This window comes from Miscanthus floridulus, chromosome 12 (assembly GCF_019320115.1).
Source record: "Miscanthus floridulus cultivar M001 chromosome 12, ASM1932011v1, whole genome shotgun sequence".
Lineage (NCBI taxonomy): Eukaryota > Viridiplantae > Streptophyta > Magnoliopsida > Poales > Poaceae > Miscanthus > Miscanthus floridulus.
Window position 1 is genome coordinate 44,284,082 of NC_089591.1, and position 72,089 is coordinate 44,356,170.

The 72,089-nt window shown below is 43.5% G+C and overlaps 2 protein-coding genes across 6 annotated transcripts in view; both read left to right on the forward strand.

Annotated features, from left to right (window-relative positions):
- Nucleotides 1–38,378: 38,378 nt before the first annotated feature.
- LOC136496510 (uncharacterized) lies at nucleotides 38,379–48,187 on the forward strand. 5 transcript variants are annotated; one of them, XM_066492207.1, is made up of 11 exons: nucleotides 38,379–38,877; nucleotides 43,634–43,755; nucleotides 43,846–44,208; nucleotides 44,611–44,749; nucleotides 44,862–45,186; nucleotides 45,280–45,503; nucleotides 45,591–45,803; nucleotides 45,877–45,969; nucleotides 46,081–46,200; nucleotides 46,908–47,469; nucleotides 47,723–48,187. In XM_066492207.1, exons 4-11 carry the CDS (start codon nucleotides 44,642–44,644, stop codon nucleotides 47,797–47,799), a joined length of 1,722 nt encoding a protein of 573 aa, XP_066348304.1. In that variant the 5' UTR covers nucleotides 38,379–38,877; nucleotides 43,634–43,755; nucleotides 43,846–44,208; nucleotides 44,611–44,641; the 3' UTR covers nucleotides 47,800–48,187. The 5 variants fall into 5 exon arrangements, with proteins under 5 accessions (XP_066348304.1, XP_066348303.1, XP_066348306.1 ...); XM_066492206.1 differs by lacking the exon at nucleotides 43,846–44,208; XM_066492209.1 differs by lacking the exon at nucleotides 43,846–44,208 and having other exon boundaries at nucleotides 47,704–47,837.
- A 22,844-nt stretch (nucleotides 48,188–71,031) lies between these two features.
- LOC136495787 (uncharacterized) overlaps nucleotides 71,032–72,089 on the forward strand; it is an 11,855-nt gene continuing 10,797 nt past the window's right edge. Inside the window, exon 1 of the mRNA XM_066491615.1 lies at nucleotides 71,032–71,246. Coding sequence (XP_066347712.1) covers nucleotides 71,032–71,246 — 215 coding nt within the window. The remainder of the gene's footprint in view (nucleotides 71,247–72,089) is intronic.

A 72,089-nucleotide genomic window follows, 5' to 3' on the forward strand; every position in this document is an offset into this window, starting at 1 on the left:
AATTTGGCATCCAAGCTGAAACCAATGGATCTAGCTCTCAAGGAAGAGTTATTTATCCATCTGATTTTTGATTCCTTACCAAAAGAATTTGACACTTTTGTTGTCAATTACAACATACAGCCCGAGAAGTGAGACTTAGAGAGGCTCATGGCTATGTGTGTGCAAGAGGAGGAGAGAATGAAAGCTGCCAATGGTGGCACTATCAATTATATGAAAGACAACAAGAAAATAAATAATAATGCTAACTCCTCCACAAAGTCAAAGGGAAAGGGTCCCATGCTGCATCAGCCTCAACAGAACAAATTCACAGTAGAGAAATCTCAGTGTCTCTATTGTAAGAAGACGGGACATTATAAGAAAGATTATCCCGATTACTTAAAGATGATCATGGCAAAGAAAGGTGAGAACGTTATTATGTTCATAAATGAATCCCTGTATGTACATTATTCGAAATCTACTTGGTGGATTGACTCAGGTGCAACTGTTCATATTGCTAATTCTTTACAGAGATTCTGTTCGACGAGGACTACGCAAAGAAGAGAAAGATACATTAAAGTTGCAAATGGAGTCCGAGCAGATGTTGAAGCCGTTGGCGATCTTTCTCTAGAGCTTGCTAATGGCTTCACACTATTACTTAGAGATATACTTTATGTTCCTGCTTTACAAAGAAACTTGATTAGTGTTTCATGCTTGGACAATGATGGATATAATTGCCATTTTAGAAATGGCAAATGTAAGATAACATTTAATAATGCATGTGTTGGTCTTGCTATCTTACAAAATGAGCTTTATTTGTTATCACTACGTGATGATGTGAATGTTGTATATGATGATAGGAACGTTGCGTGCGACAATGAGAATGTATCCTCATCTGCGGATGTAAACAAAAAACGAAAGTGAGCTCACGATGCGTCATCGAAATTATGACACAATCGTTTAGGCCATATTTCGAGGGAGAGAATAGAAAGACTAGTTAAGAATGATATTCTTCCTTCATTAGAGTTCTCAGGTTTAGAATAATGCAGATAATGCATAAAAGGAAAGTATGTAATGAAAATTAAGAAAGATGCCAAACGAAGCACATGAATTTTATAGATTATTCACAGAGACATCTGTGGTCCGTTTCCTGTAAAGAGTGTGGATGGTTATGATTTATTTATAACATTCACAGATGATTACTCATGTTATGGCTACATTTATCCAATCAAAGAAAGAACAGAAGCATTGGATAAATTTAAGATATTTAAGGCAGAAGTTAAAAACAAACATAATTTAAAGATTAAGATAGTCAGGTCTGACCGTGGGGGGAGTACTATGGTCGACATACCCCATATGGCCAAGTTCCTAGACCTTTTGCAAGGTTCTTATAGGAGAATGGCATAGTAGCCTAGTATTCTACACTGGGCAAACCTCAGTAGAATGGAGTAGCTGAAAGACGCAATCGTACCCTAATGGATATGGTGCGTAGTATGATAAGTTAGTCCACCTTACCGTTGAGCCTGTGGATAGAGGCATTAAAAACCGTCATTCATATTCTTAATAGAGTACCAAGTAAGTTGGTGCCCAAAACACCATATGAGTTATGGATAGGAAGGGTACCCTCACTAAACCACTTACGTGTGTGAGAGAGTCCTGCTGAGGCTAAAGTATTGAACTCAAACATTGAGAAACTAGATCCCAAAATAGTAAGCTGCCATTTCATTGGCTACCTAGAAAAGTTAAAAGGTTTTCATTTCTACTGTCCTAACAGACATACAAAGTTTATTGAAATGAGACACGCTGTCTTTCTAGAGGATGAAATGATGAGGGGGAGTATGGTAGCTCAAGAAATTGACCTTGAAGAGAAGCGGGTGTATGCGCCCACTCCGATGATTCATGAGCCATTTTTCTCACTACCTGTTGTCGCTGCATCGACAGTGCAAGATACTGTGGTGCCAGCACCTATTGTTATTCCGCCTGTGGCAACAATGAATGACGATGAGGAACCTATTCTTTAGGATCCTGTAGAACCTATTGCCACATGAGGGGGAGCAACAACAGCCTCAAACAGAAGATGTGCCAAATGTGGAGGCCCCTAAAATGTCTCAAAGAGTTAGAAAATCAGCTATTCCTGCTGACTATGAAGTATACATCACTGAGGAATTTCAAATGAAGGATGATCCCACCTCATTTGAAGAAGTCATGAGAAGTGATCATTCATCAAGGTGGCTTGAGGCCATGGAAGATGAAATGAAATCTATGAATGCCAATAAAGATTGGGACTTGGAAATAATTCCTAAAGGAGGCAAAATAGTAGGCTGTAAATAGGTCTACAAAACAAAACTTGACTCTCAAGGGAATATAGAGAGATATAAAGCGTGACTTGTGGCAAAAGGCTTTACACAAAGAGAAGGCATTGATTACAATAAGACCTTTTCTCTAGTCTCATGTAAGGATTTCTTCAGAATCATAATGGCATTAGTGGCACATTACAATTTAGAATTACATCAGATGGATGTAAAGATGACATTTCTCAATGGGGACTTGGAGGAAAATGTTTACATGGCACAACCGAAAGGTTTTGTCATGGAAGGAAAAGAACGAATGGGATGCCACCTAAAGAAATTCATTTATGGATTAAAACAAGCTTCAAGACAGTGGTACTTGAAGTTTGATCAAACAATAAGGAATTTTGAATTTAAAGAGAATGTAGAGGACAATTGTGTCTATGCAAAGTTTAAGAATGGGAAGTTTATCTTCCTTGTCCTATATGTGGTTGATATCTTACTTGCTAGTAGTGATGTCAGTCTACTACTAGAGACAAAGAAGTTTTTGTCCTCAAAATTTGATATGAAAGATCTTGGTGAAGCTTCATTTGTTTAGGGATCAAGATTCACCAAGATAGAAGTAAAGGGGTATTAGGACTGTCACAAAAGGCATACATAGAAAAGACCTTAAAGAAATTCAGTATGCACAAATATAGTCCCTCACCTGCTCTATAGTCAAGGGCGATAGATATGGGGATTTTTAATGCCCCAGTAACCAGTATGAGATTGCTCATATGAAAACGGTTCCATATGCTTCAGCTGTCGGAAGCTTGCAATATGCTCAAGTATGTACGTGCCCTGACTTGGCATTTGTTACCGAGTTACTTGGCAGATTCTAACGCAATCCTGGAACAGAACACTGGAAATTGGTAAAGAAAGTCTTGCGTTATTTGGAAGGAACGAAAAGCCTCATGATGACGTATAGAAGATCAGATTCACTCCATATAGTGGGGTATTCTGATTCTGACTATGCGGGAGATGATAGAAAATCCACGTCTGGATATGTATTCACTCTCTTGGAGGGGGAGCTATTTCATGGAAAAGCTCAAAGCAAACTATCACTACATTGTCCATAATGTATGCTGAGTTTGTAGCGTGTTATGAGGCAACGGGGCAGGTGAACTGGCTAAAGAAGTTCATACCCGGTTTGAAGGTGGTTGATGACATCTATAGACCACTTAAGTTATACTGCGATAATAATCCGGCAGTACAGTATGCTCACAATAATAAGTCAAGTGGTGCTGCCAAACACATTGACATAAAGTATTATGTTGTGAAAGATAAATTCCGAGATCATGTCATAAGTCTTGAGCATATAAGTACCGAAAACATGCTCGCGGATCCACTTATAAAAGGCTGACCACCCAATGTGTTTAGAGAATATGTAGCCGGCATGGGTTTAAGGGAAAGCCTATAATTCCTAGACAAAAGAAGGCCCAAAGTTAAGTATCTATTTTAGAACAGAGTGGTGTGTTGTAGCTGTTAAATCTATTGATAATTGACCATGACGATGAAACATGGTCTATGCGCTAATCTGTAATGGAATGAACAAAAGTAAATGATATGAAATTGAAAGATGGTAGGAGATTAAGGGGGAGATTGTTAAATTGATCTCTAATCCTAAACTGGGCCCAACAGCCCAGTTGGGCCTTTGATCCACACCCTGATCGGGGGCGCCTAGCCCACTATGGCTAGAGGGCCCCTGTCACACTACACAATAAATAGAGGTGGGGCTGGTGGATCTAAGTACGAGGTTCGCCTGAGCCGAGCTCCCCACCAAAATTTCTAATCCGATCTAGAGGGCACGCAGCCAGTGACGGGAAGCCACCAGCTGTGCTGCCACCAGACTGCATCACCGCCACCACTGCACTGCACCGCCACCGGTCTTCACTGCCGGTCGCCACCGTCCATCACCGACACCGTCTTCACCGACTGTCGCTGCCCTCGCGTAGACACCAACGCAATGCCCATGGCAAATGCCTCTAGATCGAAGGCCTATGATGGTTGGTAACCTAGCATTACTCCTCTCTCTAATCTTATCTAGTTCTTGTACTAGGACATGCTATTCAAGATGTACCTGGCTAGATCTATGACCATGTGATTAGAATAGAACAACACAATGATCATTATTTTGTGTAAATTATATCTGCTGCTACACAAAGAGCCACTATCTCTCTTCATGCCCACACTACCACGTCCATCTTCTTCTTCAAGCTTCCTCATATCTACACAAAGAGCCATTGTCTCTCTTCATGCCCACACTACCACGACCATCTTCTTCTTCAATCTTCCGCATATCCTCTCCCCTCCCATACACTCACCAATGAACATTCTTTGATGTTGGCAAGAATCTTCTTAGGGCAATTATCATTATTTTGTAAATTATATCTTCTACTACACAATGAGACAATGTCTCTCTTCATGCCCGCACTACTACGGCCATCTTCTTCTTTAGGCTTCCTCATATCCTCTCCCCTCCCATACACTCACAGATGAACATTCTTTGATGTTGGCAAGAATATTCTTGGGCCAGTCTTAATGAAGGTTTCAAAGACTACACAATACGTACACATCTACTAAAAACGCTAGCATGAGACCCTCTCTCTTCATCGGTCTTCATCATATCCTCTCCCCTCTTCCTCACACTCACCAATGAACATTCTTTGATGTTGGCAAGAATTTTCTTAGGTAAAATTGCTGAGTTGGCAGATTAATTATGAAGAGAAGGATAGAGAGAGTTTCGTAGAGTTTCGTCTAGATGAAACCCATTGAGACAATCACCAATACAAAAATTGATGTGGCAATCTTGGTATCTGTGTCACAAAACTCTCCATTAAGACTGGCATTATCTTTTTGCTCCATGCTCCTGGCCCCTATTTCCATTGCCACCCCTATTAACCTAACATCACCATCATCAGACCTATCGCCATGTGATTGTGGGCACCACTAATTGTTATGGTCTCCTCCACACTATGGAGATGTGCACCCCTGCCACCGTTTACGCTGAAAGGTGGGATGAGACATGATGGTCCTAGTTTTAGTGATGTTTGGTTCTAGGAATATACTCTTTAGATCTAGGACAACCTTGTCCCTAGACAAAAAAATGGATGTGTTCATCCCTCCACTATGTCGTTTGCTAAGTTCCCCCACTCATTCTTGTGTGCTTGAGCTATATGCTCCACGCTTGGCGTGCGGAGGTGGTGTCCATATGGCGTCCTAGCACTGATGTGCCCCGCGCCCTAGCCTCCTCTGTCCTGGACTCCCGGTGCACTGGTTTGCTATGCTCACCGTGTTGGCCACTTCCAGTGTGCGTGCCCCAGCTGCCTTGGGTTGCTTTGCCAGCCAGCTTTGTTCCGATAGTACCTTGGATCTTTGGTGCATGTGGGCCACATGACTTGGCTAGGTGCCATGCCCCCCATGCTTCCCACACAACAACAATAGACATGCCCCCTAGAGGGATAACAACATAGGAATAGATTTCTTTGGCACGTGGAGCTCCAACGGACAACAACATAGGGGCGGATTGCTTTGGCATGTGGAACTCTAGTGGCTCTAGCATAGGGAGAGCGACACATGTGGACTACTCTAGCTTAGTCCCTGGGCGTAGCCCCAAAATGAGATAAAACACGTTCACCGCAAGGTGAAGTGTGCCCACTTAGTCCCCGAGCGTGATAGTAGTTGACGTAGTCATGTGGTGCCAGGGTCAGAAACATAGAAATAATGAATGACTAGCCGAGCAAGGCAGCCAACCCCCGAGCTGCAAGCGTCGATTTTGGAGAAATCTAGTCTTGGAGAAAAAATTGGAGTAACGGCTGTACAGTAACGGTTACTGAGCCTCAATAAATGACGGAGAAGTCGGCGATTATTCGGCGAGTAGCAACTGACGACAGCGATAAATGGGCGACATGGGCTGTGGAGCGCAAGAGCCCACGGTACGGCCCACCTTGCTATTGCGGAGAATTCAGAGAGGCACAAATCGTGGGAACGGTTTCCCAAAAACCCTCGACTGCAAAGAGGTGGAGAAAATGCTTTATAACTGCACCGCCGCCATTTGGGCTCCAACCTTTGCCACTGTCTTCCTCCAAAGCTTTCAAATTTCTAGATTCGCATCCACAGAAACCTCCGCCACCAAACCCTAATCGATTCTGAGTGATGGTGCCGAAGAAGGGAAACGTCAAATTGAAGAAGTCAAGCCTAAAGAAAGCGGGAACCGAAGCATGGCATGACGAAGAGTGGGTGCCGTCATGTACGGGAGAAGCGGAGTTGAACAGATTGGTGGAAGCCAGCATTCTCCTTGACCGTGTAACCACCGAATGGTGGCCAGCTCTTGGTGAGCCCTTCCCAATGCCTAACACCGATGAAGTTGTAGTCTTTGAAGATTATTTCTGGCGTGTGTTGAGATTTCCTATTCACCCATTCCTTAGGGATTTGATGGAGCTTTGGGTGGTCAGTTTGTGCAATCTCCACCCAAATACCATATTACACATCTCAATCTTTATCCATTTCTATGAGTCATTTCTAGGGGTTCTGCCGCATTTCAACCTCTTCAAACACCTATTCTGGTTAAAGAAGAAAGGCGGCAGTGGCTCCATGGTGGTCGGCGACGTCTACTTGCAGCTCTGGGATGGAATGGCCAATGAGTATATCAATGTACTACTGAGCACTTCTCTGAAAGGGTGGAATTCCAAATGGTTCTACATGAAACCGAGTCACCCTGTAATCCGCTGCGACGTTCACCATATCCCAGAGAACCAGAGGAGCTGGTCGGAGAAACCAAATAGTGCTGAAATGGAACAAGTGATGGAGCTCCTCGACCTGATTAAAGGCATGGAAATTAGAGGCGAACTAGTGGCAGCAAGCTTCATTATGCGCCGTGTCTAGCCCTGCAAGGAGAGGGCCCACCTAGGTTTTGACTACAGTGGTGATGACGACGGGACCCGGGAGAGGCTGGAAAGACTATCGAAGAAGGATGTCATGGGGCGGGCCGCAGAGCTATTCGCTTCCAACATTCCATTGCTAAAGCAAACAAGAGCCTTCAATTGCTCATATCCGCTCCCAGAGGTAATCATCTCGATTTGTATTCCCAAGACTTTTAATCCTGAAAAATCGATGAGCTGTGAACTGATTTACTTATGCAAAGATTCATTCACAGGAGAGAGCGGTGTACTTCTCTGACGTCCCGAGGGTTGATTGGCCGAGGGGAGTAGATGTCCGACGATCAGCTCGGTCTGAAGAAGATGCGACTAGCACCTCATCAGAATCCTGATGCACCGACGCTGGTCGGACAGAGACTTCGCCCCTGTTGACAGAGAAAGTGTGGGGAAAGAGGGCAGCGGCAGACAAGCCGGCCCAGAAGAAGAGAAAAAAGGCAGCTGCTGCTCCCCGCAAACAGGGCGACATCTCACTTGGTGGCGACCAGACCACTCGACCACGAAGGACTATGGTGCTCAAGTGGTCTGATGACGACGATGGTCTAGTTGCTCCACCTCTGAGCACCCAAGCACCTCCAAGCAGTACACACACACAGAAGAGCAACCAAGGGGAAGCGAAGGAGTCCCCGAGCACTAGACGATAGAGGTTCCCGCTGGGCAGGCAATGGGAGTCCCTGAGCAGCCAATGGAGCAAAGGCCGACTGTCGAGGAGTCAAGAGCTTTACCCTAGGATAAGGGGATCGACCCCACAGCCGCTCCTGGGGGCTCGAGCAGGCATCACCGATTCAAAAAATTGCACCGACAGACCAAATGGTTAGTATTCTCGTGTTGGAGTTACTCTGCTATCTTGTCTTAGCTTTTTTGCTGCTTGACCAGATGATCTGATGCAGTGCAAGGCAGACGGAGGAACCAGACCCGGCTGAGCAACCTTGGGCTGATCTCGGAGCGGAGGTAACACCGTTAGCTCCCATGCTAGAGTCCCTAGGTGCTCGACAGCCAGCGGAAGACTCAACCATTGATGTGGGAGGACTTGGACATGGTGGGAGGTCAGTACTGGTGGCGAATGAGGCAGTGACAATACCTAAAGCGATGGTGGTTGCGACCGGACCTTTAGGAGCTGAAGCTGGAATTGCCAACGAAACATGAGAGTTTGGGTCGACCGAACCAATGGCCCCCTCAGAGCCAAAGGCACCCCTGGAGGCATCAAGGGGCATGGTCAGACCCTTTGTCTGGCCATAGAGCCCTCCCATAGTTTCTCCCGCTGCTGCGGAAGAAGAGGACGAGGTGGAGGAAATCGTTCGTGCTGATCCCCAAACCCAATCCATCTGAATCCTCTGCAGGCGTGGTGACAAAGTGGTAGTTGTTGAAGAAGAAGACACCCCAAAGAGATAAGGAGGCTAAAAATTGCCCTCGCCAGAGTAGTAAAAAATTGAGGTTAGTACTGAATCTGGATCATTCATTGTTGATGTTGGAGATCCAATACCGTTATTATCCTTATGAATTTTAGGGAATAAATCGGACTGCTGAGCAGCGGCATTAGTTAATAAAGAGGATGGAGCCCCTCGCCGAGGAGAACCACAACTCAAAGAGGCAATAAAACTCTCAGAGAAACACACTCAGAGGGCCCGATGTGAGTGAGACCTTGCTGAATCCAATGCGTGGGACCTGGAGCATCAAAAGGGAACCCTGTCTGAACAGCTGGTGATTGCAAAAGAACAACTGCATAGCAAGTTCGAGGAGCTGGCCGCTGCCTCCACACAACTAAAGGATGCTTCCAAGCATTTGGAACAGCTACAGAAAATCTCCGAGCAGAAGAAAGGTACGTGTTTTCGACGAAAGTGCTCTGCACAGTTTGATATGCTTACTTTTGGTGCTGACTGTTGTACTTATAGAACAAGATGTAGAGCTCAGCTAGCTGCGCTAGGCCCTCGAACAACTACAAGAGGAGAAGGCAAAGGAGATAGGTCAAGCTAGCAAGCTCACCAAGGAGCTAAACAGTGAGTATTCCCTAGTCGGGATTACCACTGAAGTAACTTCCGCGCTTGATGGAACTTTGTAATGCTTGCAGACTACCGTCAGAGGGTCAAGGCACAATTCGATGTGCTAGAGCAGGGCGCCAGGACCCAAAGGGACAAGTTCAACACCGTGGTTATTGGAATCAGGCCAGTGCTCGACTACGTTGAACCAGAAGTGGCTCCTCAGCCCGATGGTAGGCGGCCGCGCTCGGACATCGTCATTGAAAGGTGCAAGAAGGCGTGGGAGAGCTTCAAGGGCTTCAATTGTGATGCCGTTATTACCGCCACTACCCACGCCCTTGCTGTGGTTCAGTCCCACTATCCAGCCACTGACCTTCAAGCGATAGGGGGCAGGTTCACCGAAAGACTAAGCGAAGCGGAGACCCAGCAGCTCAAGGATGAGGTGGAGGAAGCAGCGAATTGAAAGAAGTCAAGGCAGCCTTAACTCACGCTCAACAAGAAGAAAGCCAGCTACCCAATGCCATCAAGGCCCTTCAGCAAGAAATAGACACCCAGGCTCGCAAAGCCTTGGCCATGAAGAAAAAACTCAAGCCTGTGGAAGGTGCTGCCGATGAAGACATCAAAGAAATGAAGGAAGCCGACCAGATTCACCTACGTGCGATATTAGCTATCCAATCCTTGTTAAACTTGTAAATCTTGTCTATTGCATCAGCACTTTACGAGATATTGACATCCTTGTATAATTCTAGCCAATAGGACTGTTATCGGCACTTATACTTTTATGCATCCATCCAGATACTAGGGTAATATTTCTTTAAATATTTTCCATTTAACGCTCTAGGAAACATGACCCCTTCAAGGGTTTCTAGAATATATGCGTTACCAGGAACAGACTGATTTATCCGATATGGACCTTCCCAATTAGGAGACCACTTTCCGAACTTTGAACTTTTAGTCCCAATCGGTAAAATCAATTTCCAGACCAGATCTCCATCGGTAAACTCCTTTACCTTCACCTTCTTGTCATACCATTTGGCTACTCTCTTCTTATTTTCTTCGATGCTAACTAGAGCCCTTAACCGATGACCCATCATATCTTCCAACTCATCCTTCATAAGAGTATCATAATCATCGGCTGTCAGCTGATCTTGAGAACGTATTCGCCTAGAGCCAGTTTTAATTTCCCAAGGCAATACTGTGTCGTGTCCATATACTAACTGATAAGGCATCACTTTGGTTGCACCATGATATGACATCCGATATGACCACAAGGCTTCATTTAATACTGTATGCCACCTCTTAGGATTTTCTTCAATTTTGCGCTTAATGAGTTTGATGATCCCTTTGTTAGAAACCTCAACCTGACCATTAGCTTGAGCATAATATGGAGAAGAATTTAAAACTTTAATTCCCATACCTACAGCAAACTCATCAAATTCTCCTGATGTAAACATAGTGCCCTGATCGGTAGTGATAGTCTGAGGAATACCAAATCGGTAAACAATATGCTCTTTCACAAAATTGATCATATTAGCCGATGTCACCTTTTTTAAAGGAATTGCCTCAACCCATTTTGTGAAATAATCAGTAGCAACCAGAATAAATTTATGTCCTTTGCTCGATGGCGGATAAATCTGACCAATGAGATCGATAGCCCATCCCCGGAACGGCCAATGTTTGATTATAGGGTTTATAGCCGATGCAGGCGCTCTTTGAATATTACCAAACTTTTGACACCCCTGACATCCTTTAAAATATTTAAAATAATCTTCAAGAATAGTCGGCTAATAGTATCCATTCCTTCTGATCATCCACTTCATCTTGAAAGCCGATTGATGCGCCCCACACACTCCTTCATGAATTTCACCCATCAAGCTTTTCGATTCATCACTGCTAACACATCTAAGTAAAACTCCATCTATAGTTCGATAATATAATTCATCATCGAGGAGCACATACTTGGTAGCTTGGAACCTTATATGTCTTTCAACCTTTTTATATGGATCCTTTAAATAATCGACAATCTCCTTCCTCCAGTCATCGGTATCAACTGCCGATGTTAGTACTTCCTGAATAGGATGATACCCTAAAGCATGCTGAGCTAGTCGATTAGCCTCCTCATTATGCAGTCGAGAAATATGTTCAAGACGAAAATCTCTAAATCCTTTCAATAGTTGCAAACACCTTTCATAATACGAAATCAAAACTTCACTTCGACATTCATAAATCCCAGCCAATTGATTTATAACTAGCATAGAATCACCAAAGATTTCAACAGCATCGGCACGTATCTCCTTCAGCAATTCTAACCCTTTTATAAAGGCTTGGTATTCAGCCTAATTATTTGTCGATGTAGCAACAATCGGAAATGAAAACTCATACTTCCTTCCTTGAGGTGAAATCAACACAATGCCGATACCTGCTCCTTCGCCATATGTGGACCCATCGAAGAAAAGTGTCTAAGGAGCAACCTCCAGAGAATCCATTGTGTTACAATGCTGAGTGACAAAATCAGCCATAACCTACCCCTTAACTGCCTTAGTCGATTCGTAACGTAGTTTAAATTCTGATAATGCTAAAATCCACTTGCCGATTCTACCACTTAATATCGGCATGGACAGCATATACTTGACTACGTCGTCTTTGCATATGATCGTACATTCGGCAGATAACAAATAATGTCTTAATTTGACACAAGAAAAATATAAACACAGACATAATTTTTCAATGGCCGAATACCTGGTCTCAGCATCCACTAATCTTCTGCTCAAATAATAAATAACACGCTCTTTCCCTTCAAACTCTTGAATAAGAGCTGAACTGATAACGGTATCATCAGTTGACAAATACAACCTGAAAGGTTTCCCGTGTTGAGGTGGAACTAGCACTGGAGGATTTGTCAAATATTTCTTAATCTCATCTAGGGCTAACCGCTGCTCAGCTCCCCATACAAATTCCTGATCGGCTTTCAATTTAAGTAATGGACTAAAAGCCTTGATCCTTCCCGACAGATTAGATATGAATCTTCTAATGAAATTAATCTTACCGATCAAAGATTGCAATTCAGTTTTAGTGGCAGGAGCAACCACCTTGTTAATTGCATCAATAGACTTCCTACTGATTTTGATGCCCCGCTGATGCACCATAAAACCCAAAAATTGACCTGCCGATATACCAAATGCACATTTATTAGGATTCATCTTCAATCCATGCTTCCTTGTGCACTCCAATATCTTTCGTAAATCGGCTAGATGTTTTGTGATATCTCCAGACTTAATCACTACGTCATTAATGTAGATCTCCACTAATGTACCGATGTATTCATGAAAAATAAAGTTCATAGCTCTTTGATAAGTAGTGCCAGCATTTTTCAAACCAAACGTCATGACTACCCACTCAAACAACCCTACATGACCTAGACATCTGAAAGCAGTCTTGGGAATATCTTCTTCAGCCATGAATATTTGATTGTAACCTGCATTACCATCCATGAAGCTGAAATTTGATGTCCAGCTACAGCATCAATCAACAAATCAGCAATCGGCATTGGATAGCCATCCATCGGTGTGGCTTTGTTAAGATTCCTGAAATCAATACAAACACGAAGTTTTCCATTTTTCTTATAAACAGGAACCACATTAGAGATCCACTCTGCATATCGACACTGCCGAATAAGCTTTGCCTCAATTAATTTAGTTATTTCGACCTTAATGTCAGGAAGTATATTAGGGTTGCATCGGCGCGCTGGCTGCTGATGTGGCCAAAATCCAGATTTGATAGGTAACCGATGTTCAACTATCGATCGGTCTAATCCAGGCATTTCAGTATAATCCCAAGCAAAATAATCTTTATACTCTTTTAACAAATCAGTCATTTGCTGCTTACACTTGGAATCTAACTTAGCACTAATAAAAGTAGGTCTTGGCCTATCGCCATCACCAATATCTACTTCTACTAAATCATCTGCCGATGTGAACCCTTGACCTAATTTTCCATCATCGGCAAACCTATCCATTAAAACTCTTCTTCATAACCGACTACTTGGATCGGTGGAATTTCATAATCAGCAACTCTAAGGAACTCTTTTTCCCAAACTTCTCCTGATATGCACTTAGTTCGCTCATAAGTATCTATTTCTGCCGATGCAATGATATAAGAAGAATCACTAGGGACAAACTCAATCTTATCTCCAATCCACTGTACGAGGCATTGATGCATTGTAGAAGGAACACAACAATTAGCATGAATCCAATCCATCCCTAGAAGCAGATTATATGTACCCTTGCCATTAATAACGAAGAACGTCGTCGGCAAGGTTTTACTGCCGATAGTCAATTCGACACATACCGCCCCTTTAACCGGTGACACATTGCCTTCAAAATTCTTCAGCATCATATCGGTTTTGGCCAAGTCTTGATCTCCCTTACCAAGTTTCCGATACATCACATAAGGCATAATATTAATCGCAGCCCCTCCGTCGATAAGTATCTTAGATACAGGCTGCCCATCAACTCTACCTTTCACAAACAAAGCCTTAAGATGCTGTCTTTCGTCATCAGTAGGTTTCTCAAAAACTGCCATCATTGGATCTAGTGTCAACTGAGCTACTTGATCAGAGAGAACAACTTCTTCCTCATTATCAGATAGTGCTAAAAACTCCATCGGCAACATGAATACCATATTAACATCTGCCGATGGACCCTTATTTTTGTGTTTTACCTGCCACTGCTGATGACCGGACCTCTTATTGGAAGAATTTTCCTCTCGGTATAAATCCTCCTGATGCTCACGTTGCATCCTCCTTCTCTGTGTCTTTGTCAGACCCTCCGAGCACCATCGAGGAAACTTGGTTTTCCAAACCGGCTGATAATAGGTCCTAGTTGATTCTACACGGCGTATATTAGGGTCCCTGTAGAATATTTCTTCATCGGGAACTCTTGCGTTTGCCATCTCCTCAAGCTCCTCTTGATTCCTTAGAAAATATCCAGCGCGTTTACCAAGCCTCTCATGTACACTTAGTCTGCCCCCCAGCCGATCATGCACTAATGCTCTGCCTCTAATCGGCTCATTAATAAATAAACCCTGATCACTAGGTTGAAACCTCCTTTCTGACCGATTGACCCCATAATAACCATTGCACTCAGGGCAATTTTCAATAGTTGGCAATTTAATACCTTCTTCCCAGCAATGGATGAAAAACGGGCACCTCCAATGATCTTTATGCCGATGCCATTCTTCCTGATGTCTCTCTTCTTGCTGTTGTCGATATCGGTCATTTCGCTGACGCCAACTCTCCTGCTGCCTTCGATGGGTAATCACAATGCCAGGTCGAGGAGAATTTTTGGAACTACTGCTTTCTCCTAGTAAACCCTTACTTTTTGCATCATCGGTAGTTATCCGATGTTGGGGATCCACTGATGCGTTTTTCTCAGCAGCCTCTAACGTCAATACCTTAGTCTTCCCTTTGGCCTCCAACATATTTGCTGGAAAAGGGTGTTGATCAATTTTCATCAGCTTCTGGGCCTTGGAAGTACCAAACTTAATTCTCCCAGATTCAATAGCTGATTGTAACTGTTGCCTGAACATCTTGCACTCATTTGTACTGTGTGAAGTTGCATTGTGCCATTTGCAGTACAAGATCTTCTTCAACTCTTCTGCCGATGGGATCACATGATTAGGTGACAGCTTAATTTGGCCCTCTTGAAGCAGAAGATCAAATATCTTGTCAGCCTTGGTGATATCAAAGGTAAACTTTTCTGGCTCTTTTTAACCAAAGGGACAAGATATCGGCTTTTTATTCTTAACCCACTCAGCTAAGCCGATAACTGGTTCTTCATCAGAATCAGAATCTCCTACTTCTTCAACAAATGATACTTTTTTACTCCAATTCTTTTTAGGTTCAAAAACCCTAGTATCTTGATCAGAGATCCTTTGCACGAGATGACTGAGGCTTTCAAACTCCTGAGAAGCATATTTGTCTTTGAGATGTGGCAATAACCCTTGGAAAGCCAAATCGGCAAGCTGCCGATCATCCAGCACCAGGTTGTAGCACTTATTTTTTACATCTCATAGCCTTTGCACAAAGCTTTCTACCGATTCATCATTACGCTGTCTCAATTTTACTAAATCGGTAAGCTTCTTTTCATGAATTCCAGCAAAGAAATACTTATGAAATTATTTTTCTAGATTAGCCCAGGTAATAATAGAATTTGGTGGTAACGAAATGAACCATGTAAATGCCGATCCAGACAAAGATGATGAAAATAATCGAACTCTTAATTCATCTCTGCTACCTGCCTCTCCACATTGAATAATGAAGCGATTGACGTGTTCCATTGTTGATGTATCATCTTGCCTAGAGAATTTAGTGAAATCTGGTATCTTGTACCGATTTGGGAGAGGAATTAAATCATATGCAGGAGGGTAAGGAGTCCGATAAGAATAAGTATTGACCTTGGGCTTTATCCCAAACTGATCCTTCATAATTTTTGCTATCTTATCGGCCCAAAAAGCACCAGCCTTCTGCTGACGAACTGGCTGAATTTCTACAGGAGGTACCTGCTGATATCCCTCCACATATCTTTGTGGCCCACGATCTCCAGCAATCGGCATATTTGTCGTTACTTGTGGTCCATTAACTTGCTAGAAAGGATTCATCGGTTGAGCTGCCGATGCTTGATTCTAGAAACCAGCTTGCATATGACCTTGTTGAACCCCTGCAACCTGCTGATTTTGCTGAACTGTATGTTGAACAGGTAACTGTCCTAGCCAACCATTATTAGAACTCATCGGTACAAAACTTACCGATGGCTGGTAATTTGCTGACATTGTTGGATAATTATAACCAGCTTGAGGCATGAACTGAACCCTAGTTTGACTCATAGCAGGGGCTTTCTGCTGCATCGGCAGTAAGCTTGCCGATGGACTTGAATTGGGTGTTTAAACCAAAGGCATCTGGAAACCTCCTAGAGTTGGTTGCATAGTAGTTGTTGTGGCATATTGAGGCACTTGAGCCATCGGCAAAACAACCGATGGTATAGGAGCTTTTCCTACTATGTCAAATACTTGAGGTAACCCAGGATTGAAAGTAGATGACTCCGGAGGCATACCATATCCCCACCAATTAGCAGGAATATGGCTATTCTGAGACACAGGGCCTAACATAGTTGATGCCGATAGATCTGTATTAAGCTAAACTCGTCCTCCTGGTAGTACCGGATCTGATCGTATCGGTGTAGATTGAATATTAGGTAAGCCTGCCGATACTGGAGGAGAAGTAACTTCTGTACCCACAACGGCCGAGGGAGCCGATGGAGTATTAATAGATACCGGCTCTGGTTGATGATAGGCAGGCCCAACATAATGCGGTGCCGTTTGTCCTTCTTTGAGAGTTCGAACCACAGCATTATGAACAGTATTGGACAACACATTGGAATGATTAATTAAAGCATGATTCACTGCAGAATTAACCATCTCTTGAAGTTTACCAGGATTGGAGTCAAACGTAACCTGCCGAGGCAACGGCAAATCTTGCTTCTGGATGACTTGTCCACTCTTGTTTAGGCTAAACGATTTCAGACAAAGCTATGCCTGTATTCTTCTATAGCCTTTTCCATAGCCTACCTCTGCTCTTCCTTAAGATCTTCTTCTAATACCACGATAATATTCTCTGAATTGATCTCGGAATTGAACATATTGATCGGATTGATTGGTCCCACTAGGCGTGCCAAAAGATGTGTTGATGCAAAAGTAGATCTGCAAACACAAAGGGCTAATACCCGAATCGATATCCAAAGCATGCCAGTCGATTTGACCTATTAATCGACAAGGATGAAGATACAAGCACTTTGGTCCTAACAACAGCAATACGCCCGGAAGCCATGGCCAAGAGGTACTCACGCAGAACTCGAGAATCGCCGAAGGTCGCACTAAAGCTATGCAACTCGCCGAATCAATGAGAACTCGTAAAAAGGGAAAATATGCAAATTGACGAAATCGCCGAAAAGTAAGTAGATGCAAAATATGAGTAAAAATTGGTTTTGATATTGATTTTTTTTACATTGCCCCTCAATCTATATTTATACCCTGATCTAAAGAGGCATAGACAAACATAACTAGGACACCAAGTCCAAATCTAAGGAAACACACGACTCTTACATGAATCACACTCTAACAAATATAGAAAAGGAAATCAACTCCTATCTATTTCCCTGTCCGCCTCGATTACGATGGAAATCTTACCGACCTCCTTTCCATCGGCATACTTCCTAGTTTCATCGGCAGTAGCCTTCAAGCCTTCCTTCATCGGCATCGACAATAACATCTCCAACCTTATCAGCAACGCCCGAGTCTAAATCAACCTCTCCATCAATCACCACCATTCATCGGCAATTATCTTTACAAGCTAGTTTTTCATCGGCTATCAGTGTATACAGTAACTTTCTTCCTGCTGATTAGCTCACTCTAATCATTGTGCAAAAAACGGTGTCAACAACGGTTATAAGGAATTCTATCAAGCAATGGTAGGCTTGTCAAATCTTGGTATGAGATTTTTATAAGGGGGAGGGCTGTAACACCCCAGGTGTTTGGCTTCCACATTTGCACTTGCATTTCATGAACATGGGCATCATGCATCCATTCATGAGCTTATATTGCATGAAACATGTTTTTGAAACATTGCAACATATCGTTATATTTCATGTGTGCTTGTTTATGAAATGAATAGTGTGCAACACTCAAGTGCAATATGTGCAACTCACTTTAGTGAAACATAGTTAGTTAGTACTATGCAACAAAATCATGAAACATGTGAAACATGACTATGAAACAAAGGTAACATTTCATTGGTTTTTCCTTGTTTCAGTACATGTAATGCTTGATTTTGGTGTGACCTATGTGTGGTGTGGCTGATAATCCTCTTAAGCAACTTAGTTATACTTAGAATGTCATTTGGAACATTGTTCATGTTGACCATGTTGTCTAATTATGATTTCAAGTAATGGTTTGACTTGTTTTGACCCCTGAACTCTTTGTTTGACTGTTTGAGCAACCTAAAGCAAAGTTGTAGCAAATTTGATAAGGAACAAAAGTTATTTTATGCCCAACTCATGAAAATGTGCACAACATGCTCAAAAAGGTCCCACAAGTCAGTTTTGGGGTTGTATTCAACACTTAGAAAATTTCTAAGTATGAAGACTGGATTTCAGTTTCATTAACATGACTTGTTCACGTTGTAGCTCCCAAACCAAGCCGAACCAGCTCGAGCTCCAATTGACAAAGTTGAAGATCTCACTTAGTACTCCAACTTTGTCAATTATGCCATGAGCTAAATCATTACGGTTTAGGGGATAAGGAGTGATGAACTTGCTCTATCAGACGTAGATGGCTTAACTGAATGGATGCTACAGTGGCCGACCATCTTTAGGACTTCACCGCCGCGTGGAGGCCACCCGTCGCTGATGTCCTGACCGACCAGGCCACGATGGGCTATCGCGTGCCACATCAAGCCATAGCACGCACTCGTGAGCCTCCCAGCGTCCCAGTTCATTTGCCTCTTCCTTCGCCTCTGAGCAGCATCCACCGCGACAGCACTGCCTCCGCCATTGCTGCCGAGCGAGCTCCGCCGTCGCCTAGCTCACTCGCCGCTACAAAATCGATGCCTCTAGCTAGCCCATAGCTCCGCCGTGTCCTCCTCTACCTTGTTGACCTTCTAGCTGAGCCAGATGAGCCTTAGGTGAGGGCCTTTGGCCGTGTTTCCGACGCCGTCGCCATGGCCGTACCTCGCCGATGTGGAGCTCACCGTGGCCTACCACCACCGAAGTCCTCCTGTCCTCTTTTCTTTCCTCCTTCAGCTTCCCCATGAGCCCTAGAAGCTCGTACCGAGCTTAGCCATGCCCTACATGGCCGGACGTTGCTGAAGCATCACCGGATTCCTCCGCCATCTACCATGCACGTCGTCGTTAGTGTTCGAGTTCGGTAGAGGTTGAGGTGAGGGCATAGATAGGTGCGCATTGTTGTGGGGAGCATGCGGGTGCCCTCGGTGTCGCTACCGTGCCGTCGCAAGCATCGTCCCATGTTTCTATCTCACTAACATGCGGGCCCTACTGACGTGTGGACCACGCAGTGCCAGTGACTGTATATTCAGAAGCTTGTTCAAATTTTCAGATTTGAATGCTGTTTTGTGAATTTTGTATCTTCAAATTGGTAGATTCCAAATGGGGTGATTCCAATTTTGTCAGCATCATAGAGAAGTCTAGTATTTAGGAAAAATATGACATGAACACTTGAGGTGGAAAGTTTGGATGAATTAAATATGAACTTGAAATGTGTTTTTAAATGCATGCAAACTTGTTTAAATTATATCTTGAGTTTCTTTGCTCCAAAAATTATGAAATTTTGTGGGTAAGTTATTCTTGCTTAGTAGAAGCTCTGGTAAAAATTTAAGGGTCATTGCATGTATGGTTTTTGAGTTATAGATTTTCCTTTTATCATTGAATGATCCTTGTGTAAATTTTTGTAAATTATCTAGGAATCCATTGACCATGAAATTTTGGGGGGAGTATCCTAGTACCTAAAGGATGCTAGGAAAAATGTAAAATCTATTGCTTGACACTTTTCACTAAGGTTTCCTAATTATGCCATTTTAAGCCATTATGTCTTATCATTTTTGTGTAGGCTGTTATGCTTACTCAAATGGTGTGAAATTTTTATAGTAGTCTACTTGGAGCATGTAGTACCTACTATAATTTTTGTAGATTAAATGATGCAGTTGGCATATATATTTATTATTCCTCTTAAATAATTAAATAAATTAAGAAAGGTATTAAAAGAAATGATTTGGTGATGAACACCTTACTTTCTATAGTTCTTGTGATATGTGTGATGAGTGAGTGAAGTTGATTTCGTCCAGTTGTGTGTTTGCAACATAAGTTAATAATTATTTTTCTGCATCGTGTCTTTCAGGACAGTTCTGGGGACTTTACAAAGTTCCCCATGATAAGTTAGTTTTCTGTGAATGTGGTGAATACCAAAATTGTAGATAACTTATGTATCTAGCTCCTATCAAAATTTGGTGGCATTTGGCTTAGTAGTTTAGGAGTTACAGTCGTTTGAAGTTGGATCACAGTTTTGCCTGCTCTCTGTCTTGTGAAGACAGGTTCTGTTGATTAGAGAAGTTGACCTAGGTAAAGGTTAGAATCATGCCTTGAGGTCTGACAATTAATTGTAGACAATTTCATAAGATTTCCAAATTGTCTTATTGCATGTCATTTGGATTTCTGAATCTCCAGTTATGGCCAGTTTACTGTACCTGCTATATAGTTCCTATGTTGCTGAAATGCAAATGCTTGTGTGTATGCTTTGTTGTAATGTTCTTGTTGATTGTTTAGTGGCTAGCCTAACTTGAGAACATGCTTAGGTGCAGGTGCTAGGTCCTTAACTGAAGATGAGCAATTATACATTAGGTTGTATAAACTTGGTAAGTTAAAGTGATTTGAATAGCGCTTAAGTTGGAATATACGGACTACAATGAGCATGTGCATTCCCCGAGCATCCCTAACTTCGTTCATGTGCATCCATGATATTTATCATGTGCATGTATGCAATAGGTGTGCCGGAGGGAGTGACGTTGCTGGAATTCGAGGGAGCCAACCAGGAGGAGGAGCCCGAGGTGCAGGAAGCCGACAAAGCAGCCGCCGAGGAGTTGCCTGAGTGCCCTGACCACCATCCTTCCTCTTTCCTGAAAGGCAAGCCCTAGAGCATATTAAGCCTCCCATGTTTTTACAAATACCTTGAGTATCTTTTATTAGTTGATGATGTGTTGAAACTAGCGGTTTCAGACAATGTGGGGGAGACTGGGGCCTCCGCCCATCAGGGGTCGCCCTCAGGCGGAGGCTCGGGATAGGCTCGATAGGTGAACTTGTGGGAAGCTGGCACAAAGAACTAGGGTTTCATTAATTCGTTCACCAACCATCTGCACGGTTACAAGTAGTTCCCTATTTATAGGGCTCAACTACTTTATGACATAATTTATTACAATGCCCCTCAACTGCTACAGTACATTCCTGGAATATTCCGCCGCTAGCCTCTTGTTTGCGGGGCAATCCTGCCATACCGTCTTCAAGTAATGGGCCCCCATGAGTAGCCAGCCCACCATGCCTCGGTCTTCGGCCCAAAGGCCTGGGTCCCCTGACGCTGGCCTCCATCTCTAGGGGCACGCCGCTGCCTCGGCGGGTCTCCGCCGGCCGGTTGGAGACATCACCCACGAGTCTCCGCCCGGCCAGCGTGGGGCCATGGTTCTCGACGCTGGCCTCCGCCTTCAGGGGTGCGCCATCACCTTAGCGGGTCTTCGCCGGTCTGGTCGGAGACATCATCCGTAGGTCTCCGCCCGGCCGCGCAGGGGCCATGCTGGCGTGTTTGCGTGGACCACGGGCGCCTACGCTTGAGTACCTGCACACACTTAGGCAAGATTGTTTGTTTGATTAGTTCAGAGGTAGGGCGGCCTCTGCCCTTATTACCGGAGACGCCCGTAAGTCGAAAATGGGGCGGCGTCCGCCTGGGCGGTCGGAGACGTGTGTGCCTGGCCCTGGTAGAATCCACGACGAGGGCGCTGCGCCCTTCGAGCATAGCCAGGAAAGTTCCTTTAGTCAGTGCCGGGTCTTCGCCCTAAGATGGTCGAAGACGCCTTGGCGACACCTCACTGTCGGAGGCCTTCGCCACCCGCCGAAGCCATGTTACAATAGTTCCCCCTTTTGAGACCGTGGTTCGCCTAAGCGTGCCGTGAGCTCAAAACGCCTGGACCAAAGGCGTCCTGCGGGGGCAGAGGCCACACGTGTTGGCGACTTCGAGCGAGGCCCTGCTACTTCCCCCTTGGCCCGCTCTGGCGCTGGCCAGCTGGTCTCATTGAGAGTAGCCGTTGGGCGACCAATCTAGCCGTTGTCCTATAGTGCGCCGTGTCAGTTTCCTGTTGTATACCTTGCGACTTTTTTCAGAGATGACCATTGCTTGGCAGGCGAGTTCTCCTGGGGATGACCGTTGTATGGCGGGAGGCGGACCGTCTGGCCGTGGCCTATATAAGGGTGTTGTTGGTGGCGGGGTCCCCCCCCCCGCTATTGCTCGTTCGCTTTTCACTTGCTCTGAGAAATCGCTCTTTGCCCTCTTTACTCTCGCCTTTTGCTAGCCCTCGCGTGTTCTGCCTGCGTCTCACGCTTAGGCTGCTGTCGCGGTGGCTTTCTTTTCCGCCTCCGCCCAAACTCGCCGGCCCACCTTTTTCGATCCCTATCGCCACCTTCTCGGCGTTAGGGCCGTCGGCTGGGGCGCGCGCTTTGAGGAGTGCATGCTTGCCTCTAGCCTCCACGTTGGAGTTCAAAAAGCTAGTGGAGGAGGATTTGGGGAGTGTCTCTACGTCTATCAGAGACCTGGTCACTACAGGATTCCATAGATATGGCGATAAAGTCTTGGGAGTTTGGCCCCTCCTCCATTACTGAAGAGGCAATCAGTGGAGATGTTGAAGGAATCATGTTTTCCTTCCTCGAGGGTAAAAATCCCTCCTGCCTAGGCCAGACTATTCTGGAACTGGAGGAAGGATATGCGGTGGTCTTTCGGGACTTCTTCACCTACGGCCTCCACCTTCCTTACATCCCCTTCCTTCGCCGGGTGTTGGAGACCTTCAATGTCTAGCTCCATCATCTGACCCCTACTGCTTTCCTCACGCTTAGCAAATTCTGCTGGGCATGCATTTCTTACGGCGCCGAGCCGGATGTGGACACCTTCTGCACGTACTATGAGCTGCAGAAGTAGTCGAAGAAGAAGAAGGAGGTGCGAGAGGGCAAGGAGGTGGAGGTGACCTACCAGTATGGTAGTTGCACTTTTATGTCTAAGAGGAACCAAAGCGTGGACCGCCTGGAGATCTCTTTTTGCTAGAAGGGTAAGTGGGACCGCGGCTGGCTCGAGCAATGGTTCTACGTGAAGACCTACGGGGTCCGCAGCACTACCGAGGATGGCGTGGAGCTCTTGGAGTATCCAATGACTTCACGGATGGAGGAGATGGCGCCGCACACGCACGTGGATCCGCCGGAGGAGGTGTCTCCGATGAGGGAGGCTTGTGATCAGGCTTTTGCGGCAGCGTGCCGCTACTCTGGTGGCCACGATCTGGTGGAGGAGATCATGGCCTCCAACTACTGGCCCTTGGGAAAAAACAACCCAGCCTTTTGGCTGGAACAGGTCAAGGTTCCCGTTTTTGGGCCGGAGGCCGGGATTCCGTTCCCCCACTTCGGTCAGTCCTTGGGGGAGGGGGTGACAGAGGACGGTTTCATCTCCGAAGTTAAGGAAGCCACCATAGGGTTGGTTGGCAAGATTTCCGAGCGTGAGTACACGTCTCGGATGGTCGTGGCAGGACACCATGCCATGGCTTAATCGAGTTTTTGAGGAGGTTGGGATCGTCTACCGGGAGCGCGAGGTTCCCGCTGAGGTCCTGGCTTCGATTGAGAAGAAGAAGAAGAAGAAGGCCTTCGCGAAGAATGTTACGGCGGAGGCCGAGTCTAAGAAGAGGAAGGGCGCCATCGGCTCTTGGGCGCCTATGAAAAAGAAGAAGAAGAGTGGTGCTCCGTTGATCGCGCCGGCCTTGTCTTCTGCTGGTAGTGCGGGCGTTGCCTCTGTCGGTAGTGAAGACATTGAGAGCTCCTCCGTCCCGTTAGTTGACGCATGGGTTACGAGTGGAGATGACCGCGGCTCTCCTTTAGCTTCGGTGTGCCCTGCGAGCGGCGCTGTGAGCGGTGCTAGGCATCCAGGGGCCAGCGCTGCTCCTGCGCGCTCCTCGCATGGTGCTGTGAGTGTCGGCGAACAGCTAGAAGGTAGCACCGTCGAGCCTATGCCCGACATTCTTGGTGGGCTGTGCTCGAGCTGTGAAGAGGACACGGAGGCCATCCCACGGCATGCTCCTTTGTCCCCTACCATTGTCGTGCCTTCGCCCGTGCCAGCGGCCGACGTCGGGTAGGTGGAGGCCGCACTTGCTAAGCAGGCCCCGGTGGCTCGGCCTTCTTCAAGCCCTTCGCCCGCTGAGCCGCTGGCCAAGGAGATCTGGCCCTTTGGGCCTTCGCCACACGATATGGCGGACACTTCTACTTAGTGGGCGCGGCAAGCTGCCCAGCCTAGGCTTTTTATGAGTAAGTTAGTTTGGTGCACATTTTTGTGTTTATTGTCTTCGCCCGGTTCATTCCTTTATGTATTGTGCCGAGTGCTAATACTATGTATGTGTTGCTTTGCAGGTGATATCATGGCTAGACTCCTCACCCTGGAGGAGCGAGCAGCCGCTGCTGGTGCTAGGTTTGGTCCGGGGTAGCCAGAGCTGATGGTGCCGGGTCCGAGTGAGTATAGAATGTTTATTTTGATCATCATTTGGCCTATTGTTGTTGCTAGTTTCTGATCTACCCTCTGACCTGAGATGTTGTTGTTGTTTTTTTATGTAGGCTCCTCCAACACCTCTATCTCAGGTTGGGAGGAGTGTTATCTTGTTGTTCTTGGAGACGTCAGAGGTGGTCTTTGGTTGTTGGTGTGTTTAACGTGAGATTTGCTTTTCTCACCTTATCGTTTCAGTGTTTGTTTGTTCTTCTTTGAACAAATCACTTCAAACAGCATCTGAGGGACATGGATTTCTTCCAACTTCTCCATGTTCATCTAGAACACCAGAGCCTTGGTGCGTCTTCGGTGGTTTTGCCTCTTTCCTTTTTTTAATTTTTTGTGTATGCTCGCTTCTAGACTTGTTTTTTATTCCGTTGTCTCTCTGGTCGTAGGGGTATCACACGGGCGTTGTTATGGAAGAGCGATGTACCCAGTACGAAGAAATGGGGCGGCGTCCGCCTAGGCTGGTCAGAGACATGTGTGCCTGGCCCTAGCGGAATCCACGACTGAGGGTGCTGAACCTCATTCAGCGCCCTTCGAGCATAGTCAGGAAAGTTCCTTTAGTCAGCGCCGGGTCTCCGCCCTAAGACGGTCGAAGACAGCCTTGGCGACACCTCGCTGTTGGAGGACTTCGCCACCTGCCGAAGCCATGTTACAACAATGATGCATTAAGTATAGGAATTAGTTGGAACCAATTGTTGCATTATATATCCATCCTTGTCTAGATATCGCACTGGAATCCTATTTAAGTTCAGGAACGGGTTAAATGCTTAGCCATGCTTAGTGCGATAGAAGTTAGGTGATTTCCTATCACCTACGAGCTTTAGGATGAGATGGATCACGGTTGGCTATATTTGCTATCAGTGGAAAAGAACCATGTTAATAATGAATTAAGACCGGACGGAGTCTTGTGTAGGTTGGACATAGTGACTCCGTCTGTGTCATTTAAGGACCGATACGCTTATGTCCTTATGTCATGTTGAACACAGCCTAACACTTAGCTGGCTGGATAAATTGTTCCGACCACGGAAGCCTAGTAGCTCGACTCAGGCCAGGGATGTGAGCAGTGGCGTGCATTCTGGAGGTAGTACGGATGTGCATAGAGCCATTGGCATAAGTCCAAGGCGGGTTAGAGTCTTGAACAACCTTGGTAGAGTGGTTCTCTAAGAATGTCGATCTGTTTAGACTCGCGACTCCTGAATCATACCAAAGGTGACTCGTTTGCGACCCTGACGGGGGAAGCAGGGTTTGTGTTTAGGAATACCACTCTAGTTGGATAGGAATCAATTCGAATCGCTGTCTCTCCCGGATAGTGAGAACTTGACTGAGCAGCGGCAATGTAGATTCAATTAATCTAACGATATGGTTAAATGATGATGATGATAAGGTTGCCACGATTTATACCTGATATGGTTATTAATGTTTGCATCTTAATCAAATGATTGCTTAGTACAGGTGCTAATATAGATGACAGGTAAATGGCTAAAAGTCACTGCTAGTTCAGGTTAAGAGTTGATCATTATTACTTATGCTTTTCCACAAAAAGAAAGTGTCAGCCAGATCCACTAAATTAAGCTATGCATAATCCTTGGTGTCATTTATTTTGGTTTCCGATGGGTAAGTCTAGCTGAGTACATTCTCGTACTCAGGGTTTATTCCCTCTTGTTGCAGATGACCTTCTATATCAAGGATTATGTAAGTATTGTCTCCACCCGGCGGGTGATGAAGACTAGATCATGGGCATGATCTCTGTTTCTCTTATCTGAATGCTTTTGTGGGTTGTCATCAGCAAACCAGTATTTGTATTTAAACTCGGTTGTGTAAGTCAAACTATTTACTTCCGCGTACTTTACAACACTTGTTTTGTAATAACGATGACTCTGGGGTGATGTAATCTATTTGTAAACCGTCTAGTGAAATGTTGTAACGGATAATATGTTATGTTGGATTACTGTGATCTTGGTTGTATGCAAGTTGGTTTGAAATCCTTCGAGATTTCAGTTGACTACCGGGTTTATATGGGCTCAAGTACGAGAATTTGATCATTTCGGTGATTGTTTTTGTACTTGTGCTCTTATAAATTGGTCGGTTCTGTGATAGCTAGCATCAGAGCTAGATTCAACACTAAACATATCATACGGGTATTTAAAACAAAAGCTTTTGTTGTGAAAATGGTTTTCCAACTTATAGTTATATATAAGTGTTCAAAAATCAAAAATTTATGGTGTACTAGTGATCACATCCCTTGTAGCCCACTTAAGGACTTCTAGGTGGCTTATATATAATTACTAACTTGGGGGAAATTGATTGTTTCTATTTTTGTCATCCATGCGGCGTGATATTGCATGGGTGCCATTCGCTTGAATGGTAATGTATGGATCAATTGCCTCTACGCTAAGGTAAGTGTGAGTTGCGAGAGCATGACCGTCCAACCATCGGTCTAGGGGAGAGTTAGTTGTGGTTACTAGAGTATTTACATGTTGCATACATGTATATATGAAGGTACTTAATTGTGGGTACATCTGTCAGGTAGTTTGGATACCAAAGTATATATATCTGGGGATGTATATATGGAGAGTATCTTAGTTACTACTTTTGTTATTAGCATTATATCTTGTTGGGTTGGGCTGCAATGAAGTTTTCTGCAGGTATGCTAACAACGCACTATGTAGAACGACTAGTTACCGCTAATTGAGAGAACGTATGTATGCCATCGTATATTCCGCTAAAACTTAACTTTTCTTAGGTTTGTGAGGACGTACGGAACAAGCATGCATCATATTCACTCATGTCATTCATATTACATTACTCCCTCCCTTATAATTGCTTATCCCAAGTATTAAGTTCAATCTCTCAGCAAAATAATCCTCTCACGTGAGTGCATCCCTTTTTGATACAGATGGACGCGCCCATGTTTCCTACTGATAGCAGCACCTTTTTGGACTAGTTTGGTACTCCCACTTTGCTCTAGAGGGTGCTCAGTTTAGTTGGGTACCCAGAGGCACCCTGCTACACGTGGAGGCAGGCGGTACCATTGAGAGATGTACCATGGTACGTCATGACCTTTATAGTGCCGCAAAACCCCACGAAACCATTGTGGCATGGGTGGAGCATTGAGACTGATGGGCAAAGCCCATGGGAAGCCGCTCAAGTTGCTGCCCTTGATGTGCTGATGGATATAGCACAGAGCTTTGGGGATGAGTTAGTGGGTGGACCAGCTTCATCCATTCCCCGAGTGGCTCCTACTGAGGCTGAGTGGACTCAAGAGGTTGGCCAGGCCTTGGTTCGAGGCCATGGTGAACGTGTGCAGAGCGACAATGCTAGAATGAGTGCTATGATGGTAGTCTTGAAGCTTTGTCGAGTCAGACAGGACACCCTTTCTAGTGTGCTAGATGAAGTTGGCAAGGCAATGGCAGCCCAGCACAAGTTCAGGTTGCGTGCCCGCAAATATCGCTGTAGGGCGGATGCATGTGGGCGAGCTCAGCAAGAAGTAGATGAGATTCGAGGTATTGCAAATTATCGCCTGCAACAGTGAGGTCAAACAGCACACGAGAGAGACAAGCTTCATAACCAGCTGATGAACCTCACTAGGGAGAGAGATGAGGCGGCACAAGAGTTGGATCATGTGACCCGTCATAGAGATGCAGCTTTAGAGTTAGCAGAAGAAAGACGCTAGGGTTGGATTATGGCTAACCAAAATGCTTTCCAAAGGGAGCAAGAACTCCAAGAATAGCTTGAAGAGCTTTAGGTTGAACACCATCAACTGAACAACCATCTATTTCCTATTCCTCACCCCATACCAAGGTACCCTAATGTGGGTGGACCTCAAGTGATTGAGGTTGATGAAGAAGAAGAGGACGTGCAGATGGATGACAATGCAGCTGAGCCTGCAGATGAAGAAGAAGAGGAAGACCATGGGAAATTGCAAGTGTGCTCATTTTAATGAGTTTGTGAGTGATGCTTTATCGCAAGAGAACAACAATGTTGTGTATGCTGCTTCAAAAAGTCGTAAGAGGGCCTATGAGGCGGGTGCCTCGCAATCCAAGGCTCCAGTCACCCAAAGGGCTCCATTCCGCCCTCCAACATCAGCTACTAAATTCTGCCCACCGCAAAAGAAGAATCCAGGCAGGACTGGATTTTGCAAGGCCTTTACAGTTGCTCTTCCCAAGGGCACTACTAGTCAAGGCAGTTCCAAGGCTCCTCCTAAGCAACATGCCATGCTGGAACTGCAACAAGACAGGCCACTAGGCAAGGGAGTGTCCTTACCCTAAGAAGAATAACTACCAAGGTGGCCATCAGGGACAGGTGAACACACTAATATTGCTGATATTCTGGCAGGAGAGGTGGTAACGGCTGGTAAGTTTCTAGTGGATCAACACCCCGTAGTTGTACTATTTGATTCGGGTGCTTCGCATTCTTTCATTAGTCCCACATTTGCATCCAAGTTTATGTAGAAAATATACACTGTTGAGGGTGAGGGTTATTGTATTAGGGCTGCTAGTGGTACTATCCCAACCAAGCTTGTAGTTGGGGATGTACAATTTGAGATAGAGGGGCAAAGTTATCAGGTTGATCTGGTAGTTTTACCGGGGCTGGGTATCGATGTGATATTGGGAATGAACTGGATGAGCAATCATGGAGTGCTTATTGATACATCGACTAGAGTAGTCATGCTCAGAGATCCTAGAAATCAGGAGGGTTTTCTAGTATAGCTACCCTAGGGACATCAATCTTTCTTGTACAACTAATGTGGTGCAAGTAAAGGCTATGGCAGATATCCCTGTCATGCGTGATTTTCCAGATGTTTTCCCCGATTATTTGCCTGGATTGCCCCCGGATCGAGACATGGAGTTCAAGATAGAGTTGCTACCCGATACAGCGCCCATCTCTAGAAGGCCATATAGGATGCCTCCCAATAAACTAGCCAAACTTAAGACCCAGTTGAATGAACTTCTAAAGAAAGGCCTTATTTGTCCTAGTTCGTCTCCGTGGGGGTGCCTAGCTATCTTTATAAAGAAGAAGGATCAATCACTATGCATGTGTGTAGATTATAGGCCCTTGAATGCAGTTACAATCAAGAATAAGTACCCTCTGCCACACATAGATATCTTATTTGATCAGTTGTCTAAAGCAAAAGTCTTTTCCAAGATTGATTTGAGATCTGGTTATCATCAAATCAAAATTCGGCCTGAGGATGTTCCAAAAATTGCATTCTCTACAAGATATGGTCTGTATGAGTATCTTGTTATGTCTTTTGGATTGACCAATGCCCCCGCACATTTTATGTATCTAATGAATTCGGTGTTTATGCCCGAGTTGGATAAATTTGTGGTGGTATTTATAGATGATATCTTGGTCTATTCTAAGAATGAAGAAGATCATGTTGGACATTTGCGAGTGGCTCTCACTAGATTGCGAGAACACCAGCTTTATGCAAAGTTCAGCAAGTGTGAATTCTGGCTTTGTGAGGTACCTTTTCTTGGACAAGTGTTGTCCGATGGTGGAATTATGGTGGATCCCACCAAGGTGCAAGAAGTGTTGAACTGGAAGGCTCCCATCTCGATGCATGAGGTTCGGAGTTTTCTAGGGTTGGCTGGCTATTATCGTTGCTTCATCCTGGATTTCTCTAAAATAGCCAAGCCTATGACTCGGTTGCTGCAAAAAGACATGAAGTTTGTCTGGACTTCTGAGTGTGATGCGGCCTTTCCACACCCTGCGAACTCTTCTAACTTCAACTTCAGTTTTGGCACAACCAGATATCGAGAAACCTTTTGATGTGTTCTGCGATGCATCAGGTATATGTTTAGGAGGTGTTCTTATGCAAGAGGGTAGAGTCATTGCTTATACCTCTCGCCAACTTTGGAAGCATGAGGTGAACTATCCGACGCATGACTTGGAACTCGCTACAGTTGTTCATGCTTTGAAGGCCTGGAGACATTATTTGCTCAGTAATGTGTGCAACATATACACTAATCATAAAAGTCTTAAGTACATCTTCACTCAACTAGAGTTGAATATGCGTCAGAGAAGATAGCTCAAGTTGATCAAGGATTATAACCTCCAAGTGCACTATCACCCTGGCAAGGCAAACATCGTCGTGGATGCCTTAAGCAGGAAATCTCAATGCCACTCTTTGATTGAAAGTGACTTCCATTTGTCAAAACTCCTTCATCCTGCAGTTCTTTACAACATCACTGTCAGTTGTACTCTATAGAGTTGAATTATTGAGCTGTAGAAGACCGATTCAGGTGTGTTCCACATCAAGCGCAAGATGAAAGAGCAAGAAACCAAACATTTCCGAGTAGATAAGAATGACGTGTTATGGTTCAAGGATAGGTTGGTGGTTTCGAAGGATAGAGAGCTTAGAAATCAAATCATATCTGAAGCCCATTCCTCTAAATTATATATTCATCCTAGTAGTAGCAAAATGTATCATGATTTGAAGCCTCGCTTTTGGTGGACCAAAATGAAGAAAGAGATAGCCACTTATGTGGCTAGGTGTGACACTTGTTGTCGAGTCAAAGCTGTGCACATGAAAGCTAGGATTACTTCAGCCACTCTCTATTCTAGGTTGGAAATGGGAGGAGATAAGTATGGATTTTATAGTTGGACTCCCTACTACTCAGAGGAATTTTAACTCCATTTAGGGTGATTGTAGACCATCTGACCAAGTCTGCACACTTCATTCCTGTCCGCATAGATTTTCGTCCAACTGACTATGCGGAACTGTATTTTAATCAGATAGTCCGACTTCATGGGATACCTCGTACTATTGTCTCGGATAGAGGACCACAGTTCACTGCTCACTTTTGGGAGCACTTACATAGATTATTAGGAACTAAGTTAGTAAGAAGTTTTGCCTATCATCCTCAAACCAATGGACAAACTGAATGAGTGAATCAAATCTTAGAAGATATGTTGAGAGCATGTGTCATCTCGGCTAAGGGTTCATGGGAAAAGTGGTTGCCCCTAGCTGAATTCTCATACAATAATAGTTATCAAGAGAGTATCAAGATGGCACCATTTGAAGCTTTGTATGGCCAAAAGTGTAGAACCCCATTAAATTGGGTAGAAGTCGGTGAAAGGAGATATTATGGAATTGATTTTGTTTAAGAAGCCGAAGAACAAGTCCATACTATCCAAACCCATATGGCTGCAGCTCAGGCTAGGCAGAAAAGTTATGTTGATCGACGTAGAAAACCTATTGAGTTCGAAGTTGGAGACTTCGTTTATCTGAAAGTCTCACCCATGAAGAGTGTCCAACGCTTTGGTGTGAAGCGAAAGCTTGCGCCGAGATATGTTGGTCTGTTTGAAATCATTGGACAAAGTGGTAAGGTAGCATACAAGATCCAATTACCTCCTAAGATGAGTGCTATCTTCAATGTCTTTCATGTATCCCAATTGAAGAAATGTCTTCGCGTCCCTGAAGAGAGAGTTCCACTAGGGGATATCGAGTTAAAATCTGATTTGACCTTTGAAGAAAAGCCGGTCCAAGTAATTGACACTCGTGAGCGAGTGACTCGGAGTCGGGTGGTCAAGTTTTACAAAGTCGTGTGGAGTAATCAGGGTAGTGAATGTGATGCAACGTGGGAAAAGAGAAGATTATTTGAGGGACGGTTATAAGGAATTCTATCAACAATGGTAGGCTTGTCAAATCTCGGGATGAGATTTTTATAAGAGGGAGGGCTGTAACACCCCAGGTGTTTGGCTTCCACATTTGCACTTGCATTTCATGAACATGGGCATCATGTATCCATTCATGAGCTTATATTGCATGAAACATGTTTTCGAAACATTGCAACATATCGTTATATTTCATGTGTGCTTGTTTATGAAATGAATAGTGTGCAACACTCAAGTGCAATATGTGCAACTCACTTTAGTGAAACATAGTTAGTTAGTACTATGCAATAAAATCATGAAACATGTGAAACATGACTATGAAACAAAGGTAACATTTCATTGGTTTTTCCTTGTTTCAGTACATGTAATGCTTGATTTTGGTGTGACCTATGTGTGGTGTGGCTGATAATCCTCTTAAGCAACTTAGTTATACTTAGAATGTCATTTGGAACATTGTTCATGTTGACCATGTTGTCTAATTATGATTTCAAGTAATGGTTTGACTTGTTTTGACCCCTGAACTCTTTTGTTTGACTGTTTGAGCAACCTAAAGCAAAGTTGTAGCAAATTTAATAAGGAACAAAAGTTATTTTATGGCCAACTCATGAAAATGTGCACAACATGCTCAAAAAGGTCCCACAAGTTAGTTTTGGGGTTGTATTCAACACTTAGAAAATTTCTAAGTATGAAGACTGGATTTTAGTTTCATTAACATGACTTGTTCATGTTGTAGCTCCCAAACCAAGCCGAACTAGCTCGAGCTCCAATTGACAAAGTTGAAGATCTCACTTAGTACTCCAACTTTGTCAATTATGCCATGAGCTAAATCATCACGGTTTAGGGGATAAGGAGTGATGAACTTGCTCTATCAGACGTAGATGGCTTAACTGAATGGATGCTACAGTGGCCGACCATCTTCAGGACTTCACCGCCGCATGGAGGCTACCCATCGCCGATGTCCTGGCCAGCCAGGCCACGACACATCAAGCCACAGCACCTGCTTGTGAGCCTCCCAGCGTCCCAGTTCATTTGCCTCTTCCTTCGCCTCTGAGCAGCATCCGCCACGACAGCACTGCCTCCGCCATTGCTGCCGAGCGAGCTCACTCGTCGCTGCGAAATCGACGCCTCTAGCTAGCCCACAACTCCACCGTGTCCTCCTCTACCTCGTTGACCTTCTAGCTGAGCCAGATTAGCCTTAGGTGAGGGCCTTTGGCCGTTTTTCCGACGCCGTCGCCATGGCCGTACCTCGCCGAAGTGGAGCTCACCGCGGCCAACCACCACCGGAGTCCTCCCGTCCTCTTTTCTTTCTTCCTTCAACTTCCCCATGAGCCCTAGAAAGCTCGTACCGAGCTTAGCCATGCCCTACATGGCCGGACGTTGCCAGAGCATCGCCGGATTCCTCCGTCGTCCGCCATGCATGTCGCCGTCAGTGTTCGAGTTCGGTAGAGGTTGAGGTGAGGGCATAGATAGGTGCACATTGTTGTGGGGAGCACGCCGGCGCCCTCGGTGTCGCCGGAGAAGCCGCCGTCGGCGAGCTTCGCCGTTGCCGCGCCATCGCAAGCGCCGTCCCCTGTTTCCGTCTCACTGACATGCGGGGCCTGCTGATGTGTGGACCCCGCGTGCCATATATTCAGAAGCTTGTTCAAATTTTCAGATTTGAATGCTGTTTTGTGAATTTTGTATCTCCAAATTGGTAGATCTAAATGGGGTGATTCCAATTTTGTTAGCATCATAGGGAAGTCTAGTATTTAGGAAAAATATGACATGAACACTTGAAGTGGAAATTTTGGATGAATTAAATAGGAACTTGAAATGTATTTTTAAATACATGCAAACTTGTTTAAATTATATCTTGAGTTTCTGTGCTCCAAAAATTATGACATTTTGTGGGTAAGTTATTCTTACTTAGTAGAAGCTTTGATAAAAATTTGAGGGTCATTGTATGTATGGTTTTTGAGTTATAGATTTTCCTTTTATTATTGAATGATCCTTGTGTAAATTTTTGTAAATTATCTAGGAATCCATTGACCATGAAATTTTATGGGGAGTATCCTAGTACCTAAAGGATGCTAGGAAAAATATAAAATCTGTTGCTTGACACTTTTCACTAAGGTTTCCTAATTATGCCATTTTAAGCCATTATGTTTATCATTTTTGTGTAGGCTGCTATACTTGCTCAAATGGTGTGAAATTTTTATAGTAGTCTACTTGGAGCATGTAGTACCTACTGTAATTTTTGTAGATTAAATGATGCAGTTGGCATATATATTTATTATTCGTCTTAAATAATTAAATAAATTAAGAAAGATATTAAAAGAAATGATTTTGTGATGAACACCTTACTTTCTGGTGTTCTTGTGATATATGTGATGAGTGAGTGAAGTTGGTTTCGTCCAATTATGTGTTTGCAACATAAGTTAATAATTATTTTTTAGCATCGTGTCTTTCGGGATAGTTCTGGGGACTTTATAAAGTTCCCCATGATAAGTTGGTTTGCTGTGAATGTGGTGAATACTAAAGTTGTAGATAACTTATGTATCTATCTCTTATCAAAATTTGGTGGCATTTGGCCTAGTAGTTTAGGAGCTACAGTCGTTTGAAGTTGGATCATAGTTTTGCTTGCTCTCTGTCATGTGAAGACAGGTTCTGTTGATTAGAGAAGTTGACCTGGTAAAAGTTAGAATCATGCCTTGAGGTCTGAAAATGAATTGTAGACAATTTCATAAGCTTTCCAAATTGTCTTGTTGCATGTCATTTGGATTTCTAAATCTCCAGTTATGGCCAGATTACTGTACCACTATATAGTTTCTATGTTGTTGAAATATAAATACTTGTGTGTATGTTTTGTTGCAATGTTCTTATTGATTGTTTAGGGGCTAGCCTAACTTGAGAACGTGCTTAGGTGCAGGTGCTAGGTCCTTAACTAAAGATGAGCAATTATACATTAGGTTGTATAAACTTGGTAAGTTAAAGTGATTTGAATAGGGCTTAAGTTGGAATATACGGACTGCAGTGAGCATGTGCATTCCCCGAGCATCCCTAACTTTGTTCATGTTCATCCATGATATTTATCATGCGCATACATGCAATAGGTGTGCCGGAGGGAGTGACGCTGCTGGAATTCGAGGGAGCCAACCAGGAGGAGGAGCCCGAGGTGCAGGAAGCCGACGAAGCAGCCGACGAGGAGTTGCCCGAGTGCCCTGATCACCATCCTTTCTCTTTCCTAAAAGGCAAACCCCGGAGCATATTAAGCCTCCCATGTTTTTACAAATACCTTGAGTATTTTTTATTCGTTGATGATGTATTAAGTATAGGAATTGGTTGAAACCAATTGTTGCATTATATATCCATTCTTGTCTAGATATCGCACTGGAATCCTATTTAAGTTTAGAAACGGGTAAAATGCTTAGCCATGCTTAGTGCGGTAGAAGTCAGGTGATTTCCTGTCACCTACGAGCTTTAGGATGAGGTGGATCACGGTTGGCTATATTTGCTATCATGGAAAAGAACCATGTTAATAATGAATTAAGACCGGGCGGAGTCTTGTGTAGGTTGGACATAGTGACTCCGTCTGTGTCGTTTAAGGACCGATACGCTGTACGTTATTATGTCATGTTGAACGTAGCCTAATACTTAGCTAGCCAGATAAGTCATTCCGACCATGAAGCCTAGTAGCTCGACTCAGGCGGGGGACGCAAGCAGTGGCATGCATTCTGGAGGTAGTAAGGATGTGTGGAGAGCCATTGGCATAAGTCCAAGGCGAGTTAGAGTCCTGAACAACCTTGGCAGAGTGGTTCTCTAAGAATGTCGATCTGTCTGGACTCACGACTCCTGAATCGTACCAAAGGTGACTCGTTTGCGACCCTGACGGGGGAAGCAGGGTTTGTGTTTAGGAATACCCCTCCAGCTGGATAGGAATCGATTCGAATCGCCGTCTCTCTCGGATAGTGAGAACTTGACTGAGCAGCGACAACGTAGATTCAATTAATCTAACGATATGGTTAAATGATGATGATGATAAGGTTGCCACGATTTATACCTGATATGGTTATTAATGTTTGCATCTTAATCAAATGATTGCTTAGTACAAGTGCTAATATAGATGACAGGTAAATAGCTAAAAGTCACTGCTAGTTCAGGTTAAGAGTTGATCATTATTACTTATGTTTTTTCGCAAAAAGAAAATGTCAGCCAGATCCACTAAATTAAGCTATGCATAATCCTTGGTGTCATTTGTTTTGGTTTCCGACGGGTAAGTCTAGCTGAGTACATTCTCGTACTCAGAGTTTATTCCCTCTCTATATAAAGGATTCTGTAAGTATTGTCTCTACCCGACGGGTGATGAAGATCATGGGCATGATCTCTGTTTCTCTTATCTGAATGCTTTTGCGGGTTGTGATCAGCAAACCAGTATTTGTATTTGAACTCGGTTGTGTAAGTCAAACTATTTGCTTCCGCGTACTTTACAACACTTGTTTTGTAATAACGATGACTCTGGGGTGATGTAATCTATTTGCAAACCGTCTGTGAAATGTTGTAACGGATGATATGTTATGTTGGATTACTGTGATCTTGGTTGTATGCAAGTTGGTTTGAAATCCTTCGAGATTTCAGTTGACTACCGGGTTTATATGGGCTCAAGTGCGAGAATTTGATTGTTTCGGCGATTGTTTTTGTACTTGTGCTCTTATAAATTAGTCGGTTCTGTGACAGGTATGTTGCAAGTGTTTCATACGGATGTTGCAAAAGTAGATCGGGATGTTTCATATTTTGTTGCAATGATTGTGCACGTATGTTGCAAGCTTCTGTTCTAAATATTTTATCTGTTTTAATGTATGTTATATTGTGTTGTATCTGGATGTTGCATATGTTTCACACGTACATTGCAAATGTTTTATCTGGATGTTGCATATATTTTTCAATGTCTTTTTCAGGTGTTTTTACAAATGTTTTAGATGCTTTGTTTCAAGTGTTTTAAACGCATGTTTCAAGTGTTTCATCTATCTTCTCACATATGTTGCAAATTTTTATCTCGATGTTTCAATAACAGATCGGGTGTTGCTATTGGGGACTCACCTGCCACAACAGGCGTCCGAATGGGGGAAGTAGAGGGGTACGAGCAGTCTCCTGTGGGGTCAGGAGGCACGGGCGACGTCCGGACGGCGTGGGTCCCCACGTCGGTGTGCGAAACGGAGTGCAGGCGGGTCCGCACGGTTCTTATAATTGATTAGTTTTCCTTATACAGCTGATTGAACCTTTTCTTTTATGTCATAAATATATCCTATTTCCTTAAATGTTAGTAGTTATTTAATATCTCCTTATTCACATAAAAATGTTCATCAATAGGAGTATCTTTAATTATTATTAGTTCGTTTTTTTATTAATTAATTTCCTTAGCAGCCAAATGAGCTTGCAGAGTTCCGCACGCTGTCCGTCTCCCTCCGGGCTCCGGCAGTCCGGCTACCTCGATGGATGGCCCAACAAGGTCCAATGGCCCAATGTTTCTCCTCCTGGCCGGTCGGCGGTCGCTGGTATCGCACTTGGCACTCAAGCGCATCGCTCTCCTCGGCAAAGATGGCAACGGATCCGTACGCGATAGCCGACCGGTATTTGATGCATTGGAAGATGGGTTGAGATCGTATCTCTACTCATGGGTATCTAAATGGGTAAGAATCTATTTCCGATGAGTATAGTGGGTACGGGAACGTTTTCTGTTTACCTGTCCCCGTTACCTATTGGAAAATCCGACTATTTAAGCTATCATGCGAATATTAGGTCTAAAGAAGCTCAACATAAGTATTTTGGTCCAAATCGGAACAATCTTATATATAGTTTGTGTGTTCTAGGAATCATATTTTAATTTTTCCTCACCATCTTCACCAGCAGCACAAACACGCCTGCCTCACAAGCGTCCGTGCCCCTCGCTTCCTCAGTTCGGTCTCTCTACCATCTTTGCTCGTCCTCCTCGCAATCTCACTCTTTCTCTTCGACATCTCCGAGACTCCGACACTTATACCTGGGTGAAGAAAAAATGTCTCCGATTATAAAGCTATGACTTAAGTGTTCTTATTTATCGAGTATGTAGTATCTGTCGGGTACAGAATAGACAAGAATCTGAGACAGGATAAATTGTCCCTAGCGGAAAAAAAAAAACGTTCCGGCGATACCGATGGCTACATCCCGTTGCCATCCTTACTCCTCGGGGTCTTCACGCCGGCCAGCTTCTGCTTCTCCCTCCCCTGGCCCTCTCTATCCAAAATCCCAACCAAACCCTAGCGGGCGGTGGCGTGTACGCCCTCCGACGCGCGCAGAGCCAGGCGAGGGCACTGGGTGTGGGCGGTTGAAGGGCGCCGGCTAGGCGGACTTCGGCCGGGTGGCGGCTGCGGCCGGGGCGCTGCGCCTGCGCTGGACAGTGGGCACGTGGGCGGCCCGTGGCGCTGTCCCCCAGCCGGCAGCTCGTCTTAGGCGGCCGCGCCGCAGGTGGCCGGCGGCCGGCTGCTCGGGCTGCTGAGTGAGCGACTGGACGCCAGAGCCTATGCCTGCAGCAGCGCACTTCTGCAACCTGCAGTGGCACCGAGTGACCGAGGCATGAGAAGGTCTGACCGACTGGAGTGTTCAGCAAGCCACCGACTGTGAACCCAATTTGTAAGCTAATTTGCTTAATTGGCATTCTATTTCAATGTAGTATAGTATTGTCGATTGCCATTTGTGAATACTTGTGAAACATTGCAAAGGCATTGAGCATTGCTTGAGTGTGATTTACTGGTTTTAAATCACTGGACTTTAATTTTAAGTCAAACATAAAGACAAAAAGAACTGGTACCACTAATTCTTAGCTCAACTAGTTGAGTGCGCCGTTTGTTGCTCCGGGCAAAACATTTCATTTCACCATAGTGAAAATATCTAATTAAACCTAGACACTTCATCATAGTTGAGATGTTTAATAAACTAAGGTAGTGGCTTTCCTGAATCCCAATTGTGATATATTACAAAACCACAATGTGTGGTCAAGCTATAATGCAATTTTCTAGTGCCCTCAACTCTCCTGGCACAAATTTCACTGCCCTTATTCAACTTCCAACTTGGAGCCATTTCATGCAGAAAATTGAAGGCACTCCAATTAAACACGTAAATTTCTTCCACATCAATTGTGATCAGTAAAATAAAATAGTGGAACTTGTGAGTATGCTACGAAGACCTAAAGCAGCAGAAGAGTAGGTACATTTTGCAAAAGGAAATATAAAATAAAAAAATTGTAAGTTTAAAAACCATACCCTTCATAAGACTATGTTCTGTACTATCATAAAAGTTCATTTAATTTGGATAACAATAGAATGTTGATTCATAAGATTTCTCTAGTTCGACTTCATGTGTTTGTTGCACAATTTACGGAAGCCCTTGCCTCCCGTAAAATTGAGTTGCATCCAATGTTTTTAAGGCGGTAAGGCGAGGCGTGGCGACTGACTACCGCCTTACGCTTAAGCGAGTAAGGCGTAAGGCGAGGCGACACCTTAACAACTTAAGAAAAGTTTAAAACAACAGCTCAGAGCAGCAAATGGTGAAGAAAAAAGAAAAGGAAAAACGAAAAAAGAGCAGGGGAGGAGTAAGTGGTCTGGCCCAGCCCACCAGGCAGCCCATGTGGAGCTCACGTCTTCATCTCTCTCTAATCCCTCTCTCCTCAGCGCCGCCGCAACTCAGCTGCTTAGCACCGCCGCAACACTCTCCCAAATCCCTCTCTCCGTCTCTTGCTTCCCTCTCTCCTGCAGGCCAGCGCCGATTGGCAGGCGGCTGCTCCTCGCGAAACTTGACCAGAGGGGGAAGTTGTTCTTGAGGGGGAAGAGGACACGGCCGCATGGCTCGGCTGCGGGCGGGTAGGCGTCAACTTCCCACGGCAGCGGAGGGGATGCAGCGGCGCGGGCGAGCGTGCTGCGGCTTCCTATTCCTCTATCGCTCTCCCGCTCACTGGTTGGTCTCCCGCGCACCTGCTCTGTTTCTCCTGCGCGCCCGCTCCCTCTGCGCGCGACATTTTCTTCCTCGTGCTCGCCCTCTTTCGTTTTTCTCCTGCCGATTCTCCCGCATATGGCGCCCGCCACGCACGATTTGGGCGAATCGGACGCCAAATCGACGATTTTTGGATGCCACGGTCATAAGGCGGACGCCATATGGATCTAAGGCGAGTCGTCTGCTGCGGCGTCCCGCGTGGAGCGCCGGCGCTTAAGCGACGACAAAGCGACGCCTTGAAAACATTGGTTGCATCCACTGCTGAATCATTGGTAGAAGAGATCGTCTGGAATCCACAGTATGATTCATTTATCTTGATAATGCAGGGGCAATTTATCTTGATGATGCAATCATAGAATCAATTAAAGAATATATCATCGAACCAGCGCAATGTTTGTTTATGCATTGAAATAGAAATTATTTGTACCCTCAAAAGTAATTCTTTTGTCACTTGAAAGTGGGCAAAAGGTCTGTAATCCATCGCTTCTAAGTGTTATGATCTAGGGAGAAGACTGAACGTGATTTAAAATGGCCCCAACGATCATGGATCCATCCAGCTATTCCCCGCATCAGATCAACACGAAAGGCAAGATGAGTTGCTAAAACTGAAATGAAACAGAAATCCTTTTCCTAGAAAAATAGGTATTATATCTTTAACAGTAATCAATATGTACGGTGGCTGTTAATCATTTAACAGTAATCGTGATTAGTCTTCCTGTGTCTTGGTCGTGCAAAACCACTTCACGCAGGCGAGCGGTGGTCTGGTTCTTGTCCTCGCTTCCCTGCCTCCCTCAATTCTGCAGTCTGCTCCGGTGGCCTTCACCCGCTGCAATACTGCCATACATCTCTGCCAGCTGCTGGCGCCATGTACTGCCCAGTGCCAAGATTGTCTTCTAGCTACCACCGCTCTTTGCTCCCCATCTAGAAGTTTAGATCGAGATGTGTTGTGCTATTGTGCTTCCTGCTTTGCATATTCATATGAATGAATTTGTAAACCGTAAGCGGGCGGCGGCTGATGACTTTGGCTGTGACCACTAACCTGCCGAGCCCTTCAGCCTAGCCCTCAATTACTAAAATGCCCTCTACAATATATTTCTCAATTAATTACTTAGAAAATAGAAAAAAAATGAAATAACCTGGAGGTACCCAGGTACTTTTCCAACCATTGTAAAAGATCTCTTGTTTTATAGTCATACACAACATTATCTGGAGATATAATTAAATTTTATATAAGAGCACTTCCGCAATAGATAAACTACCTACGGACAACACTCTTTCAGTAAAACTTCTCCAACAGCGGGTTTTGAGATTACAATTGGAACAGAGACAACACACCAAATAGCAGTTCCAAAGGACACAATCTTCAATCATCAGCTTATATGTACAGTTGGAAAAAAGTAGTAATAGGACTAAAAAGAGATTGCCTGCTCTTCATTTATTAATACAAGGTATTCATCTTTCTTCCAGCAAACATTATGACCCAGCACGTGTGCTTCCATTTATCATCCAATATGTTAAGCAGCAAAATTGCAGAACTTATTGACATCAGAACACAAACAAAACTGTAGAAGCAACGCACAAGTAGAAGATCAGTGCTTCCACTTCACAAACATGAGTAGCACACAACAACGAATATTTCATCGCAGTTAGACCAAACTCCTGGGCAGCAGCAGATTGTTCACAAAGCATCTGGTAGGCGAAAGGATAGACATATGCCTGAATGAGGATTCAGGACACAACCATGGCACACGCATCAACCATGGTACTCCAGCGCAGCAGCAGCCAGTGGTGAGAAAGGGGCCGAGGAGGAGGGGAAGGAGCTAGGGCCGTTGCACGGGTAAGCCATGCTGGGGTGCACGAGGAGGAGGTGCTCATCGGATCTCTCGACGATGGTGGCGTAGAGAGGCTCGGTGTTATGACTCTGGAGGACGACTTTGTTGGGATGGCCGGGGCGGACATGGCGGCTTGGCGGTGGAGATCCAATCGCTGCGTGGTGGTGAACTTGGCGCTGGTGAGGACGGTGGCGGCATAGGAGGACTGTCTTGCGTGTGATCACAGTAGCGGGAGGAGACTACGACCATGGAAGATCGGAGGAGGGGGCGTCGCAGCGTGGCAGAGTGAGCGGGGCAGGGAGTGGCCGGGGAGATGGATGGAGGGGAGACTTGAGAGGGACAGGAACACCGTGGTGGTTGCAAGTCGTCGGGGCAACAGACGATAGAGTTGGAGTGAATTGCGGTCGGAGCGAGCGGCGAGGCCCGATGAGGTGAGAGCGTGGATGAGACTGCAGAGGGCGGGTTGGGGCGGCAGTTGGTCCTTGCCAGGTTCTGGCTGCTGACTCGGTCGTGGACTCACCGATGACGACTGGTGGCACATAACTGGATGTCAGCCGCACTGGACTGAGTGCGGCGACTGGTGGCTGGAACTAGGGCATCGAGCCTGGAACCGGGACTGGGGCGTGGTAAAATTTTGAAAAGGGAGTGCGCCAGTCTCCCTTCTATGTGCGATGGAGAGGGTGCTGAAACTGGAGCAAGGGGTGGATGACCATGCGATGGGTGAGGACAGGAACCTCACATATTTTTTAAGCAGCAGAGATTCTATGGATATGTGTGCTCAATTATGTGTTATATCTGTTATATATTATGCAATTACTATTATTATGTGGTATTATACATGTAGGAAGAATAGAATTGGGGGAACTGGATTAAAGGGCCTGTTTGGTTTGGGGCTGGAAAAGGTTGCCTGGGCCAGGCATGCATCCCAGGCGTCCATGCAGGAACTAATTTGAGAGTGAAGTCGAAGGCGTGAAGTCGTGGATTGAAAACAGGACAAGCTAACTAATTTGAGAGTATAATTGTCTATGCAGAAACTTGTAAAATTTATTGATAAATAATCACAGTCCCAAATGACATGAGACCAGCCCTGTTTGGTTCATAACCTTGTTCTCTTTATGTCAAAAATGTTCATGCCATGCAACTGTTGTCTATATTTCCATAATGGTTGATGTGTGTAGATTGTTAAATACATAACTGATTTACCGTTGCACAAAAAACCTTATGAAACCAACATTGTTAACTTCCTCGAAATATTTAATGGCATGGAAATTTAGTTGCATAGTACAATACTTGATTTCTTTGTGTAAGCTAGCAAAATTTGTAAAGTTATCTAGTACATCATTATGTGCAACTGAAATATACCCCCACTAGTGGTAGCTTCACATGATCATAATTCTACAATTCATGTTTAATTTATGTTATCTAAAATTTACTATTCCTCCTGCCGCACTTACTACCTATGTTACTTGAAATATGAGATGTATAAAATTGTACTTGGGTCAAGTGCCCTTCTGTTTTCTTGCCTTTTGTTTGAGATAAGACCACCACTAAATATTTGTTCTCTATAGCTCTCTTCTGAGGATCATCAAGTTGCAGCCCTCACTTGTGTTGAGGTGCCAGTTGACGGGCTGCCAGCAAGGTCTCAAGAGGCAAGCCGTCGCCATCCTTTCACTGAAGGACAATATAGAAAGTATGATACTTAAATGGGTGATGTTCTTTCCAACATTTTGCCCCCCATCTTTGAACTCAATATTTATTTACTCTTTCTGTTCTGACACAGTGATGAACATGAATGACTAAGTGGCAACTGTCTGAGGAATCAGTTTTCGTATCCAAGATTTACCTTTTGCTTTAGGAACTCAATGCCTATTTGACCTATCTGTGAAAGTGTTTAAAGATTTACTTTAAATCCACCTTGGAGCAGTGTGTCATATGGTTTACTAGAGCAATGACTGAATCTGTTCTAGCCTTTTAAATTTAGACACTTCCTTCAAATCTTGGTACAATATAATACAACTCTTGAGTTATTGTGTTGCTGCTCTAATAGTTGAACTTAGCGCTCTGATATTACGCATGCTCTGAATTAGTAAGATGGTCTGATGGTGAATTCTGTAGTACAGAAGGCAGGATGGATTTAGCAAAGGTACCGAACTGTCTTGCAATGTTTATGTGAGGAAGTGTGACTGTCTTGTTCAATGTCTATGTGAGACAGTTTATGCATCCCCCCGCCACCCCCCCCCAAGTCTACAGCTACGAAATGTGTGCGATGTGACATTGGTTTGTGCTCTGTACTGTGCTGTCAATGGAGACTTGTTAGCTCTTATCATGGTAGTAGCTGTTGCAGGCTTTTTATAAGTGTGTTAGTTAGATTATTTTAATACATACTTGCTAGTTCCTGCTTCCAACCTGTAAGTGAAAATGCTTTTTGAGCTTTCCTGTGCAAGCATGAATTAATCATACTCTTGTTTCAGACTAACAACGTTGTTTTTTGCTTCCACAATGTGCTAATGCTCATGCTATTGGTTGCTTTACCTTGCCTGTTCAGCGGAAATTAATAACAAGGAAAATAATAGAAGATGTGTGAAGGTTCTGATTCATCCGAATATCTGCCTGAAGCTGAAGAGGTGGTTCAGGGAGGTGATGATACAGATTTTGAAGATGAGCCAGTACCCCTAGAAATTCAGGTGCTTCTTCTGTCTTGACTGGTGTGGGGGTGGGGGGTCATAGAGAGCAATGCTGTGTACATACTTGGCTAACTAGTACACATGCTTACTGCTCTGTATTTTCCGATAACAGCCCCCTGTGCAAACTAGAGTTAGGAAAGTCTGTGCCAAAAGGGCAGAAAGCAGCGCCAACATGGCTCCTGGAGAAAGGCAAGCCAAGAGAGTGAGGCCAAGTGCACCAATAGAGGTGTCTCCTGGAGTTTCAACTGAGTCTAAAAGGCAACATACATCAGCCCAAGCTAAAGATAACGCGCAGGAAAAATTTCCTGAAAACAATGGTGCGAATAGGCCTGCTAGACCTCTGATGGACCAGTCATATCCAGATGATGCACAAGGTGATGATGAACGTGAACAAGGTGAAGAGCAGACCAATCAGCAGACCAAGTCTACAGATGAAGGTTTGTTATAGTTATATGACCATCAAGCTTTTCTCACTGTTTGGTACACTATTTGATGATTTCTAACAATCTGATTGAATGAAAACTATTTAGTACCTTGGCGAAGAGTTCTGAGGAAACCTACAGCTGCAACCAATGGATTTAAGCTTCCCATCTTTGTTGCCAAAGGGAACAGAAGGCCACATGAACCAGTGCAAGCTGCCAAGTTTGCATCGGAGGCTGGTGTAATCCTTAGGTCTCAAGTTCCTATCTTCGCAGATTGGAAACAATACAAGAAACAGACTGAACATTTTGACAACTTTATGGGCAAGCTAGCTGTAAGTATCTATCTACACCCTTTTTGTTACATTCAACTCTGATATGCCCTTGTGTAGCTTAGTAATGATTTGCATTCACACTGCCAGGGGAGGTTGGGCATTAACACCAATGATAAGCCAACAAAGAAAGCATGTGTCAGTATATTCAAGTCTGGGGTACGACAGATACGGCACAGGTTGAAGCAAGCTTACTTCAATGGCGTCCCTACTAATGAGATCAGAACGACCTCTCCTGTTCCTTACATGACTGATGCACAGTGGTGTGAACTTGTCGAAACGTGGTCAAGTGACAAGAACAAGGTATGTGCTACCTTATCTCATAGTCTTTCTATTTTCTACTTGTGCTGTTTTCTAACACAAATAACTCTTGTAGGCAATCTGTGCGAAGAACAAGAGGAGCCGCAGTAAAGTCAAATACCATCAGGCTACAGGATCTCGCAGCTATGTTGCACATTTGCACTCATTTGTAAGTGATGGTTGTCTTTTGTCATTACTTTTATATTCAATAGCCACTGTTTTTGTGTAATAGTTTGAGAAGTTAGAACCTCATTGCTGTGCAACTTCCATACTCAAATAGAAGGAGAACAACAAGAACAAGGATCCAGAACTCGGTGAAGAACTTGATGCAGTGGAAGTCTTCAAGGACTGCCATACCAGCAGCAAAAAGGGCCTGAGTGACATGGCAAGAGAAGCAATTGTAAGTCCCTTCATATGTTCATTTGCTTTCCTTGCAATCAGCTCATGTGATCGGCATATGGAATTTTTATTTTTCAGCTTGATTCTTTTGGCCATGCTCAGATTTTGTCATTAGCAGTAGACAGTAGCAGTAGCAGCATCAAAGAGTAGCAATAATAACTATTTACAATACATGTTGGGTAACTCATTGACTATGAGGGACCATAATAACCACTTATGCTTCTTTTTGGTCCCTCATGGCATAAAAGCAGTATCAGCATCAAGAAAAACACAACAAATGGATAGCTCATTGACTGAACCTATAAATATCATGTTTCACTGGCTATACCTGTTTTGCATCTTAAATATACCATTTTTCTTCACTCTAAAGTTTAAAGGTATTGGATAGTAACAAGTAATCGCATGTGCCTTTTTACATAAAATATATTGCCTATATTTCTATAATACGTGCTACTTAATATATCATGATGCAACCTTTGGGAATTAGACCAACTTTGAACTCTCTTTTTTATGGTTATATGCAATTATTTATGCTCAAAGATGGAAACCTACATCGTTGTAGTCACGCGAACAGTTGGAATCAGGAAAATCCATGCATTACTTAGTTTGGGTTAATCATAGTATCTTTGTTCTGTGCTTGTTTATTCATTGGAAATCCAGTCTTCTTCCACTATCACTATGCTAATGTTTAATCCTTGGATTTTGTAGTCTACTATGGAAACTATGCGAACACAACCCGTTGCTGATGGGCAGGCACCAATGTCTAGTGTTGAGGTTATTTCTAAGGTCCTCTCCCATAGAAGCACCACGACATTTTTGAAGAATGTTGGTATACCGACAAGCTCCACGAAAACAGAGACATCGACTGAGAGCGTGCTTCAACAAGAAGTTGGTGTTGAAAAGCAAGGTTTGCAGTCCACTATGGAAACTATGCGAACACAACCTTTTGCTGATGGGCAGGCACCAATGTCTAGTGTTGAGGTTGTTTCTGAGGTCCTCTCCCGTAACAGCTCCAACACAATTTTGAAGAATGTTGGTATACCGACAAGTTCCACGAAAACAAAGACATCGACAGAGAGCGTGCTTCAACAAGAACTTGCGTCTGAAAAGCAAGGTTCAGCTGATCTCCGCCAAGAAGTAGAAGAACTGAAGAAGAAGCTTGATGTTGTAGAGCAAGCGTGGGCAAAGACTCAAAGGGAGCTTGAGGAGTTCAAGAAGCAACAGGAAATGCACATGCTGCTCCTTAAGGATGTCTTCTTGAACAGCTTTGGTACGTCTTAGCCATGTGGTTGTGGCTTTATGCGCTAGTAACTCCTGTGGTTATGAACTGCTATGAAATCATGTGGTGAACTTTTGTCATTCTGTGGCTGTGAACTTTAGTTAACTTATGTGCTTGTGAACCTAGTCTTATGTGAAAATGACTTACAATTTGGAATGAAGAACGTATTATATAGTAATATCTAATATCTAATGTTTATGTCTCTTAAAATTCTAACCTGTGTAGGCTTGTTCTACTAAAACAGTTTCCAGCCTCAAGCCGTACATGAAGCATAGGGATATGAACTCGCTGCCGAAACTAGAGGAAAGGACCATTCGTTAGTGCATCTTTGACTCTGAACTGGAAGAACCAGAATATGAAGTTTACACTTTGTTTACTACCTTATAAACTGCAGAGCTCCAGCAGAAAAAATAGGCCCAGCTCATTGCAATTTTGCTGTGGGAGGAAATTTGCAGTTAGAAAAACAGGGGGTGACTACAACGCAGCACACTCTGCTTTCTGGCAGTGGCATGAGTGGACTTGGTAAAATTCAAAACTGAAGAGTACAAGTTCAAGGTAGCATCTATAGATCTTAGAAGGACTTCGATATATTTTTTTTGCGACTAAAGGACATCGATTATTATATGGATTAATAAATTAATATCAGAACTTAGCTCGAATTATCTTGGTTTTAGGTTTGTGTTAAATTTGTTCTAAATCCAAATTAAGCTCAAACAGCTCATCAAAACAATGTTACTCTGGCATGGTGAAAGTGCACTGTAAGTATTGTTATTCATTTCTTGAATTGTTGTTCTATTGTTGGTGCCGGCAGCACGCTTCAGCTACAAGATGATAGTCAATTTTCATAATTTTTAGCATATATGTGGACTAGGCACAAGTAAACTGCAGTTCATCCAATGCACAGTTTATACAACTTGCATTCGTCATGAGAATGATTGATTTTCTTTTTGAAGTAGAATTATGTGACATTTCGATCGGTCCTCTGCTTTATGCTAGTTTGCCAAACGAGTATTTTTCCCTATCCTAGCTACACGAAGTTGAAGCCGAGGCATACGTATGCAAAGTGCCTAACTGAGCTAACAACGCTGCAAATGAACCCAGTCCTACAATACACAGGCACTGCCATGATGACTAGCTGGATCGGAGTACAATATGTAGTGCATTATATGAGTTGAGATGACTACACCAACTGCAGAGTGCCTGTTCTTTTCTTAAATTAGGGACCACACGATTGGGTGATTAAATATGACATACTGCCACTATAAAAGGCAAGAAAGAGGCCCAAAGGGCGTGCTAAGCAGTAGAGGATGAGCACATGGGAAGAGGAGACAGACGGGAATGGCCATGGCTTATGGCTCTAGCCATATAGGATTGGGAGGCATGAGGAACTGAAATATATCCGCGCTCCTGCTTCATAAGTAGAGGGTACTACAAATTCATGCATCAGGCAAGAAAAGAGCCAGGCTGAATTTCTATGTGCTTGTGAGCTAAAAATAATTATGGACGAGTGGGCATGGTGAAGCAAGTTCTCTGCATTCAACAAGAGAACCAAACATAAAAGCTGGATTCTCGATCTCAACGTGACCAATGTTGAGAGCTCTCTGCAAGAATGCTATCAATTTAACGGCAATTCTTTCCTCCTGTTTGAGTTCCAAACTTGTCATTTGTTCAAAGCTTTTTTTTGTTTAAAGCAATATAAGTTGACAAGCTGCTTTTACTTATGCCGAAAGACTTTACTTTTCATTCATACTCCTATGTTATACCGTGGGCATTAGCAATTGCTAGCATTTTTGGTGCAACCAAAACTTCCTTAGATAATTGTTGAATCAGACTGCATAAGAATTATATCTTCCCTCAAGAGTCAAGCGGCGAACAGGTCAGAGGTTGGCCCAATCATAGAGGAGGCAAGAGGACTGACTCGGCTGATGACAGATTGGAAGTGCTCCCAAGTAAAGAGAGAACGCAATCAAGTTGCTAATGAATTAGCTTTTTTAGCTAGACGATATAAACATTCTGCAGCTTGGTCAGGACAGGCGCCTATGTGCATTTGGTCCTTCCTGAATGCCGATTGTAATTCGCCTGTGGCTAGCTAATAAAATCCTCTCTTTGCTCGCAAAAAAAAAAACTTCCGTAGCAGGTCAATGTTGTTCAGAAGGTATGACAGCCACAAACCTACGAGTGACTTTGAACAAGAAGAACCAGAATATGAATCTTCACTTTGTTTATTTATTACCACACAAGCTGCAGAACTTTCACAGAAAGGGTGTTATCTACCTACAGACACAGAAAATATAATTTAGACCTAGTACCAAAGAACTAACAGGCCCAGATTATTGCGATTTTTTGACATGGGAGGAAACTTGCAGTTAGAAACAGTGGGAGACTAGAACGCAGCACTCTGTTTGCTTTCCAGCAGTGGCAGCGGTGGAGTTAGTAAAATTCAAGACTGCAAAGTACAAGTTAAAACATCTGAAATCTTGGTTTAAAGGATAAGTTATATATGATATGCACTAAGAAGATTAGATGATCAAAACTTAGTTCAAATGATTTTGGTTTTAGGTTTGTGTTAAATTCATTCTGAATTTGAATTAAATTAGAATAGCTCGCCAAACCCATGTTACTTAGCAGTGCTGAAAGTGTACTGTAAGTATTGTGATCCTTTTCTTGCACTGTTGTTCTGTTGTTGGTGGCCACAGTATGCTTTTTCTTTCGCTATTGTCCTCTTTTTGTTGGTGTCGGCAGCATGCTTCAGCTAACCACAAGATGATACAGTCAATTTTCATGATTTTTAGCATGTAATGTAATATTTTTATCTTTTCCACCGGTTTGCCAAACAAGCATTTTTCTTTTCCTAGCTACTCGAAACCAAGTCATGCTTATGCAAAGTGAGACGACTGAGCTAACTACACTGCCATCATCTAGCATTCAGCATCCATGTCCTTAGAAATGCACCCAATTAACATCGAGTCCTACAACATATAGGCTCTGCCATAATTACTAGTAGGTGAATCAAGTACAATAGCTATTGTGATTCTATGTGTTCCGGTGATGTAGCCCCTAGTTTTAAGGACAAAACTATGACCATATGTGAGCTCGGGAAGTTAAATCGCACATATGGCTACAAATAGAGGTAATATTAATAGACAATAAGTTTGTTCGCTTATTGGTTTTAGCCAGGGCTTATCAGTCAGTCAACAGTGTTTTTCTCTCACAACAAACTAGCACTAGTCGAGCTTATCAGCCCAGAAACCAACCAGCGAATAAGCCGAATGCTTAATATATAACGTACTAAATACAAGGAATACAACCTTAGATAGCAAACAGCGGAAAGACACTCCGTTCTTCAAGGGAGAACTCCAATTCCACAGGGACAACTGACTGGTTGATAAAAAACCTAACTCCTTCGGACTCTAGTAATCTGCTACCCATCTATGATTTTTATCCAAGTGAAATGTAAAGACAAGCGTAAGTACATATCGTACTCAGCAATATATCATGGGGTTCATGAGGCTCAAAAGGTAGACACTGGCTTACTGTTGTTAGCTTTTAGTGAGTCATAATTTTAGCAATTGAGTAGCAACAAGTTTAGCCTCAGCCCCAAATAACCACATGATCATGTAAACAAGAATAACGTATAGCAAGAAACAATAATCATTAGTGTCATCAGTGTTCATCATCTATTCCATAAGGGGTCCAGGCCACTCGTGACCGTGAGCACGGCTGATATACCAGTTTTAAGACACTCTGCAAAGGTTGTACATCTTTACCCATGAGTCGTGATTTGCCCTTTCGCCCAAGGTCACAAGCCTCTTGACCCACTTCCAAGGAAGGTCGGCAGGGTTCATTATGAAGCCTTTCGAAAGTCCCTCTAACAAGTTAGTAGCCGCTAGGTTTCAACAGCTAGGCGAATGGAGCCCCTCTAACAGAGTGGCACATTCCACGCATGCTATACACACTCTGAGAGACAAGAAGCCATTCTGCAACCTAGGCCTCTCCTGCGCCTTTCGGTAACCACTAACGAGCTAGAAAAGCTTAGTTTACTTAGCTAAAGCCAAAGCCGAAACCATAGCTCTCATGGTTGTATTGTAAGTCATGGGTGATCACTTACAGATAAGTCCTTAAGAAGAGGAAATAGAGCACCTGAAAGCTCTAGTTTGGTTTTGGTGAATTGATGAAACCCAAAGTGCTAACCTAGTTTATCAAAGTGATCATGAGATACGTATCACTATTCCAAGTGATGGAGCAATGGTGAAGATCATGATGATGGTGTGGTGACCATAATAATCAAGTGCTTGGACTTAGAAAAGAAGAAAGAGAAAAACAAAAAGCTCAAGGCAAAGGTTAAACTTAATAGGAGCTTTTGGGTTTGGTGATCAAGACACTTAGCGAGTGTGATCACATTTAGGATAGATAGTCGTACTATTAAGAGGGGAGCTCTTATCGGACAACTTGATCATCTAGTGCCACTAGGTGTTGAAATACTTGCATTGCATTTTAGCCCTAGTGCACATTCGGTGAGAAGTGATTAACCTTTGAAAAATGTTTGTGAAAATGCTAACACACTTGCATGTGATGGTAAAACACTTGGAGTGTTAGCACATTCGCAAAGGTGGTGAAAAAGGTGAAGAAAAGGAGGCGTAGCCAGGCTTGTGTTGCTGCCCCGAGGGCACCGCTACCCTTGTGACGGTGCACCACCACCCTTTGTGGCGGTGATCGGCAGAGGAGGCCAAGAGGGAGGTGTTCTAGGGGGCTCCGCCACCCCTTGTCCGGTGGCACCGCCCCCTAGGGCGATGCCCACCTGGACATGGCCAAGAAGGGTTGGAGCTGGGGCTAGCATCGCCAGTGATGGTGTACACCACCCCAGGTGCGATGGTGCACCGCCAGGGGCACCGCCACCCCTGTTCAGTGCACCGCCCCATTTTTTCAGAGAGCATTGTTTTCGGGGTGTTGGTCGAGGTGGCACCGCCACCCCCTGTCCGGTGCTACCGCCGCCTGTCTGGTGCCCCAACAGCTAGTTGGATGACCATTGGAGGGGCACCGCCACCCCTTTTCTGGTGCCACACCGACATGTCTGGTGACCCCGCAGAAGCAGACTCAAAGGGGTAACGACTCTATTTGCTTGAGGGCTTATAAATTGAGCTAGTGGCTAGCCTTGGCCACTCTCTTGGCACTTCTAACAGCTGCATACACCCTTTGAGAGCCGAGCACACCACTCCACTCACTTGCACACTTGATTTCATCATCTTGAGTAAGATTGGAGAGCCTCTAGTGCATTGCTTAGTGTTCTAGCATCTTATGGCACTAGTTGGGCGATTTGGGCTGGTGGAGTTCTTGTTACTCTTGGTGTTTGCCGACACCTAGATGGCCTGGTGATTGGTGGATCATTGAGCAGCTATTGGTGATTGTTGACGGCTTCGATGGTCGATATTGTGAGGGGTTCTTGTGCCTTCCCCGTGGGAGATCACGAAAGGCAACTCTAGTGGATTGCGCGCGGCTTATGTGATCCTCATCTTGTGTTGGTTGTGCGACACCCTATTGAGAGTTTGGCGTGTAATGCCAATTAGCGCGTGAACCTCCAAGTGAGTGAATCGCCACAACGAGGACTAGCTTGCCGGCAAGCAAGTAAACTTTGGTAAAAAAATCATTGTCATCATTTGATTCTGAGGTGATTAGTCTTCATTGGTATTCATTCTTGTGTTTTATTGGCTCCTTTGGTGATTGGCTCATTCCTCTACACAGCGATATAACACTCCATCCTTCCCACGCATTTACATTTCTTAGTGTAGCTTGGCCCTTTAGTGTAGCTAGTTTTGAGGGCAAGCAAGAGTCATGTCTAGTGATTAGTGAGGCTCTTTAGTTAGTCTTTGAGAGCTCAATAATTTAGTGTAGTGACATAGCCTTTGAGTGCTTATAGACAATAGCAACTAGAATTGTGGTAGGTGGCTTGCATTCTTAGTAGGCTAGCTCAACTTTCACTTCGCCTCACATTTGTCTAACCACTTTTGCGTAGTGTTGTTGTAGAAATTTTTATAGGCTATTCACCTCCCTCTAGCTATTAGGACCTTTCAAGTGGTATCAGAGCCGTGGTCACCTTGATTTGAAGCTTAACAACCTTCGGTTTCAAAATAGCTCAAATCAACAACACCAAGAAGCCACCCTAATTTGATGGCTCCAACTATCCCTATTGGAAGGCTAAGATGACAACGTATATCAAGTCAATAAATAGAAAGGTTTAAAAGGTGGTGGAAACCAAGATTGAGATTGCCAATGAAGAGCCTCCCTCCACCGCCGAAGAGGTGCTACTTCAAAATAATGACATTGCTCTTAGTACCATTCATGATGCAACATTTGAGCAAATCAAGAATATTGAGAGAGCTCATGAGGCATGGAAGAAGTTGGATGAGTCATTTGAGGGCACTCAAGCCGTGAAGGGTGCTGAGGCATACATTCTCAAGGAAAAGTTTGCAAGCTTCAAGATAAAGGAGGATGAGAGTGTGCCAGAGATGTTCTATAGGCTTCAAGTGCTTGTCAATGATCTCAAAACACTTGAAGAAGAGGTGAAGCACAAGGACTTCGTCCACAAGTTCTTGAGATGCTTACCTTCAGGATTTGGCACATTGGTCACTATTCTAGTGAGGAGTGGTTTGGACACCATGACATCAAATCAAGTGTTGGGAGATGTGATGATCGATGATACATATAGAGATGATGATGAGAAGGTAGAAAAGAATGAGAAGAAAGATGAGAAGAAGGATGAGAAGAAGAAGAGTGTGGCATTCAAAGCCACATCATCTAAGGGCAAGGCAAAGCAAGAATCATCAAGTGAAGATGAAGACGTGAGCTTTGATGAGATGGATGATGAGAAGATGGCTCTCTTTGTCAAGAGATTTAGCAAGTTCATGGTGAATAAGGGCTACCGTGCTAGAAGAAAAAAGTCTTCATCCAAGAACAAGGAAGAGTCAAGGAGGTGCTTCAAATGTGGAAGCAAGGATCATCTTGTTGCTCAATGCCCATACAATAGCGACAATGATGATGATAAGAAGAGCAAGAAGGACAAGATGACCTTCAAGAAGAAGAAGAAGGGTGGTTCATATGTGGTCACTTGGGATAGTGATGCTTCCTTAAGTGATGATGCTGATAGTGATGACGACAAGACCACCAAGAAGAATGCTCTTGCAAGCATTGCTATCAATGAGAAGCCTTCTCTCTTTGACACTCCATCATGCTTCATGGCTAAGGTCACTAAGGTACAAACTTGTGATGATGATTGTGATGAGGAACATGATAATGAAAGTGAAAGTGAAAGTGACAATGATGATGAACCCACTAAAGATGAACTAATTGACATGTTAGAAGATGCTAAAGAACATTTTGACATTAAGAGAAGAGAATGCAAAGACATGTGCAAGGAACTAAAAGCCCTTAAGCAAACCTTTGATGAGCTCAATGCATGTCATGAGAGGCTAGAGGAAACCCATGAGAAGCTTGGCAAAGCTCACATGAAGCTTGAAAAAGCTCATTCCTCTCTACTTAATTAGCAAAATGAGAAGGAGCATGTTGTAACATGTGACAAAGGCATAACTTATGATATAATTGATGAATCATTCTATAAGCCTATCATTGTTGCTCCCACTAACCCTTCTTGTAGCACTTCCACTTCTACCTCATCTAGTAGTGATGGTTTCACTTGTGATGCCTCACTAATGGTTGAGAATGAGATGCTCAAAAAGGAGGTAAAAGAGCTCAATCACACCTTGGCTAAGGCCTATGGTGGTGAGGACCGCTTGCTTATGTGCTTGGGTAGCCAAAAAGCTTTTCTCTATAAAGAGGGATTGGGCTATACCCTCAAGAAAGGCAAAGCGGCCTTTGCTCCTCACAAGACTAGTTTTGTGAAGAACAATGGTCGATTTTGTATAAATTGCAAGCAAGTTGGTCATGTAGAGCAAAAGTGCATGAAAAAGAAGTCTCAAGCCAATGTATCCTCAATTAAGCTTGATTCTTTCTATGTGCTTACCAAGGGTACTAATGGTGTAAAGGATAAGTTCATTGGTGCATCATGGATGGGCTCAAAGAAGAAAGTCATTTGGGTGCCAAAGAGCTTAGTAACTAACCTTTAAGGACCCAAGTAAGTTTGGGTACCTAAAAAGAATTGATCTTCTTTTGTAGGTCAATTACAAAGCCGAAGGAAGCCATTGGGTTCTTGATAGTGGGTGCACTCAACATGTGACCGGTGATACAAGAATGTTCAACTCAATCAACACCAATGGTAATGATGGCTATGATAGTATCACATTTGGTGATAATGGCAAAGGCAAGGTCAAAAGGCTTGGTAAGATTGCAATATCCAATGACATAAGAATATCCAATGTGTTGCTAGTTGAGAGCTTGAACTTCAATTTGCTATCCATGGTTCAATTGTGTGATCTTGGATTCAAATGCATATTTAGGGTAGATGATGTAGAGATCATAAGTGTAGATGGCTCTAACTTGATCTTCAAAGGCTTTAGATATGAGAATCTATACTTAGTTGATTTCAATGCTAGTGAAGCTCAATTGTCAACATGCTTATTCATTAAGTCTAGTATGGGTTGGTTATGGCATAGAAGGCTTGGTCATGTTGAAATAAAATAATTGAATAGATTGGTTAACCATGACTTGGTTAAAGGCTTGGAAGATGTTGTGTTTGAGAAAGGTAAGCTTTGTAGCTCTTGTTAAGCCAGCAAACAAGTTGGAAACACCCATCCTAAGAAAAGCATGATGAGCACTAGTAAAGCATTTGAGTCGTTGTACATGGATTTATTTGGGCCAACACAATACACTAGCATCGATGGAAACAAATATGTCTTTGTGATAGTGGATGGCTATACTAGATATACCTGGGTATTCTTTCTAGTGGACAAGAGTGATGTGTTTGCAACATTCAAATTATTTATCAAGGGCATTCACAATGAGTTTGAAACAACCATCAAGAGAGTTAGAAGTGACAATGATAGTGAGTTCAAAAACACTAGAATTGATGAGTTATGTGATGAATTTGGAATTAGACATCAATTCTCGGCCAAGTACACTCCACAATCAAATGGCCTTATTGAGAGGAAGAATAGAACATTCATTGATATGGCAAGATCTATGCTTAGTGAGTACAATGTGAGTCAATCCTTTTGGGTCGAAGCTATCAACATGGCTTGCTATTGCAGCAACCGCTTATATTGTCACCCATTGAAAGAGAAGACACCCTATGAGCTCTTAAATGGTAGAAAACCCAACATTGCATATTTTTGGGTCTTTGGTTGCAAATGCTATATCTTGAAGAAAGGCACTAGATTGGGCAAGTTTGAGAAGAAGTGTGATGAAGGATCTTGCTTGGATACTCAACCACTAGCAAAGCATATAGAGTTTGGAATTTGGCAAGTGGTACTCTTGAGGAAGTACATGATGTTGAATTTGATGAAACCAAGGGTTCCCAAGATGAGAATAAGAACTTAGATGATGTTAGAGGCATTCAACTTTCAAGTGCCATGAATAACATGGATGTTGATGAATTGAGGCCTAGGCAAGTGAATGATGACGAAGATGATCAAGTGCAAGTGCTTTCTAACTCAAATGTGCAAATTGATACTAATCAAGCAAGTACAAGTGGCTCTCATGACAATGAACAAGATCAAATGGCTAGTACATCATCTCAACCCAATGATCAAGCAAGTGCAAGCAATCAGTTCCAATACTCCAACCAACCAATATTGCAAGAGATCATCTATTGGACACTATAATTGGAGATATTTCTAGAGGTGTACAAACAAGATCAAGATTAGCATCATTTTGTGAACACTTCTCATTTGTGTCATCCATTAAACCAAAGAAGATAGAAGAAGCATTGAAGGATGTTGATTGGGTGAATGCTATACAAGAAGAATTGAACAACTTCATAAGAAATCAAGTATAGGAGTTAGTGGAAAGACCAAAGAACCACAATGTGTTTGGAATCAAATGGGTCTATAGAAACAAGCAAGATCAGGATGGGATAGTAGTAAGGAACAAAGCAAGATTAGTAGCACAAGGATGCACTCAAGTGGAAGGTCTTGACTTTGAAGAAACATATGCCCCGGTTGCTAGATTAGAAGCAATTAGAATCTTGCTAGCCTATGCTTGTGCCCACAACATCAAGCTCTATCAAATGGATGTCAAGAGTGTATTTCTCAATGGCTACATCAATGAAGAAGTTTATGTTGAGCAACCTCCTGGTTTGGAAGATGACAAGAAGCCTGACCATGTGTCCAAGTTGAAGAAGGCATTGTATGGATTGAAACAATCACCTAGAGCATGGTATGAGAGGTCGAGGGACTTTTTCCTCTCTAAAGGATTCATGATGGGTAAGGTTGACACCACTCTTTTCACCAAGAAGATTGGAAAGGACTTGTTTGCATTGCAAATCTATGATGATGACATCATATTTGGATCAACCAATAAAGATTTTTATGAAGAGTTTGGCAAGATGATGGCTAATGAGTTTGAGATGTCCATGATTAGAGAGTTGAGTTACTTCCTTGGACTTTAAATCAAGCAATTGAAGAATTGTATAATGTGGGTGAAGGCAAGTACATCAAAGACATGCTCAAGAAGTTTGGCATGAATGAGAGCAAAGCCATAAGTACACCAATGGGAACAAATGGCAATTTGGATAGTGATTCAAGTGGCAACATGGTGGATCAAAAGTTGTATTGGTCTATGATTGGAAGCCTACTCTATGTGACCACATCAAGGCCGAATGTCATGTTTAGTGTGTGCATGTGTACAAGATTTTAAGCCTCACCAAGAGAAAGTCATTTGAAGGCTACAAAGAGAATATTGAGGTACTTGAAGCATACACAAAATATTGGTTTGTGGTATCCCAAAGGAGCAAAGTTTGAGCTAATTGGTTACTTTGACTTGGATTATGTGGGATGCAAGGTTGAAAGGAAGAGCACCTCAGGCACATGTCAATTATTGGGAAGATCACTTGTTTCATGGTCATCAAAGAAGCAAAATAGTGTTGCATTATCAACTACCGAAGCCGAATACATATCTGCTGGTAGTTGTTGTGCACAAATTTTTTGGATGAAGGCCACCTTGAATGACTTTGGAATCAAGTTCAAGAAAGTGCCATTGCTATGTGACAATGAAAGTGCAATCAAGCTAACCAACAATCCGGTTCAACATACAAGAACAAAGCATATTGATGTCCGCCACCATTTCATTAGAGATCATCAACCAAAAGGGGACATTTATATTGAGAGTGTGGGCACCAAAGATCAACTTGCTAATATATTCACCAAGCCATTGGATGAGAAAAGGTTTTGTAAGCTAAGAATGAGTTGAACATATTGGATTTTCTCAAATATGTGTTGATGCACCCCCACTTATATAACATGCCTCTCCTTCGAGCAACCAAGGTAAAAGTTGATTGGCATGGCATACATCCTTGCTAAGGACATGTTTAGTGCATCTAGTCATTACTCATGTCTTTTAGACTCATTCATGAAAATCAAATGAATTTGATGCTTGTATGATACCACTATTGCTTCTATGCTTGACTTGATCTAGTGGTAGCATATGGCATGTTTGTGGGCTTGTGAACCTAGTATTTGATCTAGAAAATGAGTTACAAGTGTTTAACTCAACATGGTACAAGATAACCTTTATTTGGAGGTGTGAAGAAGCTTGTCCTTGGATCAAACCAAGTTAAATATTTTTGGCAAGTGTTCTAGATTGGACCAATTTTGGGAAAATGATCCTCACCCCATTGATTGACATTGATAATCTTAACCTATCTAAAATTGAACCTTTGTGGTCATTGATGACAATGGGGGAGAAATTGCACAAAGATAAGGTTAAATGACAAAGGTGGAGAACTTTGACATAGGGGAAGAGATATGAGAAAGTAAGGGGATCAATTAAAATTTTGAGCACACAAGTAGGGGGAGCAAGCTCATAAACTTGATTGGTGCATTTGAATGTGCATTTCATATGTTTGCTTGCATGGCACAAGTTTTAAATTAAAAATTCCATGCTTATGTGGTGTATGCTAGTTGTAGGATTGAATGATGAAACGAAAACTAGCATGCTTAGGTTAAGTAACTAGACTTGAGCTTATTTTGTGAAAACTAGACCCTTGCTTCTAATGTTGATCTCATGGGGTATTCAAGTTTTTGTGAATGTCTAGTTACTAATGGTGCTAAGGATGGTATATTTGGTGCACTCCAATTGGTATCATGCTTTAAAGGTCCATCTCTTATACCTTAGCATCATATGGTAGACATTGCCCTCCAAATTTCGAATCTATGCATATGTGCAAGCTTTCAATCCAAACTCTTAGCACATATGTAGGGGGAGCTAATGCTACCATTTGGGGTTCATAAAACTTGTCCATATCCTTTTACACATGGTAAATATGCTTGGGCAAGCAACATGAATTCAATTGAATTTTAATTCATGTCTTTGTGAAAGGGTTGTCATCAATTACTAAAAAGGGGGAGATTAAAAGCTCTAGTTTGGTTTTTGTGAATTGATGAAACCCTACGTGCTAACCTAATTTATCAAAGTGATCATGAGATAGGTAGCACTATTCCAAGTGATGGAGCAATGGTGATGATCATGATGATGGTGTGGTGACCATAATGATCAAGTGTTTGGACTTGGAAAAGAAGAAAGAGAAAAACAAAAAGCTCAAGGCAAAGGTTAAACTTAATAGGAGCTTTTTGGTTTGGTGATCAAGACACTTAGCGAGTGTGATCACATTTAGGATATATGGTCATACTATTAAGAGGGGAGCTCTTATCGGACAACTCGGTCATCTAGTGGCACTAGGTGTTGAAATACTTGCATTGCATTTTAGGCCTAGTGCACATTCCGTGAGAAGTGATTAACCTTTGAAAAATGTTTGTGAAAATGCTAACACACTTGCACGTGATGGTGAAACACTTGGAGTGTTAGCACATTTGCAAAGGTGGTGGGAAAGGTGAAGAAAAGGAGGCATATCCGGGCTTTTGTTGCTGCCCCGAGGGCAATGCCACCCTTGTGACGGTGCACCACAACCCCTGTGGCGGTGACCGGCAGAGGAGGCTGAGAGGGAGGTGTTCTAGGGGCACCACCACCCCTTGTCTGGTGGCACCGCCACACCTAGGGCGATGCCCACCAGGACATGGCCGAGAAGTGCTGCAGCTGGGGCTAGCACCACCTAGTGACTGTGTACACCGCCCCAGGTGCGATGGTACACCATCGGGGGAACCGCCACCCCTAGTTCGGTGCACCGCCCCATTTTTTTCTGAGAGCTTGGTTTTTCGGGGTGTTGGTCCGGAGTGGCACCTGCCACCCCCTGTCTAGTGCCACCGCCACCTGTTCGGTGCCCCAATGGCTAGTTGGATGACTGTTGTAGGGGCATCGCCACCCCATGTCTGGTGCCACACCGACATGTCCGGTGACCCCGTAGAAGCTGAATCAAAGGGGTAGTGGCTCTATTTGCTTGAGGGCTTATAAATAGAGCTAGTGGCTAGCCTTGTCCACTCTCTTAGCACTTCTAACTAGCTGCATACACCCTTTGAGAGCTGAGCACATCACTCCACTCACTTGCACACTTGATTTCATCATCTTGAAGTGAGATTGGAGAGCCTCTAGTGCATTGCTTAGTGTTCTATCATCTTGTGGCACTAGTTGGGCGTTTTGGGCTGGTGGAGTTCTTGTTACTCTTGGTGTTTGCTGACACCTAGATGGCCTAGTGATTGGTGGATCGTTGAGAGGCTATTGGTGATTGTTGCCGGCTCCGATCGTCGACATTGTGAGGGGTTCTTGTGCCTTCCCCATGGGAGATCATGAAAGGCAACTCTAGTGGATTGCGCGTGGCTTATGTGATCCTCATCTTGTGTTGGTTGTGCGGCACCCTATTGAGGGTTTGGCGTGTGATGACAATTAGCGTGTGAACCTTCAAGTGAGTGAATCACCATAATAAGGACTAGCTTGCCGGTAAGCAAGTGAACCTCGGTAAAAAATCATTGTGTCATCATTTGATTCCAAGGTGATTGGTTTTCATTGTTATTCATTCTTATGGTTGATTGGCTCCTTTGGTGATTGGCTCATTCCTCTACACGGTGGTATAACACTCCATCCTTCTCGCGCATTTACATTTCTTAGTGTAGCTAGTTTTGAGGGCAAGCAAGAGTCGTGTCAAGTGGTTAGTGAGGCCCTTTAGTTGGTCTTTGAGAGCTCACTAATTTGGTGTAGTGACATAGCCTTTGAGTGCTTATAGACAATAGCAACTAGAATTGTGGTAGGTGGCTTTCATTCTTAGTAGGATAGCGCAACATTCACTTTGCCTCATATTTGTCTAACAGCTTTGCGTAGTGTTGTTGTAGAAATTTTTATAGGCTGTTCACCTCCCCTCTAGCCATTAGGATCTTTCAGCACCATTAAAACCCAATGCTCCAGCCCTCTTAAGCCAAGTTGCTAAAAAGCATGTTTTAATGTTTATTGCATATACCATTAGTCAAGTTATAGATCATGGTTATTTAATTCGAGCACTACCATAATACTACGCAATGCAAATAACCCGGGGTATCAAGGTACAAGGTACAAAAGCTAGGATCATCCTTAATGACAACAAACAAGACACATGAAATATGATTATTGTGACATTAAAGTGAATAGGTAACAAGGAAGATGCCATGCTATACTTGCCTTGAACTTGGATCCATCTTCTACTGAATCATAACCTCCAAAGGACTTCTTTTGGATCACCAACGTACTTCTCACCGACTGGACATGATCACAGAGCACAATACAAGCATCCCAACACACATGCATAGCATACAAATTAAATTAGAACAATACACCAATCAATGAAAAGGTTTGAAACTAATCTATGTGTTGCTACGAACACACAGACGTGATAAGCACTCTAATCAGAGCTACGGTGAACATAAAAATCTACTAAAAGATATTTTATAGATCAAAAAGGAAAACTATAGGCTTCGTTTATTTTAATAATTATATAGAACATGCTTGTGGGAAAACATTCTAATAGGACAATCATGTTGACTAAGTTGTTGTGAAGTGTGATATAGTTCTGACTTAGAGATCCTACCATTTCTATTCAAAGTACTTAGAGAATTTGTTTTGATAAAAATATAAAACCATAGTATCACATACTCCTCAATTGGTGAGCAATTCCTACCAAAGCCAAATTTGACATTTTGCAAAGTTTGAAGCCTTCCACATAAGTTGCTTGTTATTGTGTTGAGTTTGGTAAAGTCTTGTTGACCCCTATTGGGAGATTTATCATGCTCCCAAGATCAAGGTCACATACACCCACATGTACATGCTGCTCCTACACTAGGAGTACGCAAAAACATGCTTTCATCCACCAAGAACCCTGCTCCTACACCACTGGGAGTAGACAAAAAAATATTTGTTAGGCAAATACTCCATATTCTAAAAAGATGGTGATCTCTCTAAATATGTGGTTTAAAAGAAGAGACATAGGTTATACAAAAAGTTTATAAAAAATAGACACATGAAGGTCCAAGTATGAAAAGAAAAAAAATGATGAGTACATGAAGGCTCATTTATTAAAAAAAAGAAAGATAGCCGTGTTTCAAAATAATAAGTTATAGAGAGAGATCATATGTACAAAAGGAGTATAGTATTAATTTACTTTTTTCCACACACATGCACATCTTGATCTAAGAGTATGGCATTTCTCTCCATGGATCCTTGATTTGACTTTACAACATATACAATACAAGTATGTTGTATTATTTATCCCTACCTAAAGCTCTACATAAACCTTTTTAGAAGTAGGAGAAAACAAAAGAAGGCAAAACATTGCTATGCCTTGATAAGGATATATACACATTGAGTGATTTGAGAGTGCCACTTGAGGAGTATAAAGTGAACTATGCTTTTCATAAGAGAAACTTTCAAAACTCCAAGTTACTAAGATGAGAAATTGGGAAGGTAACTTTGTTTCGAGAACTGTTCAGCTTTTCAACAACCCAAGGAAACATGTTAGCTAATGCCACATATCCCACTTGTGTAAGGAATGTGTTGGGATAACTCTTGTGTAAGCCATATATCTTAGAATGTTTTGTTCATGATTACTTTTATCTCTAAGCTTTGCTCGAGGACGAGCAAAGGGGTAAGTGTGGGGGAGTTTGTTGGCGGTGCTTAACTCACATTTCTAACCACCAACTATCATATAACAACTACTAAAATAAACACCAAGCTTAGACATAGGGTTTTAAAACTAACAATCTCCACAAGTTTTGGTGTTTGACCATTTGTAGGAGGGCATTCATGGAATCCATGGAAATGCATTCAAAATGCGCAAAGAAACAAAGTATGACACATCATTATGCAAAGAAAAAAGTGCCTAGAAGGAGAAGGCCCACTACCAAGCCAAATCAGGGCCTAGCCATGTGGAGAAAGAGAGCCCAAACCCAAAGCAAATGATCTCCAATTGGTGTAAAACTTCACGGGCATGGCCTATACACCCCAAAGGCCCACCACATGAAGGTGGTGGCGAGAGGTTCTGGTTAGGGTTGACCCACCCCTGGGGTCATCTGCCCCCTCCCTAGTGCCTCTCTACTGCTCCTTCGAATGGTGGTCACATGGCACCATGCAGAGCCGGTGAAGGCCAGGCTTTGCGCCAAATATAGATGCACACACCGCCTTACTCCACCTATAAAAGGAGGCTTCCCCCTCCTCATTCTAGACACCACAACAAGGAAGAGCACTCCTCACTTGAGTTAGAGAAACACTTCAAAGGGCTTAGGCCCTAGTAGCTAGCTAGAGTTACAAGGAAGAGATGAGAGGGAGAGTTCGGGGAAGAGCCAGGCTTGTCGGTGTCTCCCTGCCCTGTGCCTCAATGGATACTTGTGCCTCAATGGGTTTTCCCGCTAAGTGAGTATTCATGATTCCTTTGGTATAAAGTCTTTGACTAGTTAAGCTATACTCCTACTTGTTTGCGGGTTCATTGTCTGTCCCCGTGGTGGATGCTCTAGTAGAAGGGCCCTAATAGAGATGGATAACCCTTGTATGCATGCTAGAGTAATAGTTGATAGCATAGACATGGTGTCTAGGCTAGAAGCTATCTTCGTTTGCTTCATTCCCCATAGTTGAGGGGTAGGCGGCAGGTGGTGACAGCTCTATCTGTCCCTCATACTCCCCCACATCCGAGTTTGAAGTAGAGCGAAGGCCGGTATTGCTTGGCAAACCAAGTGTAAGCCGACACGTAAACTGAGCAAGTAGGAGTTGTGTTTATCTATCCTTAGACCATAAAACCATAGGAATCCATTTCAACCTCTGCTAATTCTACCCTTGTGTTGTCCTTGAATGAACTAGCTAGAGGAGTACCTTCGTTCCCTATGGAAAATATGATACCCTAAATACTTTCGAGTGAAGTGCTACAATAGTAATTCCGTGCGCTTGTGGATTATTTCTATATGCGTTAAGAAATACCAACATGTACTCCACTACCGACATCTCTCCTTGAACCAAGTTACAAAACTCAGCAGCCTTGATGAGCATGGTTCCCTCGGGTATGAAGAACCCATGGAATGCCACCTTGAACTGCTGCCAAGTGAGCTATGTGTTTGGCTACAAACGAGTCCGATAGTCATGCCACCAATTGCTAGCGGCTTCCTAAAGCTGGTGCATGGCAAAGTGGACCTTCTCATTATCATCACACATGACAAGAGTGAACTTCTTCTCCATAGTCTTTAGCCAATGATCAGCTGCCATCGAGTCCTTAACTCTAGAAAAGATGGGTGGGTTGGTTCAGATGAAACCATGATACCCACGAAGCAGTGGCATTTGAGCTCCATGCTAATTAGCTTGCATGTTTCCAAGAGCTACGCCATTCTTCCCATCACTTGCTGAGTTGCCTAATGATGGGCTTCGTCCCTCTGAAGAATATCTACCCATGTTGGCACTTGCCCTCCTGGCGGTGGTGGTGGTGGTGGATTGTGCTAGTTACCTCCACTCCCTCATGCTGATGTCCGAGATACGGAACCTTGGGTGTCAACCATCCTACCCAAGAGACATCGTTAGATATGTTTTAGACAAGATGAGACAAATAGGGTTGGATAGGGAATATGCATTCATGGAGGAACGAAACTTCAACATGCTTAAATGGATCATCATATTCCACACATAATTCATCATGACAAGGAGTGACATAGGCCATAATTAAACACCAACTTAAGATTACCATCCAAGTCTTGGCTTACACACAGACCACAAGGACATATAACATGAGTGCACTTGGATATGCTTCTACGCGTACTAGGAACAAGCGGTCGAAGCACACATGTTGTTTTTAGTTCTTACAAAAGTGCACTCTCAAGTCTCACAATATTACAACAAGCTAACAGTACATAAAAGTTTTGAAGATAGAGTGAGTCAAGCTCGCGACAACTCATCACTACTTAGATCAAATGCTGCTCAGGTCTTTAGAAGGTGACAGGTTCATTGATGGAACAGGCGAGTCGTACGGTGGCCTCCAGAAGTCTATTGGGAAATGATTGGTCGGGAGTAGGTACGTCGCTAGTCACCATCACATCTTGGGGCTTTGGGATGAAGGAGATGCACTAGGGTGTCTCCAAGTAAATCCTCTGGTATACTGGTGGTGTGGGGCATACATCTAACTAGCAATCCCACAGATATCCTTGAGGTTCGCATTAAGCTTTGAGGGACCCTAACTCCTTGAGCTTCTGGATAGCGGTAAGGATACTCAGTCACTTTATATAACGTGACATCATCCCCTTGAGGATAATAGAGAATGGTATATGGCACTGTAGTCATCCTCACATATGGTTCCACTTGACGCTGCAAGCCAGCAAACCTTGCACGAGTAATCCAAAGCTCAGCTTCCATACAATAGATCATGTGAGCCTAGAACATCACCAATTCTATCATCATTTTCTCATATAGAGTACTGGGTTCAATCTACATAGAGAACTTAAAACCTCTATTCATTTCTATCCTTTTCGGGAAGTGTTGGAACAGTGGCTCGCTTAGGGTAACAACTGGCTCCCTCAACATCGCAATGGCATGATAGGCCGCAACTTGAATCGCCATGTCGATTGAAGTGCCCTTTCCCCAAGCAAGGCGATCAAACTCCTATCCCAGGTCACAAAGGTTACTTGGTATATGGACCTTGCAGGTGTAGTTAATCATTCCATGGCCAACTCCTAGGGCATACACTATGTACTCCGGGCGATACGAGTAGTTGGCTCTCCACATCACCTCATTGAGCGAGGCTGAAAAACCTTCGATGTTCTCCCCACGGGTAGCCATCACCAAACATCCCAACTCCATCTAGCGATTATAGAATAGGGAAAGTCAGAATAATTAAATCATAAAACTCAACTCTTGTAGAAAAGGGTAGGATTAGCTCTAACATAGAAAAGAATTAAGTAACCATAATAAGTGGCAACCTTAGCACTCATGTTAGATTTTATTCCAAAACTTTTCTTGTTTAGTGAAGCAAAATTTTAGTTGCTTACAATACCCTATCTAGGCAAAGCTATAATGACTCTTGATCATCTCAAACTATGCTCCAATACCACAGGCCTTGTGGTAACCGCCACGTTAGTCCACCTAAATCGAGTGTCGATCACTTGACCCCTTAATTTAAGCAAACCAACAACGAGGTCCATAGGAGCACATGTAGCAACTCCCGTTTAGGATCAGTTTGAGAGAGAGAATACATCACAATAGTGCATAGATCACATTACAAGTTCAAAGCATTAAAGTTTACAAGTCTTGGTTCACACAGTTAGTTCATCATATGGTCACACATTGTATTCTACACCCAAGTCTAGCGGAAAGTCTTTCAACATAATATAGTTCACGATAACGGATATGTGGGTGTGCCACAGCCATGTATCTATGGAACACAAGACCCTTCACCACTCCTGATCCGGCGAGGGGTCAAGAGCATAGAAGAATCCATGCACAGGGACTATGGTACCTGCAAAACTTAAGATCACATAGGGTGAGTACTCGAGTGTACTCCGCAGGACTTACCCAATATAACAAACAAGGATTATGCATTCGGGTAGTAGCAAGGAATGCATAACTTTGCATAAAAGCATTTATGCTGTAAAGTAAAGGTGGTCTATGACATAGTAGTTATTAAGCATAGCATAGGTAATCAAGTTAAGCATTAACAAGCGAGAACTTGATCTTCCACGAGTTCTGATCTCTGAGCCCAACTCTAGTCCGTATCTAGAAGTAGAACTTATTGCTTTCAATGTTTTATACTCTACAGAGGGGTACAAGTTGAACCCACTCAAAACAAGGGATATCGCCCATAAGACCCGTTGGTATAGAAGGGATATCTCGATGTCTCAACCTTTCCCTAACCTGGCCAAGATGTCCAACGAAAGGTTTGGCTACGATGCCTGGTCAATGTCCGAGACATTCTCGACCGATGCCATCTCCCTTGCTAGTTTCATGGATAAGATGGTCACAATCAGTTACTTGGCTTGTCACCCCACTAGCAACAAGTGGTCTGTACAGTTTTATGTTTGTACTCACTACCATGGATACAAGGTCCTTAACCAGTAAGCAAGCTATGTCATCCAAGAATTCCCATCTTGCCATGACCATACCCCCTGCCGACCAATGTTCATACCATTCCCAAGTGGAACTAGTGTTGATCCCTTCCCAAGGTGTTGCTTAGTGGATTATCATCCTATCATCGCGCGAGTAATGAGAAACCCATCATTAGCTCGACTTCTAAGATCTAAGCATACTAAGCATGGTTGTCAAACAAGACATGTATGGTTGATTGGTGTGGCATTATATGGATAAGGCTTGACATAGGTAATTCCCTTCCCGGTTCACTAGTCATATAGTAACATAGCAATTTAGTAGATAAACATAGTTCATTATGCATTTGTAAAGCATAGGGATGCATAGGGGCCTGCCTTGAACGTCGTTGCTCGGCTCGATGGTTTCTTCCTCTTGAGGCTCCTCCTCAATAGGTTCTTTAGGAATCGGGTCACCTATACATGCATGATGCTTGATGAGTGAACTATGTAAAGTACATGCTCATGCTATGCAATGATTCTTAGTTGTTTATGCTTTAGTGACACTTGTGTTAGTGCATAGTCAGACACTAGTTATCTGTTGACTAGTAACTATCGGGTAGTCCAGCGTGGATGTTGGACGGTCCAGTGGTTACTGGGACGTAGTGGGATATTGTCTCTCTGGATCCATTAGACTCTCTCAACTAGGATCGAACCCTCTGGTATAAAGTCTGTGCTCTCAGGAATCTCTCTGTATAAAAGGTGATCCTATCGAAAGGTTCCATCAACTATGGCGAACCATCCATTAGATCAGGTCTATAGGTGTTGTGGGCTACTAAGGGTTTAGGCTCCATTGAATACTCTATGCGAGTGATGGATCATCCGTAGGAACTAGTTGCTCTTGGGTTTCTAGTCTATAATTTAGTGGACACTCTGGAATATTGACGGACACTCCACTATACCAAAACTATGATCTAGGTTCTCTAGACACTCTTTTGTCTCAGACATATAACTTATCGGATGGTCTGGTGTAGTGACAGACACTTCGGTGGGTTATAGACATGTTCTGTGTAGGTGAGCGTAAGATATTTAGTACTGATAGACACTCCGCTGGTGATGTCGTACCCTTTGTCGATACTGATAGTGAACACCTCATAGTAACTCAAGATCCAAATCTTCACCCATGGTGCTTGCATGTATAAGCCATCTTTAGGGTAGACTACTAGGGTTCTATAGAACATATCTAGCTGGTTAGTTCTAACTACATTGGGTGCAAACTAACTTTAGGCCACAAATAGATGTTTCCTAGGTTTTGGCTCCTAAAGACATAATCCTAGGTTTGGCTTGGTTAGATCCTTACCAAGGGCTGCAAACACAAGGTACCAAGCTCTCCAAGAGGATGGAGCAGCTAGATCTCCTCCTTGGTAACTTGAAATCTTCTTCTTCTTGCCTCCTTCTCCTCCTAGCTCCTTATGGCAAGGGTGAGAGGGCTCCTCCCCCTTATAACCCCTACCTCTTATGGACAATGGCCTCTAGGTGATCTCCATGGCCATCTCTTGTTGCTTCTGAGCTTCAATCCCTTCTCCTTTCTACTCCTCTCCTCCTCCTCTTCCTTGCTTGACTATGACAAAGTAGAGAGATGAACTAGAGAGAGAGTGGGAGTGTAAGAGTGAGTGAGTGAGCTGGTGGACTCTCTACCTTGGTGTGTCCATGAGATGGACAACTATGGTGAAGTGTGGGACCCAGTGATTCAGAAAGTGGCACCTCACATTTCTACATGGGACGGTCCTATCGGACAATCCGTTGTGACAGTGGATTCTCCGGTGGTGTCGGGTTACTGACTGATAGCATGCTAGCGAACTGGTGGATAACTTGGTGGTACTGGTGGATTCTCCATCAATTCAACAGTGAGCAGTTTAATGCAGCATTCAGTTTTGTAACTATTTGATTTCAAATGCAAAGATGCTCATGATGCTGATGCTCACAAGGGTGTCAAGACCAAGTCATGACAGGTAGGGTGCCTATAGTACTCCATGCCTCCTTGCTAGTTCCTGCCTAGACGTGTTCCTAGAGAAATACAAAGGCTATCTCTGTAGTATGATACGGTGATGAAGTGCTAACTCATCGGAGTATTATTCGGTATGAGCTTCACATAATTCCCACTGGAGGCCTTGTTTGGATGCACATGTACTCTTCTCAATCCACATGTGTTCAAATGGATTGGAGTGCAAATAAACTAAGTTTCATTCCAATCCACTCCAACCACATGTGGATTGAAGTAGATACACATGCATCCAAACAAGGCTGGAATGAATGTTTAGCTTCCTTTGGCATCATCGCTCATTGGAGAATAAGGAGTTCACTCCAAGTTGAATTGTACATGCAAGTTGAATTGGTTGTGTCACGCTGCTCATTACATGATGAACAACAACCATTGTACATTCACATTCATGGATGAATAAAAATCATTGTACACCATGGAATATGTTTTGATCCAAAGATGGTGCAATAAGTTGAATTTACCAAGATTGTATTCAAAACATCCTCAAGACATTCATTGTTGTAATCCCCGTTGTATTCACCGTTTCACTTTCCCAGTGTGTATCATCCGGTGATCATGTCGTCCTGCTTCAGATTGCTTTGACAAAATGATCCGATGCTTCTATACAGTGAGAGACATATAATATGGTGTGTAAGCGCACTATACCACTCTGTGTGTGATACGTTCAATTTGATCTCGATGGTGGAGCCCAAATGGACACGCTTGGGTTTTGTAGGTGACACTAGCCAAAGAGGCGGCGGTTGCAGTCCCTGAGGCGCAATGCTTCATTTCAATGTTTGCCTAATTATTTAATCGGCCACACCACTCTTCCACTGCACACCACTATGAAAACTCCAAACTCCTTCGTCATACTATAGAGGAAACCCCAATCTCCTCCACCATAATCTGCTTCACCGGCACTCCTCTAGCAACTTTGATCCTCTAGCGATGTCTGACCTTTTGCCACCGTGGGACAACTCCTCCAGCGAGGAGCACTCGCCACCGCCGCTCCTCTCATCGAAGTGCGACATAAGCAACAGCTACAACCCTGATGAGGGGTGGTCAGACAACGAACTCTACGCTCTCTTTGGTGAAGAACTAGAGCCGATGGAGGACGATAAGGAGGACGATGAAGAAGAGGAAGACAAAGAGGACAAGGACATGTAGCACCTAGTTTTAAGGACAAAACCAGATACACACCATATGTGTGCCTAGGAATGCAATTCACACATATAGCTACAAATGAAGGGTAATATCAAAGACAATGCCTTAAATACTTAGCGCACAAATATTTGTTACAAAAGACGTAGTCTTACTTTATAGTATATACCATAACTCTATTCTTCTGGCGAGGCCTTCAACACCACAGGAATCGTCAACTGGTTGATCACAAGCCTAACAACTCTTGAAAAACTCCTCTGAAGAACCTCCATCTGGTACCTATCCGGGATTTTGCCAAAGTATTGAAATGAAACAAGCATAAGCTACTACCGCTTAGCAAGCATAACATGAGGGGATGCAGGCTCAAAAGGCTTGACATGGCTCAACTATGGTAAGCTCTTTTAGTTGGTCATATTTTATTATTAATCATAAGTTGCTAAGTTACGCTTAGGCTCCCAAATATGAATAATTAGAGATGTCAGCAATTTTAATCATAACCCAAACCATCCAAGTAACCAACTATTCAGTAAGGATCTAGGCTGCTCGTGACCGTGAGCACGACTGATATACCAGTTTTACACTCTACAGAGGTTGTATACTTTTACCATGAGTTGTGTTACCCATATGCCTTGGTTAATTACTCCCAAAACACTTCCAAGGTGAGCAGACAAGGTACACTACAAAGCTTTTCCCCTAGTCGTTCTAATAAGGAGCGGCCGCTAAGGATTCCATCTCCCAAGTGTTATGGAGTCATCTCCAAAATTGGCACTTATACATGCAACATAGTACACACCCAGGGGATGAGGCCCATACCTAGCCTAGTATGCCCCTCTTGCCCTTTTGGT

Bases quoted from the DNA above. Each gene is read 5' to 3' on its own strand.
- LOC136496510 (XM_066492207.1), top strand. From the start codon at position 44,642: ATGTGTGAAGGTTCTGATTCATCCGAATATCTGCCTGAAGCTGAAGAG. The intron at 45,804-45,876 runs GTATGTGCTACC...TAACTCTTGTAG, and splicing joins GGTCAAGTGACAAGAACAAG to GCAATCTGTGCGAAGAACAA. The intron at 46,201-46,907 runs GTAAGTCCCTTC...TGGATTTTGTAG, and splicing joins ACATGGCAAGAGAAGCAATT to TCTACTATGGAAACTATGCG.